At 40.5% G+C, this 72,089-nt stretch overlaps 1 long non-coding RNA gene across 2 annotated transcripts; it reads right to left on the reverse strand.

Annotated features, from left to right (window-relative positions):
• Positions 1–21,805: 21,805 nt before the first annotated feature.
• LOC125922636 (uncharacterized) lies at positions 21,806–44,104 on the reverse strand. Of its 2 annotated transcripts, XR_007457719.1 has the most exons (5): positions 43,891–44,104; positions 43,096–43,278; positions 42,025–42,212; positions 23,222–23,334; positions 21,806–21,963 (listed from the first exon to the last, which is right to left on the reverse strand). It is a non-coding gene; the product is annotated as an uncharacterized LOC125922636 (long non-coding RNA). The 2 variants fall into 2 exon arrangements; XR_007457720.1 differs by lacking the exons at positions 21,806–21,963; positions 23,222–23,334 and adding an exon at positions 36,139–36,338.
• Between the last annotated feature and the right edge of the window lie 27,985 nt (positions 44,105–72,089).

Here is a 72,089-nt window from a genome sequence, read left to right on the forward strand (position 1 = left end):
ACAAACAAAACCTCAGAGACAAGAAAAAAAAGGAAAAAAATGTAGGACCACTTACATTGGTTTTTCTAATCTGCCCAGGTTATTTTTCCCTCCCTTTTTCTTACATTCACTTTGTCCTTCCTAGAAATTTTCCAGGGATAAAGCAAAACTCTAAGTGCTTTGTTATGGTTTATGAAAGGAAAGAAGCATCTTTCCAACGCCCCCCTCTGGGCCAAGACCTTGGCTTAGCTCACTGGACCCTCTCACACTGTCACGAGAAAGATGCTATCATCCCACACTACAGATGAGGACATTTGCCTCAAGTCCATGGAACTGACCTTACCCTCTATCTTGCCTTCAATCCCGAGATAAGCTCAAAGGAGTTCACTCTCACGTGGACCCGTAAGTAACACAGTCTACATCAACAAAGAAAATCCCGCGCATCAGATTTCAAGAAAAATCCTTCCATTTGTTTATTAATGCAGGAAGCGCTCTCCTCTCACGGCTCTGTGTCTGCTCCCTTGGGGAAGAGAAACCAGTCTTTGCGCGTTGTTTTTGTGGCTACAGATTGACCCTTGGTTTAGCGCGCCTCCTTGTCAAGTACCTGGGGCTTCTTGCTGTATTTGGATTTTGACCCCCCCCAGCATCCATTTGCTAACTTTTGATTCTCCTGGTTAGACTAGACGAGATACAGATGCTGTGAGCTGAGTGGCGCCTTCAGTTCTCATCCCGGCGCTGGCCATGTGCTTGCAAACAGCCCAAATCCCCCTTCCCCACCTTGTCGTGCCGGCCTCTGCTATAGGAGGATTGCGCTAACTTAATCTTAATCCTGAGCCACAATCGTCCTGTTCTCCACTGCCACCTTGCCTTGCCCTTCTTCTCCTTCTTTTGCTAAGTGTATTTTTTTAGGCTGAGGGAGACAGAGACAGAGTCACTTGGGGAGGGGCAGACAGAGAGGAAGAGAGAGAATCCCAAGCAGGCTCTGCACTGTCAGCACAGAACCTGACTTGGGGCTCGAACCCGTGAACCTGCGAGATCCTGATCCGAGCAGAAACCAAGAGCTGATCCCTCGACGGACTGAGCCACCCAGGTGCCTCAAGCTTTTCCCTTCTTATAAGATGGAAGCGAGCTCACTTATTTCCAGAATGACGTGGTTTTATTTTTTCCCCTTTTCTGGACTGGTAGAAAATAATGAAAGCTCGAGTCCTAAACACAGAGATAGGGGGAAGTTGAAGTTCTCTTTTTATATCAGACATCTAGGCTCCCTGGAGGCTCTCCCAGACCTGTTTTTCCTTCACTCTAGAACTTTCTCCTGGCAAGGCATTCCTTTTGGCAGTTTTTTTTTTTTCTTTTCTTTTCTTTTTTCTTTCTTTCTTTTTTTTTTTTTAACACAGTAATGTAGGTGGGTTGATTTCAAAGTCTTCGGGTGAATTAGTTTGATGATATGTCCCTGAGGAGACATTACCTCAATGGAAAAGAGCCAAGAGGGGAGTAGGTACTTAGCATTAGCAAGTAAGCAGATAGGAGTTTGCATCCGGTCATAGAAACCCACATGAAAGAAACAGGCAAAAGGAGCCTGGATCTGACTCTTTAGAGAGAGACCCTGGCTTAGTCACGTCATCCAAATAGGATTCAGCTTCCTTCAGCTGTGCTAAATGCCCATGAGATTCCGGTTTAAATTGAAAAATCCTACTGAGAGAGAGGCAGGTGATGGCATTGCCAGAATGCACAGCCCCCTTGTCTCTCTCCTCCCAGCCTCACTTCTCGGTAACAGTGAACCCTCGTCCTGAGCGTGGGTTTCTAACACCGCCTCCTCTTGAGGACATGTCAACCGATGACAGCCTTCCCTCAATTCTGATTGTGCTCGCTCTCCAATATCTTTATCATCTCTTCCTCTACTGGCTCTTTCCATAAAGGAATTAAAGCACTTTGGGCTCTCTCTATACAAGGGGAGAAAAATTGTGATTTTCTCTTGGCCCCATGACTCCTGTAGGTATTGCGAACTCACTGCCCTCCTCCAAGAGCCAACCGTGCCATTTTTCTAGATGTTTCCCCACTGTATCCATTCTCCTAACCCCTCGTCTTCTTGTTTTCTCCCTTCTCTTCTGGTTTTCCTTTTTAAATATTTGTTGTTGTTGTTGTTGTTGTTGTTGTTGTTGTTGTTTTTCTTCTGGGAGCCACCTTTATATGGCCACTATTACTTTTATTTAAAGACATTATTTGTTGGCTCTGGGCAGAAAAGGTAAGAATTTAGCTCATTTCTTTTTCTCTCTGTTCCTTTGCCATTTCGATAGTTACTTCTCTCCACTTCTTTCCTAAGTCATCAATTTTATGTTGTCTTTGTGGTTACCCATTATTTACAAGAAAATATGAGCACACCCTTCCTTCGTCTTTACCTACCCACTGCCGTCTCCCATCCTCTGTAAACTGTACGTTGACTTTTACGTTGCAAAAATGCATAACATGTATTTTCTGTTCTCTAAACATTATTCCATCTTCTGGTTTGTCAAAGGTTGATCCCTAAAGTTGCACATAAACCGGTGTTATTTCCATTTACCTTTTTTGCATAGTTGCGATTAAAAAAAAAACCATGTTTTTTTACACTCTTGAGAATTTTTTCTACCTTCTTAGTAATTCTAATAGCTGGGATTCACCGCATATCTCCTTTTGCAGTTTATAGATTTAATATTTTAATTTAGACCACCAGCTTTCTGGGCGTGATTTTCAGCAGTGACTTTGTGCTCTAACTAATATCTACCTCAAGCCATATTTTGCTATTGTCCATCCTATAAATTTTGTTGTAATTTAAGGCATGCAACTGTGTATAATATTAAAACAATTTCTACAGTTACGATAGCATGAGTATTTGGGGGAGGAAGGCTTTTACTGAATTCAAACTATAAAACACATGTCTTTTGAGAAGCACATATTCATAAGAGATTAAATATTTAACATATTTTTTATTTAGAGAGGAAGATGGCCTTAGACTTGGCTAAGCATATTTTTTAAAGGTAGTAATAAATAACAGAATGTTCAGCCCTTACCAGTTCACCCTTTTTTAGAGTTATATAAAGGACCGAGGTGAGTGGAATTTTTCATATACCGAAATGAGATTGGAAAGACACATTTGAAGATGCTCTATGGTATAATAGAAACACTCCATACTCCCATTTCTCTATCACTGCTTTATTATATATAACACCCTATAAAATCATAGTTGTTTTAATCTCCCTTTTCATAATCATTATCATGGTTGTCATTTTAGCATTAAAAAAAGATCAAATTAATCTACAGCAATCTCTGGGTCTCCCTCATTTCCAAACCCATTAGCTTTATTATGTTTTTTTTTTTAATTTCAGCTTCATTGAGGTATAATTGACATATAAAATTGTAAGATATTTAAAGTGTACATCGTGGTGATTTTATATACATATACATTGTGAAGGGATTCCCCCCTGCCATCTAGTTAATTAACACATCCATCACTTTACAGATTTGCTTTTTTATGTGTGTGAGAACACTTAGATTCCACTTTCTTAGCAAATTGTAATTATACAATACAATAGCATCAACTAGAGTCACAATGTTGTACATTAGATCTTCAGACCTTGTTTATCTTCTAGCTGAAAATGTGTACCTTTAACCAGCTTCTCCCTATTTTCCCCAAACTGCAGCCAGCCACTAGCAACCACTACTTTTCTCTGATTCTTTGAGTTTAACTTTCTTTTCTTAGATTCCACACATAAGTGATACCGTGTGGTGTTTGTCTTTGTCCAGCTTACCTCACTTAGATCGGTGCCTTCAAGGTCCATCCATGTTGTGCCACATGGCAGGATTTCTTTCTTTCTAATAGCTGAATAATATTCCACTCTGTGTGTGTGTGTGTGTGTGTGTGTGTGTGTGTAATTGATCTCACATATTCTTTATCCATTCATTCATTGATGGACGCTTTGGTCATTTCCCTCTCTTGGCTACTATAAATAATGTCGCAATGAACATGGGAGTGCAGATGTGTCCAGCTTTCATTCCCTTTGGATATACCCAGAAGTGGGATTCCTAGATCATATGATAATTGTATTTTTAATTTTTTTTTTTTGAGGAACTCAACACTGTTTTCCATGGTGACTGCACCAATCTGTATTCCCACCAATAGTGCATAAGTGTTCCCCCGTTTTCTGAATCCTTGCCAACATCACTGAACACTTTTCTTTATATGGTCGCTATTCTGGCAACTGTAATGTGATATCTCACTGGTTTTGATTTGTATTTCCTTGATGATGTGTGATGTTGAGCATCTTTTCATGTATCTGTTGGCTATTTGAATGTGTCCTTTGGAGATGTCTTTTCAGTCCTTTTGCTCATTCTTTAATTAGATTCTTTGGCTACTTTTGCTATTAGGTTGTATGAGTTCTTTGTATATTCTGGATATTAATCCCTTATCCAACAGGCAATTTGAAAATATCTCGTCCCGTTCTGTAGATTGTCTTTTTATTTTGCTGATGGTTTTCTTTGCTGTACAGAAACTTTTTAGTTTGATGTAGTCACATTTGTTAATTTTTGCTTTTGTTGCCTTTGATATTGGTGTTAAATTGAAAAAAATTATTGCCAACACCAACATTAAGGAGTTTATCCCTTATGTTTTCCTTTAAGAGTTTTATGGTTTCAGATCTTAAATTCCAGTGTTCAATCCATTTTGAGTTAATTTTTGTGTTTGGTGTAAGATAAGGATGTGGTGTCATTGTTTTGCATGTTGACTGTCCAGTTTTCCCAACACCCTTCATTAAAGAGATTATCCTTTCCTCATTGTATATTCTTGACTCCTTTATTGTCAATTAATGGACCATATATGCTTTGGTTTCTTTCTGAGCCTTTTATTCCATTCCATTGGTGGATGTGTCTATTTTTAATGCCAATACCATGCTGTTTTTATTATTACAGCTATGTAATACAGTTTGAAATCTACAGTATAAAATGTGATGCCTCCAGCTTTGTTCTTCTTTTTCAAGATTTCTTTGGCTCTTTAGGGCCTTTTGTGATTCCTTACAAATTTTAGGATTGCTTATTCTGTTTCAGGAGGCAGGGTGGAGAATGTCATTGGAATTTTAATAGGGATTGACTTGAATCCGTAGATTGCTCTGGAGAGTATGGACATTTAAACAATATTAATTATTCCAATCCAAGAACGTGGAATATCTTTCAATTTATTTGTGTCTTTTTCAATTTATTTCACCAATGTCCTATAATTTTCCATGTATAGAGCTTTCACTCCTTGGTTATAGTTATTCATAGGTTTTACTCCTTTTGTTGCAATCATAAGTGGAACTGCCTTCTTAATTTATTTTTCTGATAGTTCATTTTCAGTGTATAGAAATGCAGCCAATTTTTGTGTATTGATTTGGTATCCTGCAACTTCACTGCATTTGTCTTTTAGTTCTAACAATGTTTTGATGGAAACTTTAGGTAAGGCCAGTAGCTTCAAATTCAGTGTGCATTAATTTCTAAAAGTACTCTTTCATTCATTTAGTCATATTCTAAAAGTTTGCTTCAATCCAAGGTCCCCCCCCCACCCAGAGTTACTCACATGTTTATAAACTCTGACATGAAAAAAAAATAAAATAAAAAAGAAAGAAAGAAAGAAAGAAAGAGAAAAGGGAAGGAAGGGAAGGGAAAGGAAAGGAAACGAAAGGAAAGGAAAAGAAAGGAGAAGGGGATGAGGAAGCAAGAAAACATACTAAAACTTCTCTTTGAAAGTAAAATATGTCACTTATACCTTCAGTGATTTCAAGTTTAGAATCTTTTGGCGCTCAGATGCAAGAGGAAGGGTCATAAAAAACATAGTTTGGTCTATAAAAGAAGGAAAGAGCTTGCCACCCTATATTTCAATCCATTTGATCCTACCACAGTACCCGCTCATTTTTTTAAATGTCATTTACTCGTGGCAGAGGCAAACAGTCTCACCTCCTGAAGGTGTTACCTTGTTAAGAAGCATAATGCCTTCCTAATAAAAATCTACGTGATTTATAGCATGTACACAGAGGAAGCAGATTTGGGGTAAAAATTGACAGCTATGGAAGTATCAGAAATGCCAGCTGCTGCACTGTGGTTCCCACTGGAAAGAAATTTGTCCTCTTGCTGGGAGCCATCTGTATACGAGTAGAAAGACTCACTCCCAGGAAGTCTCACCGTATCTGTGGCTAAAATCATCTAAACAGACTCTTTTATGGTCCCTTCATGGTTTTTAATAACAAGGAAATTAATAGTACATGTTTTAATATCATTGAAGACAAGAATAACTGGAAGTATCAAGTAATAACTAAACATTAAGGGTGCTGTGTTCAGAATGTGTTCGGAATGTGTTCCTTCCTTCTTTGACTATTCCTTCCGTGCTCTCTGATCACGCCTCACCCCAAGTGGGCTAAGGACCCCTCTCATGGTGCCCACCAGAGTATCTTTTGCTCAACCTTTGTAACAGCTGATGCACTGTGCCTTAATTATCGTATCCCTTTCTGTTGTTAGCCAAAGGCAGAGATTGCGTCTCTTTGGAACGCACAACCCCAATATGTGGCTCAGTTCCTGGTGTATAATCGGCACTTAATAAATTTTAATGAATGAACAAACCTGCGTGGCACTGCACAGGCAGTTTCTCATCCGATTAGTACAATTATCCTGCTGAGTGAAAGCACAGATGATTTTATTAACACCCCCTTTTATATGGGAGTGGGAGCATAAAAAGCTCAGGGACACGATCTGCAAAGGTTACCCTGTGAATCAGTGGCAGAGGGGGTACTCCAAGCTCTGCTCTCTCAAGCTGCTGACACCGCAGCACACAGGTGACGGTGAGTGACAGGTCTAGTGCCCGGGTCTCCTCAGACAAGATGGGGAGTCAGGGACCTAGGCATTCCCTAAGCACTACGGCTTTGAGCAAACCACTTAGCCTCTATTTCCTCATATTACCTAGGTAGAGAAAGTGGGCAGACACATGTGAAGGTGTGTTACAAAATAAAAACCCCAAGTAAACTAATGTTCTAGTCAATTATAATCCAAAATCATTTACAGTCCAAACATCCAGACATTTATAATCCCAACATTTATAATCCACACAGCCAAAAGCGGCCATTTCTTCATCCATCCGGGAGAGTCTATTGAGAGACTAACTAGTTTCCTCGTTTCCACTCTTAATATCCACTCCCCTACAATACATCTTCCACGTGGTAGCTAAGTGACCTGTCCAACAGGTGAAGCTTGTGTCTCCTAATTTAAGCCTTCCAAGGGCTCCTGGAATCTCAAACCATTAGGTCGCAACATGATCCTTCCGGAGACGATTGATCTCTGCTCACATTTCTAGTTTTATCGAGACCCAGTCTCACCCTGCTGGGTATACGCTTGTCTCATTGGTCTTTTACCCTTCCTCAAAACAAATATGTAAGGGACGGCAGATAAATGTGTGGTGTATGTGTGTATATGTGTGTGCATGCGTGTGTGTGCGTGTGTGCACGTATATATGCGTAGTGTGTGAGAACTCTATATGTAATGTGAAGGTCTTTTGCAAAATGAAACTACTCACATCATAAGATATTTTTCTAGCCATTTAAAATAGTGTCTAAAATGTCCATTTCTCATTTAGGGAGTATCTATTAAGGTCTACATATATCTATATTTATCTATAATTATCTATTCTTTACTTGAGAGAGCCTTCCTGGCCTCCTAGACTAGTTCTAGACTAGGGCTTTAGCTCTCTGTCCTAGGCTTCTAGAAATCCATAGAACCTTATTTTTTGCTTTCATAAAACTTATCACACCTGGGACACCTGAGTGGCTCAGTCAGTTGAGCATTTGAGTCTTGATTTTGGCCCAGGTCATGACCTTACAGTGGTGGGATTGAGCCCATGGGGCTCCATGATCTGCCGTGAGCCTGCCTGAGATTCTCTCCCTGTCTCTCTCTCTCTGTTCCTCTCTCTCCATGTCAATGAAAAGAAAATTATCACAATCTTTCCATGTCTGTCTCTACAGAAACCTATACGTTCTATGAGTCCAGAAAAGATGTTTGTTATCTTATTCATTACCATGTACTACGAATTTAGTATAGTTGCTATTAATGTAATAAATACCAAGTGAATAAGTGTTGGATGGACACTTGATGAAGAGATACAAAAATGTAACTTAATATGCTGGGTTTGAGTTAAGTGAAGGGCATAGAAAACTGAAATACGTTGTGACAAATGCTATGAAAAGACATCTATGGCTTTGTTTTTTAAGTATTCAGTCCTCTTTCTCTTACTTATTTTGGAGACCCACACCATCCTATCCCTCTACTCTTGACACTTTTTATCCAGGCGAGCTGACCCCAATGCCTTGTTCCCTGGATGTGCATATGACCAAAACAAGGGCCTTCAAGGTCAGTACTGGTACGTGGACAGTGACTACAGAAAAGCGAGACCTTGCCTCTCAGTTGTTGAGCTTGGTGGAATGTAAGCTTCGATCTGTGGGGGGCCGTCTTTGCACCACATGGGGGAGTCCACTTAAAAATGAGATCAGTGTCTGGGAAAGAGGAGTTGAGCTAGCAGAAGAGAGACCAAATTCTGAAGATACTGTTGGAACGTTTTTATCAGATCGTGACTTGACGTTGCCAATGTCTTGACTTTTACTTTGAATGAAATAGCCAATTTTAATCGAAATTAAATTAAGTTTAGCTTAAGTCAGTCTGAGTTCAGTGTCTGTAAACTACAATGGAAAATGTTTGAACTCATTCTTAGAGGCAAGTGCAAGAGGCAATGATAGATGCCTTGCCCAAGGGGAGACAGAGGGTTTCAGAGAAGCCCACATGGAGGACATTCCTGAAGCTAAACACAAATTACGGTTGTTAATACTCGAGAGAAAATTAAACTTGAGCTTGGTACCAATTGCATTTTGGGCACTCATGCCCTTGATAGAAGGCACTGAGTCATACCTAAATGTATGACCTTATCACTTACAGCCAAAATATAAATAAGCCCATACATACACTTAGCCCATAATCTTCCCTTTCCTAATCCCTACTTATCCAGGTTTTTGCAGGACAGCATAACTTCCCAAGCTATGCACCTACCAGAATAGTAACCAAAGAATCAGATCTTGAACCCACTCTAATCGCACCATTTACCAGTAGTATTAAAATACCACAGGAAAACTTCTCAGTTTCTCTTAATTTCACAGATCCCCTCTTCTTTATCCATAAAATTATGCTAGAAATTTATAGCTACGTGGATGGAACGGGAGAGTGTTATGCTAAGTGAAAGAAGTCAGGCAGAGAAAGACAGATACCATATGTTTTCACACATATATGGACCCTGAGAAACTCAACAGAAGACCAGAGGGGAGGGGAAGGGGGAAAAAAAAGGTACAGAGAGGAAGGGAGGCAAACCATAAGAGACTCTTAAACACTGAGAACAAACTGAGGGTTGATGGGGGGGTGGGGGAGAGGGAAAATGGGTGATGGGCATTGAGGAGGGCACCTGTTGGGATGTGCATTGGGTGTTCTATGGGGACCAATTTGAAAATAAATTTCATATGAAAAAGAAAGAATGAGAATTAAAATACCACATGATCATTAAAAAAACAAGAAATACCTACTTAAAAATGGGTTAACATATAATAAATGCCCAGCATGGAGCATAGCACATCATAGAGGATTATGTTTAGTTAGCTAAAATGTTCTGAAAGAATTCTGCAACCTGACTTCTCATGCTAAAAGATTTTACACAATTTCTTCAATTTAAGTATAATGTCTAACACAACTTGAAGAGTCAATAACTCTTTCTGGAGGAAATAAAATAAAACGGAAGACCATCATAGGGTTAGGACCCACTTTGTTTCAACTTTCTTCTCTGTCCACTGTAGCCATGATTCTATGTTCACTACTCCATGCATACCTCATCTCCAAATTCAACAGATGCATTTTATCTCTTACCAAACTTGACCTCTATGTAACATTAAATCCCATAAGCCATTTTTCTTTTCTTAAAACTATCTCCTCTGTGTTTCAAGGAATTGCTTCCATTTTCTACTTTGTGAACACCTCTCTCTCTGTTGAGTTGGTTAGCCTTTCTCTAAACCTAATTACTAAAAGCTGGTCTTTAGATGGGGCCTCTGGGTGTCTCAGTCAGATAACAGTCTGACTTTGGCTCAGGTCATGATCTTACAGTCTGTGAGTTCAACCCCCACATCGGGTTCTGTGCTGACAGCTCAGAGCCTGGAGCCTGCTTCGGATTCTGTGTCTCCCTCTCTCTCTGCCCCTCCCCTGTTCACATTCGGTCTCTCTCTCAAAAATAAACATTAAAGAATTTCTTTTAAAAAGTTGGTGTTTAGGTGATTACCATGGGGAGAGGGAAATGGGGAGTTATTGTTTAATGGGAACAGAATTTCAGTTTGTGAACATAATTTTTGGAGATGAATGGTGGTGACCATTGCACAACATTATGAATGTATTGAATGTCACAGAATAATGCACATAAAATTGGTTAAAATGGTAAATGTTACATATGTTTTACAACACTAAGAAAGTTGGTATTTGTCCAAATTTTTTGTCCCCGTCTTCTTAGTGTTCAATATTTTATTTTATAGTAATCCCACCCAAGCTGAAACTTTCAACTGTCATTTATACTCTATCCTTTAAACTTAATTTTAAAATCTATTATCTTCAGTGTCAAATGATGCCCTGGACCCATCGATTTGGTCACTCAGAAATCATTCACTGCATGCCATTTACACATCCAACACTGAGCTAGCAATTAGGTATAAGTTGTAAACCAACAGGTATTTTTATTTAAATATTGGACCTAGTTAGGGTTCTGTCCAAATTAATCCTGAAACCAGGAGTTGGGTACCGATCATTTGGGGGAGGGAGGGTTATGAGAAGCACAAAAGGATAGGAAGCAGGGAATGGTACGTTCATGAAGAGGGTGCATCATTGTGGGGTGTGGGCATTTCATCCATTGGGGACGCTCTCCAGGCTATATGGAACTACCTTGGAAGGATCCCACCAGAGCTTGGAAAGGCTGGCACATATACGCACAACCCCCACCTCGCACTGTTTGCAGGTTGTCCCCATGTACATTAACGACTTCACACTTCCTCTAGATCGTGCCTGCTGGAAGGCAAACGAGTCCCCATGATGCTGGAGAAATTCCTCAAGCAAGAGGGACTTGCTTCCAGACTCCTTTGTGTTGTTTTTTTTTTTTAATTTTTTTTAATGTTCATTTATTTTTGAGAGAGAGAGACAGAGAGTGAGCGGGGGAGGGGCAGAGAGAAAGAGAGACACAGAATCTAGAGCAGGCTCCAGACTCTGAGCTGTCAGCACACAGCTCCATGCGGGGCTGGAACTCATGACCCTCGAGATCGTGGCCCAAGCCGAAGTCAGATGCTTAACCGAATGAGCCGCACGGGTGCCCGCTCGGAGCCTGGAGCCTGCTTCAAATTCTGTGTCTCCCTCTCTCTCTCTGCTCCTCCCCTGCTCACGCTCGGTCTCTCTGTCCTTCAAAAATAAATAAAAACATTAAAAAAAAAAAAGATCACAGTCTTCAAGTACTTTCCCTCTAATGGCACACTTGCGGTATAACAGAAGCGAGTTTCAGACCCACATATGACTGACTTCCAAATCCAGTCTCATCTTCCTCTTCTGTAAAATGGGGCTAATGGTATTTTTTTTTCAAAGCATTGGTGAAAGAGTTAGAGATGTTACCATCTATGTAATATCAGGCATGGTGCCTCCCAGGGTAGATATTTCATACACGTTGGTACCTCCCATGGGCAGAACTGGTTCATCTCTTTCTTGGTAGAGGACCAAGAAAGTATGCCTTCTTTCTGTTGTCAGCACCTGAAATAGTCACAGAAGTTCAATAGAAGAATGCTCAGTCTTACTTAAGTCTTTTCCCTCTGTGTCTCCTGCCTTCCATCACCTTCCATTCCAGCTTACCTTCTGTATTTTCACTAAAATGATATATCTAAAATAAAAAAACCTTCGGGCTGCCTGGGTGGCTCAGTCATTTAGAGGAGCCAACTTTGGCTCAGGTGATGACCTCAGGGTCGGTGAGTTCGAGCCCAGCCTCAGGTTCTGGGCTGACAGCTCAGAGCCTGGAGCCAGCTTCAGATTCTGTGTCCCCCCCGCCCCTCTCTGACCTCCCCCACTCATGCTCTGTCTCATTCTCTGTCTCAAAAATAAATAAATGTTAAATTTTTTTTAAAAATAAAAGCCTTTAAGGGTTATTGCCACTTACACTGTAATCCACAATTGTTCAGAGTGTCACTGAATGCGTTTCATGGTCTGTGCTGTTTTCCTGCACACACAACACCAAACTATCCAGGGTCCCCTGGTGGTCCTGTGCTGCCTCCTTCTAAAGGCTTCTGTGCCCTCACTCTGCCTGGGATCTTCTTCTCAAACGGGTCTCCATCCCCAGATCAGGTCAGTCCCCCTCTGTGAATGCGTCTTTCCTTAACCGCTGAGCTCCTTAGCTGCCTTGGGCTTAGTTTATAAGAAACCCTTTAGGGTCCCCTCCGAACCTTACGCACAGTCTGCAGAGCATTTATTGCAGCCTCTTGCAGAAGCCGTACACCACGAGAGAAGAGATTATATTGTATGTATTGTCTTTAATCCCAAAATCTAATCAATGAGATAATAAAAGAGTGACTGTGTAGTGTTTAATGGGCCAATTGAACACAGTTGTAGCTCCTGCTAGCCTTTCTGAAAGTCCTCAATGAAATAGTCTCAGATAGTTTTACAAGCAGAAGTTTCATCTTAGTAAGTCATGGCATGCAAGTAAAGACAATTGACTGAGCAACGTTTTTGCACAAATTGATTGGAAAATACAGGGGGGATGAGAACACAGAGGTTTCGGGAACCAGCGGAAAACTCCGCCAAGTGCCAGTTGATATTATGCTGTCTCTTACACTCTGGTTGGCGAAGACACTCCTGAGGTGTACATTTAGCCATAAATAATTAGTTCAATTACTGGAGATGGGGAGTGGGAGTGAATAACAGGTGATGGCACCAGTATTAATAAGTCCATGAAGATCTTTACTCATTGCACAGATATTTGTGAGTATGTGCCAGGCAATGAGTAAAGGATACAGCTTCTGGTCTGGGCCCTGCTCTGGTGCAAGGAGGAAGGATCCCATGTGGAATCCTGGTGACCCACCTGGGTGCCTTTTGGTATCCCTTCCCCAGTTTTAATGGTAAAAGGATAGGCAGGGCAACCTCTGACTGAGAAAGACATCATGACCAGAGGGTCAGGTCCCTCAAAGATGAGGATCTGGGTCTGTAAGCTATCTAACGAGGCCAGCAGCAAGAGTAGCCAAGGGGAAGAGGAATCTAGAATGGACAATGCAGCAGAGAGGTGATTACACCAGTTGCAGCCTTGAGACCAACAACAGCTGGATGAACATCGTTTATCCTTCTATCTTTCATGTTACAAGCTCCCCTCAAGAATAGAGTTCCGCCAGGGGGCACCAGGGTGGCTCAGTCGGCTAAGCATCTGACTTCGGCTCAGGTCACGATCTCACGGTTCGTGGGTTCGAGTCCTGCCCTCAGGCTCTGTGCTGACAGCTCAGAGCCTGGAGCCTGCTTCGGATTCTGCACCTCCTTCTCTCTCTGCCCCTCCCCTGCTCGTGCTCTGTCTCTCTCTGTCTCTCAAAAATAAATAAATGTAAAAAATAAAAATAAAAATAAAAAATAAAGCTCCACCAGAATCCTGCAGAAACTGTTTTGACTGTATATGGGTAAATTCATCGGAAGCACACAGGGGTGAACAATGGCAGACATAGAGATTCACTGTTCAGAGCCACCTTCATGAAGGATTTATTGCCCAGTCAGGAGGCTACGGTCAAGAAACAGTCTCCTGCTGTTATTTCCATCAGAGTCTGTCTGTAGAGAACTGTCTCATCTAAGGTCATGTCCTCCCTAAAGCAGCATGCATCTTGTGACCAAATGAAGCGAGGTGGGTGTAAATCTGAATGATCAGATACCTCAAGGCTCAGTATATGAGTATAAGCTTGTAGCAGATTTCACCTGAACTACAGCCCACTTGTGGATGGTCTTGGTAGATCATTGCAAGGCAAGTCTCTCCCAATGGGTAGAGATTGGATTATTCACTCTGTGTTGAACGAGAAGTTCCCTGAGGTCAGCTTCTATGTGAAACTTGGGCAGTGGCAAATGAAATGGCCTGGCTGGCCAGAAGAAATGTGAAAGGAGAAAGACTGGAAGATGAGTAACAAGGAGGTCTGGGCTAAGGGGAGGAGGGCAGGCAAGTGATGGAAAGTGACCGCATCGAATTTCTTCCAACCTGGAAATATAAGCAACTCATTCTGACAAGAATAGACCTATGAATACGTGAATCCACATGCATTGTGGGTATGGTCATGGGTTCCCTTCCCTTTTTGCAAGGCCTCAAAGGCATCTTTGTGTGGACCTGTGATTACAAGATCCGCTTTTCATATGTCACCACTTTGAATCAAAGACCTATATATGGTGCAGTGTCCCCAATAAGATGCCTATGTGCCACAAGAAACCCAAAAGTGAAAGGAGTAGAGTCCGTGCTTGCCATATCTCCTGGTGACTCACTTGGGGAATGTATGCTTCTTGTCCCCATGCTGTGAGTGGAAGCATAATTAGCTTTTTCTACAACCAGATCTTTCTCATGCCCTGCTGTGTCTCTTTGGACCACAGTCACCACCTGTCACGTATAGATTGCTGAAGTGTATGAAATACACATCAGGCTACTGTAGTCCCCAGATTTTAGTTTTGCCAAATGTCTTTTGAAATCCTTGTTCATTTGACTTGAAGTGAGAGAAAAGCATAATTCCCATTGTCCCCACAGGGGGCGGGGGGGGGGAGGGAAAATTCCCTAGAACTGAGTTTCTTTAAGGAAACGCTCTCTCTTGACCCCTGTTTTAAAATCCTGTTACCCAAGGTTACAAACATACGCTAAAGATAACACATGGGGGGCTTTGAATGCCAGGCCAAGGAGGTTGAAAAACATTAAAAATCATCCAAACCAAATTCTGGTGATGTTTGTTCCTGCCTTTATAGATATTTCTTTGCCTTTGCTTGTATTTTCTGCTAACACTCAAAAATGCCAATGGCATAGGCATGTTGGAGCCGGGTGGAAATTTGGCTTTCATTATATGCCTCAGATAATATATCGGCTCCCATTGATTTGAAACTGGACTGAGGTCTTCTAAAGAGACTTAAATTTCTTTTCTGTGTGTTTAGATTGGACCAATTTCACTCAATTTTGAATTTCATTACAAACTGCCTTCTGAATTCAATGGAAAGCCCATTTCCCTTGCAAGTCCACCAAAAGCATCTCTCCAAATTGCACTTGAACTTTTCTTAATGGGATATCAGCAACCTCCATGATAAATATTGATCTTGTATTCAGTCATTCTAAAATAAAACATTTCCCATTTTCATGTGTTTCAGCCTGTGGAGGCAAATGCTCCAAAGAAGAGGCTGGTCTTCACTTTTCATCAAAAAACCTAGTGCAGCTGGTTTGTACTGTGCCAGGAGGATCTGAACAGGTTTTTCAATGCCTTCTCCTCAAATCAGCCATTAGATCTTGAAGCCCAGTAGTCAAGGGCTTATTGAAAATTTGTGGTGTCAGTAAGAGAATTACAAGGATACTCGCGTATAATATATACACCCGGGAAAGGCAGTTCTCTTTGTTCATGGAAAACCTATCATTTGGCCTGAGACTACAAATGTAAATACCTAAAAGTTTTATAAAATTTAAACTGCAGGGGGAAAAAAATGAAAGTATTATCTGTTTTTGATTAACACATCCGAGGTCTGGCTGTCTCTTGCCTGAGTCTTTCTAAATTCATCTCTCTACTCTAGGCATATAATCTTCCCTCTAAAACCTTGATTTTATCCTGGAACATCTGAGCCCCCCCCCCCCAAATTTTAGCAGTTCTCCATGGTTTAAATGTTCAAATTCTTAGTCTAGGGATCTAGAATATTTGCTGGTTCCCAATTATTCCTACACCCCCGTTGCCCCTGACTCCTACAAGGATGAATCCTTTCCTTAAGTACCATGACCCGGTTAGGATACAGAATATTCTGGCCTTCTCCTGCTTGTATCTCAAGAACACATAGTCCTCTCAAATGGTTTTCCAATGGAAAGATTTCATACTACAAAGTCTTAGAGAAGAACTTGGAAGCAGGCTTCTTTGGGAGATACCCCTGAAAACAGGAGTGAAGGAATGGGGACAGTGGGTCAAGCAGAGGAAGGTACATTATAAAGCAGATCACTGTTGTGAACAAATGGGCCTCAGTGCTTATGGGCACTTTCTTTAACAACCTATCAGAAAGAGTGTCAGCATTGTGTCCAAAGCTGGAAGCAGGGACATCTACTTCTAATCTTCCATTCCTCAATAGTGGGGGGTTCCTGGAAGGCATTCGTTCACCTACCTTTATGCACTGCACCAGGTACAGGAGCTAAATAGCCTTCAGTAAGAAGAGATCTCTGCAGCAGAAAGTAGAACGTCACTGTGTCTCTTTGGGGTGCAATGCAGTCAAAGTACATGGAACTGTCCAACAGGACGTCACTCAGATCAGAGGTGGGCTGGGAGCCATGGTCCGTGGCATCAGTAACATTGGCTCATCTTCCATTGGTACTTCAAAGTGAGCCCAAGAGGGACGCATGGTTGCTTTGTCCTGGTCCCTGACTTCGGATGCACTACCTGGCTTCTGCTTTTCTAGTTCCCCCAGTGACTCACAGGCTCTATTTAAGGCCTTATGAATGACTTCTCAAAGATGACATGGCCCCAGGACCTCTGGTTGTTATGTGCTTGCGTGGTTAGTATATCAGCAGATAGGGCGTTATAAATGTGACATACATCCCTAGGCTCCAACGAGACGCTCTGCTCAACAACTACGACACATGACTTTTACTTTCACAGATGCTCAGAACCCCCTTTCTACACAGTTCATCTTCCCACCTCCCCTAGTTAACCACTAGTTTAACTAGTGGATTTAACCACTAGTTAACATCCTCTATTTAACACTTATTTGCCTATCAAAATGTGGCTTGTGCCTCAAAATTCCACTTGGCTGCTGCACCATCTATGAAATGATCTCTGATTGCCCCAATATACAATGATCCCCCCTTTAGATTAATCCCTGTGATAACAACTAAGCAATTAGTTCACGATGACACACAAATGTCAGCAGAAATGTCCTGTGCTTTCAGATTCAGAATCAACAGAGAAATCAGCCTTCTCGATTCTGCACCTGGAGGGCGGGGTGAGGGGGGTGAAGGTAACCTACATTTTTTTTTTCTGATTCTTGGTTGCTGTCTCCTCTGAATTAATTCAGTTTGTGGACCACCTCATAGATGATGTCTCTATTCAGACACATGTCAACATAGACCTGACCTGTAGCTCTTCTCTTAAGTCCAGCAACAGCTATAACAATAACACAGCTATCAATCTACGTGAGGCTTCCTTTTTCCCAGAAAACTGACAAAACTTCTAATGTATCCTGGAATGGAAAAATTGCATTGGCCACGTGTGACGACAGGGAATCATCTTTCTTCCATATTAATGAAGGCCCTTCAGTTTTCTGTCCCTCCTTTCTGTCTCCTACCTGTTTTTACCTCCCTCCATCTTAAATTTCTGTTCATTTCTTTTTCTCTATACCATGCTCTCAACCCTCCCACATCAACCCCGATGGAACCGTCATGGTATTTGCCTAACACAATCCGTTGCTTCCCTGAAAGAGACACTGGTACCATTTGTAAAGTAATGAGTTTGGCCTTTAAAGGGTGGCTATCACTAAAAGACGGGTATGAACCTGGTAATGGTGAAGTAGATTCTAAGAGAGATACTCACTGGGTCTGGCTCCACTTAAGGGAGCAGACACTGTTTCACTGGCACCCAGTAATGACAAGTCACTGAAAAAATGAGTCACTAAGTAAACAAATACAAAACTGATGTGTCCCCAAAGTGTCATTTTATCCATACACAACAATAATATAGTCATCTTGTGAGCCAGAGATGTTCAGATTTTTCCCAAGTCTTCTCTTTCTCTGAAGCCAATAAACATGGGACCCCAAATCACAACCAGAAACTGTTACCAGGTGGCCATGAGGAATTCTTGTAATAGAAGGGAAACTCACCAAAGTCTTTGTCACCAATGCAGGATCTCCTTGATGCCCTTCGGTAAGCATACAAGTGAGGACTGTAGGAAGAATCCCAAAAGAAAGAAAAATTGTACCAACGTGTCCAAATGATTGGACACTGTTAGTATAAACTCCCAGCTCCTTCTCTTAACAGGCATGCCCAACCCCATTCTTATTGACACATGATTTTCTAAGGCTATTAACCTATTCAAAACCGGTGCTCTGATGTCTAGCCATCCTAGGAACTGTGTTCTCCTTCAGATAATTCTGCCTGCCTTGCTCTATCTTTTGTATAATGTCTTAACAGCTTAACTTTCCTCTGTTCCAAGTTCTTAGCACAGTTGTATATTTTGGTTCAGGCACAGCAGTGATATTCTACAATTTGTAGCTCTAATATTTAAAACTCACACTACAAATTACGTTTTTTGTTACTCCATTTTATAGCCTGTAGCTTGTCCTACTCAACTGGATATTTGCCCCATTATAGATAATGTACATATGCTTCCGATAAATACTTTTCTCTTAAGTTCTGAGCTTTTTAAAGGCAGGAGCAAAAATCCAGAGGCAGTAAGAGACCTACAGAGGTGTGAACTATACTATACAAATCAAGATGCAAAGGAGAAACGAGTAGCAACCATTTCATAGAGCATGTAAAAAGGCCCCCCAAAAATCTGCCTTAAATATGGTTGATAAGGATTCACGTCATTAGATTGAAATTTGAGGAATTGCACATGACTTTTTTTTTCTAAGTATGAGTAATACTGTCTTTGGCTTATGACCATGAGCAACCAATGCAGGAGGATGGGATGAGAAGAGCACTGGAAATCTTAAGGAAAATCATTAAGACCCAGGGTGAGAGAGAGATTGCATCCAAGCAGAGGGATGTGATTTGCCAAGTGGGATGAGAAACACATCTGAAGTTACATGACTATAGCGTCATTGCCTGGGTATCCGCCATTAAAAAGAGAAGCAGGTGGTAAAACTCAGTTGTTAAGGCTGTAGGTCCAGCACCAGAGTGTGAAGCGAGCTCTTTCTTCCACCTGCTACTGAAGCACGTTGGTAAGTTTCTGTTTCCTTCTTGGTATAATGAGACTGATAACGTCTACCTTAAAGAGCTATTGTCGAGGTGGCATTTAAAATTTTTTTAACGTGTGTTTATTGTTGAGAGAGAGAGAGAGAGACAAAGCATGAGCATGGGAGGGGCCGAGAGATGGGGAGACACAGAATCCAAAGCAGGCTCCAGGCTCTGAGCTGTCAGCACAGAGCCCAAAGCGGGGCTCGAACTCACGAACCAAGAGATCATGACCGGAGCCGAAGTCGGGCGCTGAACCGACTGAGCCACCCAGGTGCCCCGTGGTGGCATTTTAATAGCTCACGGCTATGAGTACTTGGAGTGGCCTAGACACCACCTGGGAATGCGGTTGTGTAAGCTCATGCGATCCTTTGAAGGATATTGAGATCGGTGCTATGACTCACCAAGAGCAAGATGGCTTTGAGGAATCACTCGGGTTCAGCAGTAGGATGCGCTGGAACTACAATTTGAACCCAAGTGTTCTGATTCCAGAGACCCCCTCGTCTTAACCAGATACCAGCCGTGCCTCCTCAATGGCCCATTCTACCATTAAAGTTCTCCATATATGAGACAATGCACAGAAATTCTTTATACGAGAACTTAAAACATAAGTACCATTTCTTATTACTTTATCAGTACTACGTGTGTAATTATTAAGTTCTCCTGGAAAATATTAGACTGGGTTTCAGGCAACCTTCATTCTGGGCTTAGCTCTGCTGCTACCTTGATGTACATCTTTGGCCAAGTCATTTCCTTCTCTGTTGCTCATTTTTCTTACCTGTAAAATGAAGCCTGGCCGTGATACTTCCTTAGTTTCTTCTCCAACAGCCTATGATTCATAGGTAAATGTAAGGGTTATGTATCAAACACCTTAGAGGTTTCACTGAGAAAACTTTAAAGACCTTCAACTTTGCTTCTTGAGTGCCTGCTTTTACTCAGTATTTTAGAGAGGATGCCAGATCGGAGGGGAATTAAGGGGGCTAACAATTTATTCACATTTTGTGTTTCATTCCAGAACGGAGAAGAAAAAGAAAAGCAAGTTTAAAAAAAAAAAAAAGAAAAAGAAAAAAAACAATCCCATCTTCATTTCCCAGAGAGAGGCTCAGAGCTACAGAGGTGGAGAGATTTCATTGCCTGTCCAGAGTGATCTTGGATGTCCCTTGAAATAAATTGATCTGGGGTCCTAACATATGTAATTTCAATTTCAGTAATGGTAGGTCTGCAGCATTAGCCGCGGTTGCCAAAAAAAGGGTTGACATTTATTGCAGGCTCAGACATGGAGAAAAATGATTCTTCACATGAATACATTTGCCTAAAGCAATGATAGTCTCAGAGGGAAATCATAAACAGAAAGAAAATGCTACTTGACTACCCTCAAAGCCGGGGAAATCTAGAGAGGCTGAAGAACAAATAATTAGCATTCAGGAGAATCCGCTTTCCTTTTTTCCTCAGCTCACTGTAACGGATTCTGCTGGTGTTCCGCCATAGCCCCTTGGTACTTTCCATTCTGTGTGTGCCAATGGCCTCCCGCTCGAGCATCTGTGCTTCTCTGCCTGGGGACTTTCTCTGGCTGAGCGGGGGACAAGTGAGAGGCGCCAGGTGGCTGGTGATCCTGGGAGCAGCCCTCAAGTGATGCCACATGGTACCAAGTGGCTAAGGATCTCAGCTTCCTCGTCTCTCAGGTAGGCCAACTTTTGGATCTGTTCTCCCCAGGCATCAGAGGTCATGAGCAAGACCGAGCCCCAGTGCCTATGCCAGTGACACACTCTTTCGCAGCACCTGCACCTGGAATTGGCTTCTGTGATGGTTTGGAGAATACACCTGTCAGATCTCTGACTGCGGGGAAGCAGCGGACTGAGAGACCCAGCGGCTTTGTTCTTACATCCATCACTGCATTTGCACCAAGACCACGCTTCCCAAGAACTGCTCTCAGCCACTGACTGAGAGACGGGGACCCTGAGGCACGTGCGATATTTCTCTGCTAGCTTCCAGGACTCAAGAGCTCCCCACAGGCCTTACCAAACTTTTCTAAGAGGTCTAAGATGCTTCTGCCCAACGTTCCTTCTTCCCCGTCTCCTTCCAACTTCCACTGAAATCTGACCATCCTCCAGGCTCCTCCTAGTCCCTTCCCATTTTCTCTTAACATAGACACTTTCCCCCAATGAAATCCATATACGTGTGACCCTGCCTTGGTGCCTGCTTCTCAGAGATGTGGAATAACACAGCTTTCTTGGCTTTTTCTGTCTTATTTCCCTGTTGCCTACCAGTGTTTCCTGGGATCACCCAAATTGGGACGCCAAATTGGGATCACCCAATACACCACTTGCATTCAAATCTTTGTCTCACACCCTGCTACTAGGGACCCAACTTAAGAAGATCCTTCCTCCTTTAATTCATAACACCCCAGGTCTTGTAACTTCTACGTTCCCTCCATCACCTGCCCATGCATGCGCGCGCGCGCACACGCGCGCACACACGCACACACACATGGACACCCAAGCGCGCGCGCACACGCATGTGTAAACACTGGCAATGGAGAACTTTAATACAAAATCATTTGAGACAATATTCTTCCACAGGTTTAAACACAAAGTGGGTAGTGAATATTAAATGCGGACGTTTATTAGAGACTTCAAAGGGGGAAGTGCTGAAATCACAGATGCCTAATGATTGATTAATGTTCGGTCCTACTTCATACATGGGATCCATATAATGATGGTTTACATCTGGATGCATCAGCAGGACCCATCAAAGCGTCCAGATTCTACAAAGATTAGAAATGATATGAAAGTTTCCAGGACAAAGGGTGAAGATAACGGTAGCAAACTGATAAGGCCTTTCTCTTTGAGAACGCTACCGTATGCGATAGGGTTAGTGACCATGCTGAATTGGAAGAAGGCTTAAATTGGGAGAAGAATGAAAGGCCAACGTGGAGTCAAGGGGCTTATTATTATCGATTTGAGCCTTGTATAAAAACATGCCCATTTGAAGCCCTCTTGAGATTTTATCTTTCTTCTGGCTGGCTTTATCTGGATAATACACTTTCACTAGTTAATGCTTATCAGATGAAAGCGCATCCCCCCTCTTGTTGCCTGGGAATAAGAGAGTCCTGGTACTGATAATATAGAGCAGATTTTAATCCAGGGTCCATGACCTCATCACCTTGAGCAACATGGACACAACACACATGTTAGGTAGTTTTGTATCCTATCTCCTCCGTTCGCGTTTTTATCACAGCCATTGCTATGATCATGGTTTGCAAGTGAACAGATTCTTAAACCACTTCCTTCTGTTGCACTAAACATCTCATGCTGTCACATGAATTCCTTGTAACAATTAGATAAGCCATTTTTGACACATGGACGAGCCTGGAATTATAATGGAGTTAATACTCCGTGGATCCAATTCCTGACCAATGGGATATTGAAGCCAATGGTTAAATACAACCTTTTCCTGTCCCCCAGGTGGACAAGTTGGGGGATCATGACACACAGATCAAAGGTTTCCCAACAGAATTTAGCCTAAGAGATCCATACTGTGACCATCCCAACAACAAACTCTAAAGTATTCTTTCCTTCCTTCCTTGCTTGCTTCATTTTCCTAATGCCCTATCCTTTTCCTTGGGACTGCTTCCCGAAATAAACTATGCAATGCAAGCCTTTGCCTGAGATTCTGCTTTTTGAGAAAGCTTGACTAACACTAGTATCTAAAACTCATGGGAGAAAGGACAAAGGTAAAATCTAGAAAAACCTGGAGAAAAGAATTTGATATGGCTAAGGGCAGAGCATCTGCCTGGAGGTCAGTCCAGAAGCTCAACACACAGTATGGTAAAAACTTCAGTTTTATTTGAACTAAATTTGGTATCTGGGGATCTCCAATAGAATGGATAGGGTCTAAAATACTAAAATAAGGAGCTCTTGGTAGGGGATGGGTCTGTAATTTCAAAGAGCAGGAGATGAGGTGTTTCTCAGTGGTCATACTTTTTAAACTAACAATATAGTTAGGCATGGAAGTCACAGCACCATCAGGAAGGAGAGAGGATTGGTGGTTAGGGGTTGTCCAGAGCCTCATGCCCTTCCACGCAGGTGAAGCTCCTTATAGTCATGACAGGACTGCCCAATACACTTGAAGTCACCTAAACAAATGAAAAAAACCTGTCAATTGTGTACATTCTGCAAAAGCATAAGATGGCAGAAAAAAATAATCGACATAAAAATATTAAAAGACAAGTATGAATAGCACCATTTAATTTGAATTAAATTAAATTAATTTAATTTATTGTTTCATGGAGATACCCATTGCCATTGTTTCATCGCGATACCCACCATAATCCTATTCAAATGACACAACCCCTCCCCCAAGAATTTTATACATACAGCATCTATGTCAGTCACTGAGTATATGGAGACCTGTGACCCGAGGCAGAAGGTTATTTGGATAGATTGGGCAGTTGGGGGACTGTGACTCAGTGGGTGAAGCATCCACCTAAGACAAACCAGACAATGGACCCAAGGCAACATAGATGGGTTAGAGACCTCAGGAGCTATCCAGGAAAAGGATGCTAAAACGCAAACTGTTGGGTCCAGGACTTCTCAGGAGCTAGGTGATGCAGTCAAGGGTCGTTGGAGGTAACGTAGCTTCATAAAACTTGCGAAGGGAGGATTTAAGAGCACTCAGCCAGGGTAGCAGCTGTGCAGCCATGGTGTATAACACAGGTGTATTAGAGAGAGACGTTTCTCATCCATCTATATCAACGAAGCAGGTGCTTTTAAGGTACTAGGGCAGTGATTCTCAATCAGGGGTGAGTTGCACCCCCCAGAGATATTTGGCTATGTCTAATGATATTTTTTGGCTGCCACAACTAGAGAGTTGCCCCTAGTGTGTCTTGAGTAGAGGGCAGGGGTCCCGATAAGCATCCTGCAGATCCCTACAGTCCCCACGACAAAAATTTACCTGGCCCAATGTCAACAGCACCAAGGCCGAGAGATTCTAGACTACAGGGATGTTTACATCCTTCTCAGAGTTCCTCAGCAGGTAAGAGGAAAAGAGCCTGCTCTCCATAAAGGGTAGGAGGGAAATTACATTTCATGGCACCTGACACGTGCCAGGTCTAGTACACAACTTCCTTTGAATGTCACAAACAAGAGTAGGTATAATGACATCACTTGACGGAAAAGAAATAGAGTCTCAGAAAGAGAAGCAACGATCCAATAAATAACTCATCTTAGCTTGGACTTAAATCTTTTATAGACAAAGCCCAAAGCTGAGACCTTACTGGAAAAAAAGAAATACATTAGTTAGTTTTTCTAGTTTCAAAATGAAAATCATTTTCATCGATCGCTTATAATTTGTAACAAGGCAGGAAAATGTCACTGTGCTCATGACTGGTTTTATGTGCCAATAAGTTCAGTCTCAAGCTAGTAGCTTTTAATAAACGTAGACATCATGCTATTAGAATGTTTATTTAATCATTAAGTTTTATTTAGCACTGAAATATTAGGAATAGTTTTATCAGGGAGGTAGGATGACAGATTATTTTTATGACTGCCTAATTATTTTCCCCCAAAGTTTATAGATTTTTTATAATAAGCATATACGGAAAACTATAAAGTTGCCAGATAGGTATATTTTAATGTGGTATAAATATAACAATTGTTTCAAGATACAGAATAAATGCAGATAATATAGATGTTTATTTGGGGATTCTTTGGATTAGCTGACCAGGAAATCCAAAATTCAATTCCATTGAATATGACCATTCCTGGCCTCCAAGCAACTTGCAAAATAGGGTTTTGTCCAAATGGATTCAAATATTTGTAATGCCTTCTCCTTAGGGTTGCCTGTGAAGTTTCTGTGAATAATCCCACAGCTAATTCGAATTTCATCTTTCCACAAATATTCCATCCATCATTATTGGGTGTAATATCCTCTACCCTTTTAGACCTAGAGTGCCTTCCTTGAATTGTGGTGTTCTAGTTACATCATTATTAGTTTCCTCCCCAAAATTATGAGCTTCAAAGGCCAAGTTTTATGCTTATTCAGCTGTATATTTTCTTATCACCGAATGCAGTATTCTGCAAATAGAAGGAAGTCCATAAATGTTTGCTTTGGTGAAACAATTCTAGCCCTTGGACCAAGGTGTTAACAGAGGGCCAGAATCCCAAAGAAGAAACAGGTGTGGGGTGTTGCAAAGAGAGTCTATGCTTAGCGGACATGTTTATATTCAGGGTTAGTGGCCTGTATTTTTAATTTACCTGATTTTTCCACTGTATTGACTTTTTTCTTAAATAATTTTTTATTTAGATCTGAAGATCAGAAGTCTTTCAAGTTGAAGCCCTGCCTACACAGTCATTTATGAGCTGTACCAAAAAAAAAAAAAAAAAGAAAGAAAGAAAGAAAGAAAATAAAGAAATGGAAACTCCAAGGAACATTAAAAATCTCTGACATGAAAAATGTGTCGCAACACGAGGTTTTAAGGTGGACCAGGTAAAGAAATACGAAGCTTTACATTTGCGGAGCTGCTCTAGGGGAAAGGTTTAGACTGCCCTGGCGTCAAGTTTAACCACACATCCAACAGGTGTTGGTGAATTGCATCGGAACAATGAGTGAAGTCTGCCATCTACAGGCCCCTATGTGTATTACAGCATAGGCTCCCGCAGACCTTGAACCTGAGAAGGCAGGAGTCTTGGATAACAGGACTGCCCCATGATGGGATCTCAAAGACACAATCCCATGACAATCCTGAGACAACCCTATGTTGAATTATTTGGAGTCTACGTTTTGTTTCCATCCTTCAATATAGGTATATAAGCAAAATGTTAAAGCTAGCTAAAAGAAAAACTCCCATCCACCCCCTTTCCTGCCAAATCATTACTTGACAAAATTGAAGATGTGAGCTTTGTGCCTCTGCCATTTTTATTTTTATCTTAGTGTTCTGACCTTTCTTTGCATTGTAATTGACTCTATCTATGTCTATCTACCTAGGAATCGGTTAACTCAGTGCAGGAAACCCCTAGAAAGTTAACTCAGTGCAATTCCTACAGTGCAGGAAACTCCTAGAACTGATTTTGGTACGCCCTCTTGCCAAGCCCAATGTCTGGCACATAGCAAATGTTCCACAAAGATTGGATGCATGAATAATTACGGGAATAAAAATGCATGAATAAGAAGGCAAATCAATAAACTAATTATTTCTAGGTACTCTTGTTCCAAATTACCTATGAATTTATGAATAAAAAATGAATACATGAACACATACATATTTATGGAAAATGTGAATATATATATATATGTATATATATATATATACATATATATATGCATATATGCATATATACACACATATATACACCTGTACCTCTCTGGGTATCTTTGTCAGTTGTTTAGCAACTTCTGTAATAAATCCAGGGGGTTGCCACTTTTTCTTAAAACCTTAAATTCGTATATTTAAGATTTTATAAATTCAGCTTTAGGGCCCCAGTTATGTCATGTCATCAGACCAAACGTTCTGAAAGATTCATCTTATTTATAAAGTAAATGTGGTACCAAGGTCATAGTTATTACTTCTCATTTATTTTATCCTTTCCGCAATTGACTGTCTAGCTCTAGTCAGAGGAAATGAGAGCCAAGGAAAAATGTTTAGATAAGATCATTATAGACAGAATGAAAAAGAAAGTAGAAAAATAAGGTAAAAATTGTTTCTCCTAAGAGACCTGGATTCTCTTCCCGGTTCTCTCTACCAACACAACCTTGAGGAAGCTTTTGGGGTTGTTAATCTTGACTGATCTTTCAAAGGAAGGGGCCAAAATTCATCGTTCACTGTTGCGTGCCAGGCACTGTGCTCAGTATTTCCCCGAATTGTCACATTTAATATGCCCGGCAGCCCCAGACTGGGAGACACAGACAGATACACCATTTGATGGGCATGAAATTGAATTTCCGGGAGACTGTTCCTGCAGGGTCACATTTCAGGAGGTACCGTGGTGCACTGGAACCAGCTCATACCAGCTTGTAAGAGCCCACTCCCCATTCAGAAATGCCGTATTGGTCGCTTGAAGTCAGCCACAGTGGAACTATTCATGAACACGTAGATCAGGGATTCCCACGAATCAGCCCCGACTCCTCCCCCAAGAGCGGATTGTTTAATATGTACCAGCACCCCCCTGGTTACAAAGCAATAATAAAAGTTTAAGAATAATTGACTCCAAATGCATGTTCTTTCAAATAGACCACAGTACCCTCGAGTTAAGGGATAGCCCATTTAAGATATATATAGCAATTTATAGTGGTTAAAATAATACTGTTATGTCTATGTAGGTTCAATGAGATGAGGCTAATCTCTGTTTCTCCTTTCTTCCTGCCTGTTTCCTCCCTCCTCCTCCCTTCCCAGCAGAGCCCCAGCCACATCCTGGGGGCCTGCTGTGTGCTCAGTGTTTGACAGAAACTGCAAGATTTACAACGCTGAAGGAAATAAGGCCTGGGTCGGGTAAGGGATTTAGAGAAGACCACGAGGTAACTAGGTACGGAGCCCTGAATCCAGAATGAAGTTTCCCTCCCTTTGATCAGCTCTGTGAGTCTCCTGGTGACTCCCCAGACCTAGTCCTCAAGTCCCGTCTTCTGACACGTTCCGGACCCCCACACTTCTCCCTTTATTCATTTCTTCAACAAATAGCTGAGCACAGAGTGTGTGAGACACCTTGTTCCCACCACTTAAGATGCAGTGGTGAAGTCAGGAGGGGACTGCCAGTCTCTGGCCCTGGCAACTTCCCCTCTGGTGGGGGACACAGAAGCCGCAGGGACAGAATAGCAAGACAGTCCGGCCACAGGGGCTCGGGTTTGAATCGTAGGTGCACCTCTGTCTGTGCGACCGTGGGCGGGTTACTTCACCTCTTTGTGCCTCAGTTCCCTCTCATACTTTAAGAGGAAATAAGAACAGGCCCCACGTCTTAAAGGATTACATTTTGGTTGTTTTTTTTTTTTTTTTTTTTTTTTTTTTTTAGTATTTATTTATTTGGGGGAGAGCGCGAGCAGGGGAGGGGCAGAGAGGGAGGGACAGAGGATCCGAAACGGACTCTGAGCTGCCAGCGAGAGCCAGATGCGGGGCTCAAACTCGCGAACCTCCAGACCTGAGCCCAAGTCGGGCGCTCAACCAGCTGAGCCACCCACGTGCTCCCATTTAGTAATGTTACATAGCATCTGGTGCACAGTTAAGGGCTCCATACGTGTTAGCCACTACTTTTAAAGGAACAAACTAGTGACATTCTGTAGGGAGATTTATGAAGAGTCCTGAGGTTAGCATGAGGGGACAATTTTAGGTACGGTGATCAATGAAGTCCTCTCTGATGAACTGGTAAGACGCTGAAGAGGAACCCATCCAGACAACACTTCCAGCATGAGGAACTGAATGGCTAAGCTCCGCAACGGGTCAAGGGTTTAGTGCTCAGGAAGTGTCAGAAGCCAACGTTCTTGGAACACAGGCCGAGTGCGAGGGGACGAAGAAGGGAAAAAAATCCTGAGAGGCAGTTATAGCCCTGAGTAGTTTGCACTGTATTCTGAAAGCAAAAGAATTTTTTAAAATGTTTATTTATTTTTGAGAGAGAGAGAGAGCAGGAGCAGGGGAGGGCAGAGAGAGAGGGAGACGTAGAATTGGAAACAGGCCCCAGGCTCTGAGCTGTCTTCCTAGAGCCCGATGTGGGGCTCGAACCCACTAACCGTGAGATTATGATCTGAGCCGAAGTCAGACGCTTAACCGACTGAGCCACCCAGGTGCCCTCAGATATTTTTTTTGTTTTGTATTTATTTATTGTCAAGTTAGCTAACATACAGTGTCATCTTGGCTTCAGGAGTAGATTCCCATGATTTGTCACTTACATACAACACCCAGTGCTCATCCCAACTAGTGCCCTCCTCAATGCCCATCACCCATTTTCCCCCTCCCCCCTAACTGCCACCCCCATCAACCCTCAGTTTTTTCTCTGTATTTAAGAGTCTCTGTGGTTTGCGTCCCTCTCTGTTTGTATCTTATTTTTCCTTCCCTTCCCCTATGGTCTTCTGTTAAGTATCTCAAATTCCACATATGAGTGAAAACATATGATATCTGCCTTTCTCTGACTGACTTATTTCGCTTAGCATAATACCCTCTGGTTCCATCTACGTTGTTGCAAATGGCACGATTTCATCCTTTTTTATCACCAAATAGTATTCCACTGTGTGTGTGTGTGTGTGTGTGTGCGCGCACGCGCGCGCACGTGTGTGTGTGTGTGTGTGTGTGTGTATATATATATATATATATATCACAGTTTTATCCCTTCATCAGTTGATGGACGTTTGAGTTCTTGAGGTTCTTCCTTGGAGCATTTCTGCCCCTGGTTCTTGTCTCTTCAATATGACTCTTCCTTAAGGCCCGTGGTTAAGGATCCCAGGGTCTGGCTGGTTTTACAGTCTTACCATTATTTGTTCTGTGGCAACTTTGAGAGATAATGAGCAACCCCTTGGAAATTGACATTTCCAAGACATCCTCAAATTGTTTGTGTCCTGGATCTTTGTCTTTGGTTTCTAACCCTTTGGCTCAATTAAATAAGATCATCTGGATCGGGAATCCACTGATGATTCCTGCAAATTTATGCATTAATCCATTTGCTGGAGAGAACTCCCAGTTATCATCAAATCTCAGCAGGCGTTTGACTCCAGAAGGAGTAAGGACTGTCAATTTAAATTGTCCGAAAGCCCACATGACCCCTGCTTTTACACCTTGCCATTTCCCATAAGCCTCCGTTGGGGCCAGAACCGGGAAGGACCAATTAAGTCTTCTCTGATCTCCAGCAAGGAATTGATTGGACGATTCCTTGCCTTGCAGGCCAATCGCTTCTATCTCAGGATCCTCTTACAAAGTGGTAGTAACCTGGAGTGCTTGGGTGGCTCAGTCGGCTAACCATCTGACTCTTGATCTCATGGTGGGTGAGTTCAAGCCTAGCATCCTGGCTCCATGCTATTAGCATGGAGCCTGCTTGGGATTCTCTCACTCCCTCTCTCTCTGCCCCTCCTCCACTGATGTTCTCTCTCTCAAAATAAATAAATACACTTTATATTTAAAAAAAAACTGGCAGTAACCTGCCTCTCCGAAGACAGCATTATTATTGTTGTTGCTGTTGCTATTGTTCGACGAGTGGGCAAACAGCTTTAAGTTTGGGTTCACTGGGAAAGGCCTATGACCATAATCCTGGGATTAACTGCTTGCCCTGATGCCCCAGGCACAGCTCAGTGATCCAGAGCGGGCAGCCCAGAGCACCCGCATGCCATCTCCTAGTCTAGTCATCCATTTACTGGAAATTTACTTTTGAGAGAGGCAGAGACAGAATGAGAGTGGGTTAGGGGCAGAGAGAGAGGGAGACACAGAATCCGAAGCAGGCTCCAGGCTCCAAGCTGTCAGCACAGAGCCCGACGCGGGGCTCAAACTCACAAGCTGTGAGATCATGACCTGAGCCGAAGTCGAACACTCAACCGACTGAGCCACCCAGGCGTCCCTTTTTATTAATTTTCTTTCTCGTTTTTTAATTTTTGGCTGAAGACTATTTCTACTGGGTTTATAAAAGAGGAACTAAGACACCTAGAAAAGGCTAGGGCTTATGACAGTTTCCCTACAGAGTCATATTAAACAAAGCAAAACAACAACAACAACAAAAAGTTAAGTGCCCCAAGCAATGAACTCAGGTATTCCAGGGACCTTCCATGTCACTCAAGCAACTCAGCAAGAATTCTCAGAATCCAGGGGCACCTGGGTGGCTCAGTCGGTTAAGCATCCGACTTTGGCTCAGGTCATAATCTCACAGTTCGTGAGTTCGAGCCCCGCATCAGGCTCTGTGCTGACAGCTCAGAGCCTGGAGCCTGTTTGGAGCCTGTTTCAGATTCTGTGTCTCCCTCTCTCTCTGACCCCGCCCCCCCAATTCATGGTGTCTCTCCCTGTCTCAAAAATAAATAAACATTAAAAAAAAATTAAAAAAAAGAATTCTCAGAATCCAAATTCTCCTATATCACATGCTTGCCATTAACCTCACCAACAGCCCCATCCATACACTCTTTCTTATATCTTCCTCCCAAATGTAATTAGTAACATATCTGGCTAATTCTAGAATTCTTTTCCCATGTCCCACATTATTCAGATGAGCTACAATAAAATAACAATGAACAGGAAAGAGAAGGGGCTCTGCCTGAACTGGCCTGGAGTCCCTGCTTCTCCTGCATACCCAAGCTCTTCTCCGAACCCTCTTCCAGACCACAGACCCCAGCAAGCAGGCCCAGGGCTCTCCCTTGGGGTAGAGTGCTTAAAGGTCAGGTTCTCCTTAGAGGAAGGAAGGAAGGAAGGAAGGAAGGAAGGAAGGAAGGAAAAACCTAAGGCCCCTTGCCTGGTAATGAACCCTATCTTCATCTCACCGGGGCGGGAGGGACAAAATCTCCATAGGGTGTAGATACCAGGTCTTGGACCCTATGCACATCCTTACAGCATTTATTTTCCAGAATATTCCTTTTCACTGCCGTCTTTTCCTCCTCCTTCTCCACTATTGTAACCTGCTATCTATCTCATAAAAATGGAAGTTGGTGTTTTTATTATTTTATTTATTTTATTTTTTATTATTGAAGCATAGCTGACGTGTGATTTGATGTTAGTTTCAGATGTACAGCACGTGATCCCACCTCCTATACATAACTCAAGTGTTCGCCACGATACGTGAGGTCCCCGTCTGTCACCGCACAACCTTATTGCAATGTTATTGACCATATTCCCTATGCTGTGCTTTTCATCTCCGTGACTTACTTATTTTGTCACTGGAAGTCTGTACCCCTCAAACCTCTTTGTCTATTTTACTCTTCCCCCCACCCCCTTCCTCTCTGTCAACCACCAGTTAGTTCTCGATATTTATGAGTCTATTCCTCCTTTTTTTGTTTGCTTGTTCATTTGTTTTGTTTTTCAGAAAATAAATGCAAATGTCATATGATTGCCCTTGTATGGGGGTGTTTTTATTTTCTTTGGAAACCTAATGATAATCTTTACTGTCACTGAGATCCTATTTTCAAGGACCATTTCCACAAATGACTTTTAGAGGCAATTTGGTGGGGCGGGGGGGGGGGGGGCAACAGAGATTTTTTCAATAACCACGGTGGAATGCAGGGACCTGGGTCTCAGAGGTGGAATTGCTGGGGAAGGTGTCCACTCTGGGCTGCTGTTGTCCTGACCTTGAAACAATGCGTGCGGGAGCCTGTCTCATCGGCCATCTCAAATTGCCACGGAAAGAGGCGATGACAGTTTGCTTTCACCCAGTCCCTCGAGTTATGAGTAATTTTGCTAGACTCTTGTCATTTTCTGGCAGATTTCACGAAGTTGTGCTGAATTTGCAAACAAAGGCAAAAGGCAAACAATGGTTTAAGCTGCTTTGAGATTGCCTCATTAAACCACAGCCTGCTGGAAGCTTTCCGCTTTTAGCAATGAACACATCTGAGCTCTACAATGATGTCACCATCTAAAATTCTGTTCACATTGCTTTGGGGCGATAAAGCTGTCCCATGAGCAACTAAAAAAATGATGATGATGATAATAATAGTAATAATAAATTAAATACACAAGGAAGAAAAAAAAGGAAAGAGCAGAAAACTGCTCCAATTATCAGGAAAGCTGAATTTCAGACCTACTGCTGCCATACCAGCCCCGTCACCAATTAGCAATTTCCTTGAGTTCCTCAAGCCTCAGTTTACCTCTCTGGAACTTGGATATACTGATGCCCTTTCTGTTTGGGCATTCCACTGAGCTCAGCACTTGTTTCCTATCCAGAGAGGAGGTCGTGTGCCATGTTCTCCGGGATCTTCCATTTCAGAAGTGTGCCTTTGTGATTAGGTGAGAGCCCTTTACACGCGGCAAAATCCTAAACGTGTAATGTAAGATTCTCCAGAGTATTTTCTATTCCAGCCAATTCCGGCACAACCCACAGATAACAGCAAAGTTAAAAGAATGGCACACTGAGATGCAGGGAGGACTCTCAAAAGAATGCAGTTTTATTAAAGCCGGTGGACAAACTACCTGGACCACGCAGATATTGTGACATAGGTGCCCTGACCCAATTCTGTCAGGTCAAGTTTATGATAAGACTGAAGTTCATTGGTGCTGCTGGTAATGGCAATTCTTTTGCCTTGAGGAAACACCCTCCTGCTTCCAGGCACCGTCTCTCACAGTCTCCCACCTGACATTTCCTTGGGCCCGAGTCGTCCCTGTCCTGTGGGTGCTCCTACTGGTCAGTGTTAGGAACATCTGTTTCCTTAGATACACCCTCTATGTTCTCGGCCATTGATCCCAATCAGAGGCAGGCTCTTGGCCAGCCAGGGAGAGTTCCGGCACTGGCAGCTCCAGGTGCCAAGGGGAGCACCATACCTGTCGGAGAAGGCTGATCCCCAGTAGCAGGCTGTAAGGCCACCCACACTTAATGTTTCCTTCTCCTTCCATAGCCCACAACCCTGCCTGAGAGGAGTGTTTTGCACACTACTTCAAGTACAACCATGACACCTTGCACCAGCTCATGGCAATCTAAATGTTCTTGCCAAACGTAAACCAGTCCCTGGGTTGATCAGAAACATCACCGGCCCACTGTAATGGCCTGCCCCTTCCAGAGCAAATCTGCTTTGTCAAATGGGCAAAGCAGCCTTCATTGGCTGCTTTCAAAGTCACCTTGCCCTCTATGTGGAGCAGAGTCCTGCAGATGAATGGAAAACTACTCCAATGACCACTCTCTGAGAAGTATGGCCCTGGTGGTCAGAGATTGGGGCATGACAGTGGCCAAAGAGAACAGGGTCCAATTCAAGAAGCAAATGTCAGTTGCACCCCATAGCCTAGGAAGAGTAAGTCACAGCCAGAGACATGTTAGATGGAGGGGAAATTTACCTCATGGTACTCCACTTCCCTCAAATACTCACTACAATAAATAACTCTTGGAAAGATCATTAAGTTTTCAAAAATATGCGGTATTATGCATTCTTCAGGAGCATTTAGAAAGAAAGAGCTAGAAAAAAATATCTTATTAGTACAGTGAACCAAGGTTTTATTTCCTATGAAAATTGAGCCTTTAGCTACATTGGAAGTCTCTAAATATCTTGCTACGATTTCTACCACCTCCCTTCCTGAAAACACTTTCCAATAGGTCCTTGTCACTGTGGTCCCATTTAGCCCATGAAGAATCCAAGGAGTGAGCATTTCTTTCTAGCCAAGATTGGTAACTGAACTGGAATGAAGAAGCCACAGCTCACAGTCTTAGCTCTCATTGAAAATGAACTTGAAGACCAAGCCCCAGGCAGCATGATGACTTTCAGTAAACATTTTTCAAGATCACGTTTCTTATGTTCCACTCTTCATACTCAGCCCATGGAACATTGAACCTTTGTTTATTTCATTCCTAATTATCCAAAGACTGTAATGGTTGTTTATTGATGGGTTGGACAAGAAATGTTTGTTTTCTAAAAAGAACAACAACAACAACAGCAACAACAACAAAATTTAGTGTGAGTTCTTTGTGTCCTCCTATATCCACCGTTTTAAAATCTACCTTTGAGGACATTAGAGAAAAGCAACTTGGATAGGTAGACCCAGACCACAGGTTCTGTGAAACAGCACATCTCAGCCTTCAGTGTAGAGACCAGGGATCTACTTCTTGGAGAATAATTAGAATATTTTCCCTGGGAGGTATTAATTCAATATACTGAGTGTTAGAATAAAACTGACGTTATATTGCTGAGTAAAATTCCCTGACTACACATAAAGATCCTTCTGTTACTAGGAGGATAAGAATTAGGGGTGTGTGTGTGTGTGTGTGTGTGTGTGTTTATTTATAACTTGAATCCATAACACAAAACGGTCACACATTAAAGATTGGTAGGATAATTGAGTAAATTAATAAGCAATGAAAATCAGTGATCGGGTACAAAGTACCCCATGGGGGCAGCCAAATTGAAAACTAGAAAATCATGAACTCAATACTCAAACCAAGAAAATGCCAAAAGCTTTAGTCAAGAATGAAAGGAAGATTATGAGATAAATCAACCAAAATGATGGGAGTTAAGGATGCAGAGGCCATTTGGAGCAAGGAACATAGTTCTGGGTCAGACAAAATTCAGTTAATATTCCAGGACCATTACTTATAAATTGTAGGACCTTCGTACATTTACTTACTCTTTTTAAGATTAATGTCTATGAGATTCAGTGTGGATTTAGATCAAATTTTATCACTCAATATAAAGTAACATAAATGAATACAGATATTTGGTAGTATAACAGGCTTCTTGCTTGAGTCCCCTGAACTTAAGAATCCTTCATGCTTGCTCACCATTATATCACCAGCACAAGTTAAGTCCCGGTAATAGAATGAGAGTTTAACAAACACTGGAAGGATAGAAGAGCAAATTAATGAATGAGGAAATAAAAGATACTTATATAAACGAAATGCAAAATTTTGTTTTTACTTTTTTACCCTCACTTGGGAGAAGAAAGATGTATTGTTTGTAGTTGATTCTAACATTGTCTCCTGGCCCCCCAAATTTGGTAAGCACTCTCCTGGAGAGTATCAGAAGGGGATAGGATGAAATGTCCCCAAATTAATTGCTAATACTCTCCGATAAAGGAGATATTTGTGATCCTAGCCCTACCCTTGAAAATTCTGGCAGTAAAAATTGGCGGGAAGAAAGGCTCAAACACCTGAACATGGCCCTTAGGACTCTGGCTTCTTCTGAAATCTCTTCTCACAATTATTTTGTTTTCCATATGGCCAATGAAACATGTCTGTCTTTGGGTGTCCTTTTAAAAAACCAGTCTTGACAATGATCCAAGAAAGAACCCGATAAAATAAATGTTTTCTCATCTAAATTCGAAGCCGACTTAAGCGAGAGTTGGAAATAAGGTCAAGGGAAATGAAACCTTTTCTCTTTTACTGTTAAAACCAGTTTAGGTGGATATGATGAACTGTGTATAGAAGCAGCACTCAACAGGACCAGGCTGACTTTCCCAAGAAATCACAATGATTGTTGCTCCAGCGTGAGATCTTGACGACTAGACTTACTGCCCGACCTCAGGCACACCAGGCCACAACTTCTCTGTCACTGGGTGGATTCCTAAAAGGATGGAAGAATAAAGGACTGACCTAAAACTGCTCTCTGTTTTTTCCCTAAGTCACCAATCAAGGAAAAGGGTGTGGAAAATGAAGAGGGACAGGAAGTTCACACTAATGGGTTTCCCTCCACATGGAAACGATAAACATGGGGAAAGGAAGTTCCTCATTAAAATACTGTTACTGGCGTGTTGATATTTTTTGAGAGGTATGGTGTAGACAGGGTGTGAAGACTTTAAAATAAAATAGATGTGGAAACAAATCACAACCATCCCATTCAAATCTTTGTAAGTAACCTGACCTCTCTGTGTGCAGATTCTACATCTGTAGAAGCATTCTGTCTACTCCTTTATGGAGGTGTTCAGAATGTATACTGTACTAACCATGGTTCCAGGCACCGTAGTCAAATGAAATCATTGGAAAATTAAAACAATAATGACAATAATAACGATTATAAAGTTCTAACGCCCAAAAGGCTAAACCGAAGCAAAGAAAAAAAAGAAAACTCAGTTTCCTATGCAAAGTTGCTCTTAATGGTAACTAACATTTGGCAATAAATTGTTATGTGTTGAGAAATGCATCGCACAATTTATATCCCTTGCTTTATTGGGTAGCAATATAATAACCACATGGTGTAAGTATTGATATCCCTTTATACAGAAATGAAAACTCAAGACGGGAAAGGCTACCTCACTTGATCAAAATCAGTCAACGGGAGAGCAAGAAGTGTACACTTAGGTCGTCTGGATTCAGAGATTATTCCCTAACTACTTTGGTGGATAGCCTCCTCACAGTCAGCGGGCAAAGAAAAGATTCATAAATGAATGCAAAGAAGGACCTCCAGGATGCAACGGGTCATCAATTTCAGCTCAGGCACCAAGAAGCCTTCATTGTATTTATATTCTTGCCCAAGGCTGATTCCATGTTTCCACAGGAAAGTTTCCTTTCCTCTTTGACCCTGGAAAAGTGATACGTGCAACGATGGGTTCAACTTTGTACATTGAAAGACCTCAACAAGCCGCTCCAGGAATAACAGGTCAGGTAAGTAGAAAGACTGATTCATAATGGGAATTTTAAAAAGTCATGCGTTTCAAAGGTATTTCAAATCTTGGCCAAGAGACAAGAAAAAAAAGAACTGATCGTAAGTTGCACATATTGAAGAGCCCAAAAAACAAGGATGAGTAGAATGTATAATATTCATTTCTCTCTCTCTCTCTCTCTCTCTCTCTCTCTCTCTTGGTAACTTTCAAGTTACATTTAGAAAGCGGGGGTAAATCCAGGAGAGAGATCACAGGGGGATGAGGCTGAAAATACCTTCAGATATTTAGGGCCAGACCCAGAGCTAAGATTTGGCAAGTCGCCCATAGAGAAAAAGAATAATGATTCAAAGTCTGGGAAAATATCTCTCGGTTTTCTCTTAAGGATTTTGTCATGTCCAAACTGGATAAAGAAGGCTAAGTCCTAAGTCAATAGCAGGCTTATGTAAATAGTACATTGTTGGCATGGGTGAGAAGTGGGAATGACTGAGACATCCTGAAAGTTATTCTGTTTCCACTGAGGGAACAGGTTTAAGTGACGGAAAGTGAGATTGACTATAATACCCAGTTTGAGTAAACTAGTGTGAATTCATTACTATGGGAATCAGGGAAATTTTAAGGTAAATGCTTCTCCTGGGTGTATCTGGGAAAGGAAGAATGGCAAACATCTAACAAATGGATGGACATAAACTTAAGGGTCTACATAATGTTTGACATCGTATTATTTGTTCAAGGATAATAATGATCTTCTTGTTGAAATTCAATTTCTACATAGGGAAGTGGCGAATAAATAAGAAATCTCAATGCAGAACAGGCAAAGCGATATTCTCAGCTTTGCAGCTATTGCTGTGTTTTCTAAGCCTGTCAATTATCTGATGGGTTACTTGTCAGTGAGCGTGCAGGAAAATAAGCACTATGTGAGGGAGTCTCAACTCCGAGCTTGAGGGGCAGTTTGGCCGCTAAATTGGTATGTGGAGTAGATTGTATTGTTTTGCTGAAAATATTAACTGATCTTCCTCTCCCCCATCCCTGCAAGACCCCTCCTTCATGCCCCTCCTTTAGCAGAAGAAAAGTCAGAGGGGAAAACCATTGTTTGGGAGAGGTAAGCTTAAATACTATATATTACATTATTTTCAGTGGGTCACTGGGTGGAAACTCAGAACTCTACAATGCATTTCAGAAGCACTCTCTACAGAATACTTGTATTTTTGCTCTAGGTAACATTAAATGATACCCACATATCAGCTTTTATGGTTTCCTCAGAACCCTGGTGGGTGAGATATTTTTTTTTCCTCTTAGACAATGTTAATGATTTAAGCAGGATTTCTATTCCCCAGACATCAGGAAGTTTTAAATGAAAACAAAAACAAGAAACAGGTTCATTATCCACAGGTAAACACAATGTACAACATCTGGTCACTTCTTCTAACTCGATCTAACCATTCCCCACCCCCCGATTTTTTCTCAAGATAACAAATGATGATGAACAAATAAAGTCACTCCCTCTTTATTTAGAGCACTGATATTTGGGCTTCTAATGTCCTTAAAAGAAATATCACAAACCACAAAACAAACAAAACTATCTCAGTATAAGATATAGAGATATTCCATCGCTTATAAAGATTCCCAAGGAGATGAAATGAACCTTTGTGTTGTTATGGTATGCATACCTCAAGATAGCCCCCCACTTGTATTTGTTCACAGGTAAGGGAGGAAAATGTATCCTGATAAATGACCAAGAAGCACAATTATCCCAAATATCTTCGAGCATACATTATGAATAAGAATAACCATCAGTTTAAACCAAATTACAGTCAAATGCAATTTTCTTAAAATATATGTATTATATTATTCAGAAAGTAGGAGGTTATGCTGCCCTAATAAATAACTCCAAATTTCGGTGGCTTGAAGAAGCAAAATAGTTGCTTCCTGTTCACAAGCCATTGTGGGTTGGCAGGGATGGGATCCTACTCCATTCCTGACTTAGTCCAAATTCAGGCTTGAACAGAGTCTCACTATTTGGAAGATCAACTTGCTCCATAGCACAGAAAAGGTGAATATGGAGAGTTGTATCCCAGATCCTAAGTTCTTCTGACCGCAGAAGACACACATATTTTATTGACCTCAATGAATGACTTGATCATGACTAAACTTGAATGTGAGGAGGAATTAAAATCTGACCGTGTGCCCAGAAGAAATCCAGAAATACTAGTGTGCAGAATTAGTGCCATACACACTAAAAGAATGTTACCCAATGGTTTGAGGGCAGCTATAGGAATTTCCCCAGTGTAACATTCATGTGGTTTGTGGCAATGTTCCATTTAGGCTGTTGGATCCCCCATTTATTTACTGATATTTACCTATTTTTAAAAATTAAGCATCTTCTTGATTCAGATTCAAATTCACCAAAAATCTCCAATTCTATTGGCATGAGAGATTTTTAAATGTGAAATTGCTTCTCTCAATTTGCTCTATTTTTGTTTTTTTGTTTTTTTGTTTTTTTTAGCTAAGCTCAGAGTTCCCTGTAAAAAATAAAATATATCCAACTCAGTCTGGGAGAAAAGGTAATCTGGGCTGTCTTCCTGAGGGATCTCACATCAGAGTAAACTTTGATAGCATGGGTAGGTGTTACAAAGTCACCTGAATGGAGAAGTGACAAAAGGATCTATATTACAGACCAGAAAAAAATCTACCCCGCGTGCTTGTGGTAGGCAGATTCTTGGAAGGTATTAATTAAAAACGCACTTGTTTTTTCTCAAGTAAAACTTGAAAAGTGTTCAAAAATTGCCAAGTTGTATATACTATTTAAGAGGCCAGAGATCTGGGTTTGTCTGTCCTAAGTGTGCACAAGGAAGCATAGAGATAGTACACATTCATCACTAAACCACGCACCTAAAAGGACTGGGGATGGTGTCTTGCAAGAGGTTTTGATATGCACAGAGGTGTCAGTAAGGAATGTAAACCAAATCCATCTAGAGAACTCAGAGCTTGCCCTGAGGCCTTGAGAGAACTTTCTCCTGTTTTCAATACGTCCTGCTTTCCTTGCATCTACTGTCAGAATATTGAAAAGTCAGACTGCACTTGCAAGAGGAGAAAGAAAATATAGATGGCTGAGTGTAAGGAGGTCAATTTGATAAGGATTTATGTAAATAACTATTAGTTTATTTTACAATCTTCTGAACACTGGTCTGTCTCCTTTTTACCATTGCCCTATTTAAATAATAGTTGCGTAGTCCAAAGTGTTACTAAGCACCCCTACATCTTTTTACCACTGAGGGCATACACATTGTTGAGAATAAATAGCAAGTAGTCCATAAAAACGCTTTTATTTATTTCTTTCTTTATTTTATTTTTATTTTTAAAATATAATTTATTGTTAAGTTAGCTAACTTACGTTACATACCGTGTGCTCTTGGCTTTGGGGGTATATTCCCATGATTCATGGCTTACAGACAACACCCAGTGCTCATCCCAGCAAATGCCCTTCTCAATCCCCATCACCCATTTTTCCCTCTCTACTGCCCCCCACCATCAACCCTCAGTTTGTTCTCCCCCCCCAAAAAAAAATAAACCTAAATAATCCAGTGAAGAAACGGGCAGAAGACATGAATAGACACTTTTCCAAAGAAGACATCCAGATGACCCACAAATACATGAAAAGATGCTCAATATCATTCATCATCAGAGAAATACAAACCAAAACCACATTGAGATACCCCCTCACACCAGTCAGAGTGGCTAAAATTAACAACTCAGGAAACAACAGATATTGGTGAGGATCTGGAGAAATGGCACAGTTGGTGGGAACGCAAACTGGTGCAGCCACTCTGGAAAACAGTGTGGAGGTTCCTCAAAAAATTAAAAATAGATCTACCCTATGACCCAGCAATAGCACTGCTAAGAATCTACCCAAGGGATACAGGAGTGCTGATGCCTAGGGGCACTTGTACCCCAACGTTTATAGCAGCGCTTTCAACAACAGACAAATTATGGAAAGAGCCTAAATGTCCATCAACTGATGAATGGATAAAGAAGATGTGGTTTTTATATACAAGGGAATACTACTTGGCAATGAGAAAGAGTGAAATCCTGACATTTGCAACAACGTGGATAGAACTGGAGGGTATTATGCTAAGTGAAATAAGTCAGAGAAAGACAGATATCATACATTTTCATTCATATGTGGAATTTGAGAAACTTCACAGAAGACCATGGGGGAAGAGAAGGGGAATAAATTAGTTTCAAACAGAGAACGAGGCAAACCATAAAAGCCTCTGAAACACAGAAACCAAACAAACAAAAAATGGCTTTCAAAGACGTTCTAACTTTGAAGTCAAGCACCATAAGAGAAGACTATTTATCCTTGCTGGGGGAAAAAAATGTCCTTTATTTTTTCAACCACTATATAATGAAATCAATAACTTCATTGGAAATGTTTAAGAATTAAATTAGATTAACCAAAGTAGAATATTTTACATTGGTAACAATTTCCTCAGAGATACTAAGACATTATCCTTTGCTGAACTCCTCCAGAGGGAAGAGTGAGTACCACTTAATTTAACATATGCCATGACACTCACTCAATGTCATGCTCTCCAACAAAGAGACAGAATCTTGCATGCATTATCTTCTTTTCATGACCTTGATCCTTACCTCTCTCTGCGGATGAGCTGTTATAATGGTGACCTCCACGTACGGCTGCACAAATGTGCCAAGCTCACACTGACTGTGAGTGATGCAGTTGGGTTCATCAGAAGATGTTGAATTCAGCTCCATTCTGACACAGGTGGCTGTGGAAGCTTCGAAAAGTCGTTGGCGTCTTAGTCTCAAGTTTTTCATTTCTAAAATGGGTATAAGTACGACTTAATCATCTAATGCAGTTGAGGAGAGGATTAAGCAGTAAAATAGAAAAAAGTCTCTCCATGCGTGCTGGTTCTCTTCCCTGAACTTGTACTTTTGCTCCGTGGTCTGCTATAAAGTCTGTTATGTTTTTTATGTATTGTTCTATCCAACTTGATTGACCATGGAAGGGACTATCCATAAAGTAAAAAATGATCATAGAAAAAGTGTATTTATAACCTTATATATACACATTTAATACATTTCATGTCTGTTTATAAATTACCACTTAATATAGTCCAAGTCTGTTTATTCACATTATCATGAATGTAATCATTTTCATATTATACGTTAGGGCAATCAAAATTATATCCATGATACAGATTACATATAACAATAGAGACTATGAACATATAATGCATATGTGAATATAAAATTTTTATACACTTTGTTAAGTATATTACATGCACAGTATGCTCCTATATTTTATATACATATCAGAACAAATTGGCAGAACTGGACTTGAGCCGGGTATAGTTTCTCTATGCAGAAAAACAAACATGGCTACTGCCCTTACTTTGGAGTGAATATTAATGAAGGGAGAGGATAAAAACATCATCTTTCCTCACTTCCAGACACTTACACACGGGCACACATGTCTACTTGGAAACAAAGCTTTATCTGAATGCAGAGGTGCTTCTGAGATATATAGGACCAATGTTCAGAGCCTTCTCTGACCAAATGCCAGCTCAATGGCCACTTGTCCTGCTGGTTCCTCTGAGGTCCAGGTTCTGACAATGATGACTGAGCATGCTTGTGGTTGGTGGAATAATCGTTCCCCAAAGACGTCTACATTCTAATTGGCCAAACCTATGAATACGTTACCTTACACGGAAAGCAGGATTTTGTAGACGTGATTAAGTTGAGTGTTGAGATGGAAAGACTCTCCTGGATTATGCAGATGGGCCCAATGCAATGACAAGGGTCCAATGACAAAGGAGGGAGGCTAGAGAGTCAGAGTCCTAGTGATGCAGACTCAAGCCAGGGAACACAGGCAAAACCCAGAAGCTGGAAAAGGCAAGGAATGAATTCTCTCCTAGCGCATCTGAAAGAAACAAGGGTGTGCCAACACCTTGATTTTAACCCTATATGATCCATTTCACACATCTGACTATGGAAATTTTAAGATAATAAATTCACTTTGCCACATGTAAGCCACTGTCCGTGGAAACTAATACAGTGCTGATTCCTGCAGGCACCAATGTTGCTTGACTAGAGTCTCACCATCATAGAGGCTGGTCTCAGAATCTGCTCCAATTATGCGTTGGTCTAAACCAAAGTGTGTCATACTTGCCTGGCCGTTTGTGTCCTAGAAAACAATTGTCCTTTGCCCCGAATATTTCACACACTGTGAGGGTGTGCATCGGTTGTTGCTCATTTCACTCTTAGCTCACTGCTTCTAGGTCTCAACGAGAATCTACAGGGAAAGTGGCCCAGAGGCAATCTGCAAAACAGACTCCTTGTTCCACATAAAAGCAGTCTCTCTTCTCCTGTCCCACTCCAGACCAGGGCTCACATCCATTTGTTCGCCAATACATCATCATAGTATACGGCCCATGGTGAAAATCATATTTGTTGAGCAACAGCCCAATCGTGAGCCAGCCTTCTGCAGATACATACCTTCTTTCCCAAGTTTCCCCTAACACCACCCAGTGTCTTCCTCCTTGCCTCAACCACTACACCTCCAGGCTACTCCACATTTATGCTTTGTCACAAGGCAAAGGAACATGAGCCCTCTTTTTCCTGGCTTCCTAAAATAAACATGATGTTATGGGTTCAATCGTCTCCCTCAAAAAGATGTGGAAGCCCTAACCCTGGGTACCTGTGAATGTAATCTGATTTGTAAATAGAATCTTTGTAGGTGTCATCAATGCAAGATGAGGTCATAATGGATTAGGGTGAGCCTTAATCCAATGACTGGTGTCAGTAAGAGGAGGGAAACTTGGACACAGATGCCAAGGGAAGACAGTCACGTGAAGGCAGAGATCCAGAAGCCAAGGAATGCCAAAGACAGCCAAAAAACCACCAGAAGGGAAGTAGGAGGACAGAGGCATGGGATGACTTCTTTCTCAGTCTCCAGGAAGATCAACCTGGCCACCATCTTGATTTTGGACTTCTGGCCCCTGTACTATGAGAAAATACATTTCTGTGGTTATAAGCCCTGAAGTTTGTGTTATTTGTTACAGCCACCCTAGGAAACAATACACATGGCTAGGGCAAAGCCAAGAGCTTCACTGCTTACACATAAGTCTGCATCCAACCATCTGTGCGTGTCATGTGTCATCCATCCACATGCACAAGCCACTGCATCTTTTGTCGACTTGGGTTGACAGTGATAGATCTATTTTTGCCATCCCAAAAGGAGGGGGACACTGCACCTTCCCATGAGGGGCAGCGTCCCCACTGGGGTAACCTGCGTTCATCGACGTCGCCTGGGTATAAAGTGGAAGTTAATGTGTCAGCCCAGCAGCACTCCTGTTAACCACTGATTTGTTTTCTCATTTGCGTAAACATGAGCTGAACTACCCGCCAAACCAGGGGAAGGAAACCTCATCAGGGAGTTTTATAGGTTGTATAAGTGTTTCCGACACTTGGGCCTCGTTGTACATACAGAATCCTGCCTCTGAGCTGCTCGTTTTCCTTGTAAACAGAGTTCAAAATTCAGGGCACAGGCATTTCTCTGAATCCCTCAGGAAAATAAACACAATGCACTAAACATAAAATGAGCTACCGCCAACCAAGGAACCCAACTAACAGACGACAGCAGGGTATTCTGTGGTCACACCACCTGGGCAGTGAGAGTGTGTTCTAGAGTTATCCTAAACTAGATTTAAAGTCTCAAAACCAAGTAGTAACCATGGCAATTCCCAATCCCTGGGCTGTTTTCTGAAGTGTATTTTAGAAGCCTTTCCTGTTTATTACAGCTATCTGTCAGCCCAAAGGCCTTTGGTATTTCTCCCCTCCTTCTTCATTGAATTCAGAAAATTCGAGAGATTACCAAATAGCAGGATTTCAATCTCATGAGGAATGACTGGAACCATACAAAGTACAAGTCTTGGGAAAACGGAGAAGATAACATTTCTCCAAATTGAAATAACACTTCTTAAAGCAGAGATTCCAAGGCAAACCTCGTATCATCTTTGCAGGCCACCAAAACCAACTTCTGGGGGGAATGGAGGAGATAACATCAAAAGGTACAAATTTGCAAGCAGTAGATAAAAACTCCCGCTGATCTACGGCACAGAATTAGTGATTTTAGACAGTACTGTATTATAAGCTTCAAGTTTCTAAGGGACTAGATCGCAATTGTTCCCACTACAAATAATAATAATAATAACTATTATTATTATTATTATTATTATCTGACATGATAGAAGCTCTAGCTAACAAACCCCACAGTGGTAACCATAACGCAATATATACATGTATCAAAACAACATGTTGTACACCTTAAATTCACACAAAATTTATGTCGATCATGTCTCAAGCTAAAAAAAAAAAATCCAACTTCTAATCTCCTGTGATCATTCATTCAAGGTAATACTTGAATGCCTCACCTACTATGGGTAAAAGAAGCCAGGCATAACTAAGACGCATAAAATGCTATCCCTCTACTCAGGAGATAATCGAGTCATACAAAAGTTGTAATTGCAGAAAAATGCTTTGGAGTCTGAGAATTAGGGAGGCACTGGCAGCCAAAATATATGCACCTACGTTCCATCTCTGTGACACTGCTTGCCATCTGTGTGATCAGGGTGAGTCTCCAACTTTCTAAAATTCAGCTACCTCTGGACCCAGATGGGGCAACCATTGCCTTTCTCGCGTTCTTGTGAAGAAGATAAACTACTTGAGGTCATTTTGAAATTCAAATCAGCTAATGAATATAATCTACATTTGTTGCAGTTTTTTGATTGATAGTGGTTCAGTACCAATCTGAGTACTTAGATTCATTGCCAGACAACCCTGTGTGTTTTCTCTCCTCTCTCACTCTTTTTTTTAACAGCTTGGCTTTCCTTGGTGGATAGATAATATTTTTGTGCCACACAAACTTTAAAGTGAGACTGAATAATGTTACAAGTACCTCAAAAAGAAAAAAAAAATCTGACAGTGAGAGAGGAAGATTTTACTGAAAATTGACTAGGGAAGATGAGGAGAAAATTCCTCTCACTAACTACAGAGCAAACAACTGAAAAATTGTGCTTCAAATCCTTAATTATTTCTGTTACCTCCTAAGACTTCTCTTTAGACATAAGGTTAAACTTTACCCTCTGTATATTCAGCACGGACACTCTCTTTGTTTCTCTTGTCCTGACACAAACACATCCTTTTTCTTGTCTCCTGGAGAGCATCTTTAAAAATAGGTATTAAAATATAGTTAACAAAGGAGTGCCTGGGTAGCTCAGTTGGTTAAGCATCCAATCCTTGATCTTGGCTCACCATGCTTGGTATTCTCTCTCTCCCTATCTCTCTGCCCTTCCCCCATTCGTGTGTGCTCTCTTTCTCTCTCTCTGTCTCTCTCTCTCTCTCTCAAAATAAATAAATTTTAAATAAATAAATGAATAATACATATATGTATGTGTATATATATATATATATATATACACACATTTATTTATTTAAAGTTAACATATGGTATAATTCACTCATTGAACTCACTCACACAATTTACAAATTTTTAGTATAATCACAAGGCGATTCAACCATTACCACTATATATTTTAGATTATTTACTGCCACAAAAAAGTGATTGCATTAATAATCATGCTCTATCAGGGCATCTGGGTGGCTTAATCGGTTGAGTGTCTGACTCTCGGTTTCAGCTCTGGTGAAACCCCCAGTGTCGTGGGATCAAACTCCTCCTTGAGCTCCGTGCTGAAGGTGGAACCTGCTTAAGATTCTCTCTCCCTCTAGAGCCCTGCTTCCTGACTCACTCTCTCTCTCTCTAAATTAAAAATAATAAAATAAAATAAAATAAAATAAAATAAAATAAAATAAAATAAAATAAGAAAATAAAGTATCACTCTCTATTACTTTACCATCCATGTCCTGGTAACCACCAAACTATGGTCTTTTTAGATTTACTTATGCCATACCTTTTATATAAATGAAATCATACAGTATATAATCTTTTGTGACTGGCTTCTTTATTGTCAAATAATATCCCATTGTATGGATGTACCGTGTTTTGCTGAGCCATTCTTCCTTGATGGCCATTTGGGCTGTTTCCACTTTTGGGCTATTATGAATAATGCTACTATAAATATTCACATACGAGCTGTGTGTGTGTGTGTGTGTGTGTGCATATATTTTCATTTCTCTTGAAATTACACCTACTAATGAAATCGCTGGATCTCATGGTAACTCTGTTTATCATTTTGAGAAACTACCAAACTATTTTCCAGAGTAGCTGCAGCATCTGACATTCCCACCAGCAATGTGTGGGGGTGTCAGTTTCTCCACATCTTTGCCAACAGTTGTTTGCCTTTTGACATATTAGTGGGTGAGAAGTTGTTTTTTACTTGCATTGTCCTAATGATTATTGATGTTAAGCATCATTTCATGTGCTTATTAGCCATTTGTAAATATAGTTTAGAGAAATTCCTGCCCAAATAATTTGCAGTTGTCTTAGTCTATTCAGGCTACCGTAATAAGAATACCACAGACCGAGCGGCTTATATAACATTCATTTTTCAAGTTCTGGAAGCTGGGATATCCAAGATCAGGGTGGCAACAGATTCAGTGTCTGGTGAGAGCCCACTCCCTGGTTCACAGACAGCCATCTTTTCACTGTGTCCTCACATAGTGGAAGGGGCAAAGAGTGCCCTGGGGACTCTTTTATAAAGGCACTAATCCTGTGCATGAAGGGTCCCCTCTCATGACCCAGTCACCTCCCAAAAACCCCACCTCCATGACACTGGGGGTTATGTGTCAACATGCAAACTTTAGAAGGACACAAACACGTGGTCCATAACACCCATCATTTCATTCATTTATCTTTTTATTGAGTTGTAAAATGTTTTCTGAAATATTCTCAGTACAAATCCTTTATCATACAAATGATTTGCAAATATTTTCTCCCACTTGTTATTTTTCTTCCACCTTCTCAATAGTACTGTTTTCAGAACCAAAGTTTTAAAATTGATATAGTCCAATTTACCTATATTTTAATCACTTGTGCTTTTGGTAATATCTAATAAATTATAGCCTAATTCAAGGTCACAAAGGTTTCCTAAGTGTTTTCCAAGAGGTTTATAATTTTAGATATTACAGTTTGGTCTATGATCCATTTCAAGTTAATTTTTGTGCGTGGTATAAAGAAGATAGGCAATCTCGTTGTTTTGCAGGTGGCTACACATTTGTCCCAGCACCATTAATTTAAAAGACTATTCCATTGGATATTCCTTCTTGCTTTGTGAAAGATTAGTTGGCCATACATTTGTGGGTCCATTTCTGGGTTCCATTGATCTATATGTCTGTTTTTGCACAAATACTATACTGTCTTGATGGTTATAGCTTTGTAATACAGCTTGATGTCCAGAATTGTGATGCTCCAGCTTTGGTTTTCTTTTTCAGGATTGCTTTGGCTATTCAGGTGTCTTTTCTGGTTCCATTCAAATTTTAGGATTGTTTGTTCTAGCTCTGTGAAGAATGCTGGTGTTATTTTGACAAGGATTGAATTGAATATGTAGATTGCTTTGGGTAGTATCGACATTTTAATAATATTTGTTCTTCCTATCCAGGAGCATGGAATGTTTTTCTATTTTTTTTGTGTATCTTCTTCAATTTCTTTCATAAGCTTTCTATAGCTTCAGTATATAGACTTCCCATCTCTTTGGTAAGTTTTATTCCTAAGTATTTTATGGTTTTGGGTTCAACCGTCAATAGGATCATTCCTTGATTTCTCTTTCTGCTGCTGCGTTATTGGTGTATGGAAATGCAACCGATTTCTGTACATTGATTTTATATCCTGCAACTTTGCTGAATTCATGGATCAGTTCTAGCAGCTTTTGGATGGAGTCTTTTTGGTTTTCCACATAAAGTATTATGTCATCTGCAGAAAGTAAAAGTTTGACTTCCTCCTCACAAATTTAGATGCCTTTTATTTCTTTGTGTTGTCTGGTTGCTGAGGCTGGGACTTCCAACACTATGTTGAATAGCAGTGGTGAGAATGGACATCCTTGTCATGTTCCTGACCTTCAGGTGAAAGTTCTGATTTTCCCCATCGAGTATGATATTAATGGTGGGTCTTTCGTATATGGGTTTTATGATCTTGAGGTATGATCCTTCCATCCCTGATTTCTTGAGGGTTTCTATCGAGAAAGGATGTTGTATTTTGTCAAATGGAAGAAAGAAAAAAAAAACAGTCTCTTCAACAAGTGCTGTTGGGAAAACTGGACAGCAACATGCAGAAGAATGAGCCTAGACAACTTTCTCACACCAGACACAAAAATAAACTCAAAATGGGTAAAAGACCTAAATGTAAGATGGGAAGCCATCAGAATCCTAGAGAAGAAAATAGGCAACAACCTCTTTGTCCTCGGCCGCAGCAACTTCTTACTCAACACGACTCTGGAGGCAAGGGAAACAAAAACAAAAATGAACTATTGGGACCTCATCCCTCAGCCACTCTGGAAAACAGTATGGAGGTGCCCCAAAAAATGAAAAATAGAACTACCCTATGACCCAGCAATTGAACTACTAGGTATTTATCCAAAGGGTACAAGAGTGCTGTTTTGAAGGGTCACATGCACCCCAACGTTTATAGCAGCACTACCAACAATAGCCAAAGTATGGAAAGAGCCCAAATGTCCATTGACTGCCAAATGGGTAAGGAAGATGTGGTATATATACATACACACACACACACACACACACACACACACACACACCATGGAATATTACTCAGCAATCAAAAAGAATGAAATCTTGCCATTTGCAAAAATGTGGATGGAACTAGAGTGTATTCTGCTAAGCAAAATAAGTCAGTCAGAGAAAGACAAATATCATATGACTTCACTCATACGTGGAATTTAAGATACAAAACATATGAATATAAGGGAAGGGAAACAAAAATAATATAAAAACAGAGAGGGTGATAAACCATAAGAGACTCTTAAATACAGAGAACAAACGGAGGGTTGCTGGAGGGGTGTTGGGTGGGGGGCTCGGCTAAATGGGTAAGGGGCATTAAGGAGGACACTTGTTGGGATGAGCATGGGGTGTTATAGTGATGAGTCATTAAATTATAATCCTGAAATCATTATTACACTATATGTTAACTAACTTGGGTTTAAATTTAAAAAATAAAAAGTAAAAGACTATCCTATCTCCATTGAATTATCTCAGCTTCTTTACTGTAAGTTAAATAACTATAAATGTATGGTTTTAAATCTGGATTCTCAACTTTATTCCATTGATCTATATGCATACATTTATGCCATTACCAGACTCGACGGGTTATGATTGATTTACAATAGGTTTTAAAATTAGGAAGTATGAATTTTCCAATCTTGCTCACCTTTCCTAGTTTCCTAAAGTAGAAAACTAAATTACTGATTTGAGATTTTTTTAAATATAGACATTTATGGCTATAAATTTCCTTCTGAGCACTAGTTTAACTGCATCACATAAGTTCTGGTGTATTGTTTTCTCATTTTTCTCAAGGTATTTTCTAATTTCTCTTATGATTTCTTTTTTAAGCCATTGGCTACATAGGATTGCATTATTTTTTTTTCAAAATATTTGTGAATTTCTCAAATTCTGTTATGTTACTGCTTTCATTCCAATATGGTCAAAGAACATATTTGTTTTATTTTAATCATGCAATGTTTTTAATGCTTTTAAGTTGAATAAGGTTTTAGGACCTAATATACGGTCTATTCTGGAGAATGTTCTGTGCTTAAGAAGATTGTACGTTAACCTCCATTGGATGGAGTTCTCTACAGATGTTTAATAGGTTTATTTTATCTATAGTGTCACACAAGTCTTCCATTTTCTTGTTTAGTTTCTGCCTAGTTATTCTATTCATTGTTGAATGTGGGGTATTGGCCAGGGCCTAAGAGCTTGGTTTTCTTCACCAATGATCCCCAACAGGGTAAACCTTTCATGTACACATTCTTCCAGACTCCCAGGGATACATATGACTTTATTTTTATGCCTGGTCCCTATGAGTCAGAGCAGATTATTGTTCATTCAGTGTTTGGTGACAGGTTGTGTTTAATCTCTCGTGCCACAATGGCTTCCGCCTTGTGTTGATGAGTGTTTGTGTGTTGGATGGGGATGCTTTTAAATCTTCCCCACATCTTGCAACGATTCTCCCTCAGTAGGTATAGCCTAACATGTATGCACAGACATCATGCCTCCCAGTGTTGATTCTGAACCACGGAGAACACTTCTTAGCTATCTCTGTTCTTAGTTATCGCTATTGAACTTCTGGCTGATGGGCTACTTTGCTCAGATTATGGAGCAAAATTGTTCTCCACCAAGCTCTCCATTGTTTTTAATAATGTCCTTAAGCATGGTGTTCTCCAAGCTATGTTCTAAATAAAGTTAGTCCCCTAAGGCACAGCTGTGAAGCTCTGTAAGAGTTTTAACCAACTGCAGAGCTTGTGACAGTATAGTCCAACACAAGACCACCCTCATTTCTGAAAACAAGTGTGATTTCCAGGATGTCCAACTACCCTCAATTTTTATAATTCCCTAGGAAGATTCACAGAGCTCACTGAAAATTATTATATTCACAGTCACAGTTTATTATAGAGAAAAGATACACATTAAAATCCGCCAAGGGTCAAGACAGATAGGACAGAGTCTAGGAAAAGTACTAAATGTAGAGCATCCATTGTCCTTTCTCCATGGAGTCACAAACATTAATTTCCTGGCATCAGTGAATGACAGCACAAACTGTGGTCCAAATGAAAATGGCAGAAATACAGACTTTTTTGGGTCTATTGTCATTTATGGCTAATTCTTCAGAGTAATTTCAAGGTCAGTGAGTCTGAGACCCTTGTTTTACAGATAGGAAAAATGGAGTTTCCAACAGATGTCACAACTTGTTCGTGATCACCTGACGCCTTACGACAACTCGGGACTGACTATGAATTCCTCGGGGTCCCTGTGAGCCCTGGAGTACAAGACGCCAGCCTGGAATGTTTCATGCATTTTAGAGAAAATGCTTTTGTATGGTACGATACTATTACCTCTTTAGGACCCTTGGGACTCTCTTTTAAGATAGCTTTCTCATCTATCACTGCACTCTTCAGTCTCCTCCTGTGCCACCAGAGCATGTGTTTCCAGTTCGTGTCCTCACATCTCTTATCCCTGTGAACATTACCCAGTCAAAACCCCATATCACATATGAGAATCCTGAAGCAAATAGTAGGTGGTGATCCTCTAAATGTTACCTGTCCTGTCACAGAATTCAGATCAGAAGCTATAACTCCTTATTTTCAGTTCAGGCCTCTTTCCAGTATGTTTTATTCTGCTGGCTGTCCTTTTCATCAGAATCAAAGGAGACTTCCTGCCCTCCTCTCTTAAGCATCAGCATGCAACATCACAGCCCCTCTGGTTAATTATTCCTCCCTTAGGTCTCCAGCTTGATGCAACAGCAGAGCCCTCTGTCACCCTCCATTTTCTTATTTATTAAGTAGGTACATGCTGTGATAACCTGACTTCCGTTTGTCTTAGAAAGTCACGCTTTTTGTTTTTCTTCTTAGTTGGTATTTAGAGTGCATATAATTTTGGAATTTTTCTGATCTATGTATTCTGGAAGTGAGAGAAAGGTTAAGTGCTATCTCTAGTGCCAAGCCGCCGAGAAGAGCCCAGAATCTCTCATGTTCATAAGCAGGTGCAGAAGATCCGAAGATGCCAACACTCACAAGAAAGATACCTCTGAGAACAAACATGTCCGGACTAGGGATAAAGCCTGAAATAATAAGCAGGTTCCCTCCCCAAATATCCCACCAGTGATCATGGGATGAAAAGTGACTCGGACTGGGAAAAGATTATGCAATCTTGCAGAGGCTGAAGGGAAGTTTTGTTTTGGTTTGGTTTCCTTGTGATTTATATGAAAGTTGTTTAAGTGAACATGTGCAAAGTAGATTGAGTACGCTCCCCACCGGCCTTGCTTATGTGAAATGGCAGACATGACATCAATATCGTATCTTAAGTCTGTGAGCTAGAGGACAAAGCCTCTTTTTTTGTGTTACCATGTTGGCTCAAAGGCCACAACAACCAAAGAGTTTTAATATTTACACTGTTCCCATACCGACTGGGCCCTATCAATGGAGAAAGTTTCACGTGGATGGAGAAAGATGTACCAAAAAGGTGATGGAGATCAGCTTCAAGGCACCTTATTTGCATGAATTTCTCTAAACATACTGGAAGAAGCCTTATATACGAGTTTATATGATTATGCTTCTGGATGTTTTTTAAAATACTTCTAATTGCAATAGGTTAAGCTAAGTGTCTCTTTCTATTTTATGGTCCTTTCTGTTATATTTTTCTTCATATTGGATGAATGTAAGTAACCATCCATTACTGGGAGGATGGCTGGGAACCTGGGTGGCTCAGTTGGTTAAGTGTCAGATTCCTGATTCTTGATTTCAGCTCAGATCATGAATTCACCATTTGGGGGTTCGAGCCCCACATCAGGCTCTGTGCTGAGAGCGTGAAGCCTGCTTTCCATTCCATTTCTCCTTCTCTGTCTGCCTCTCCCCTGCTTGCTTTGAAAAAAAATTAATGTTTTATTTATTTGTGAGAGAAAGAAAGAGACAGAGACACAGACATAGAGTAAGCAGGGGAGGGGCAGAGAGAGAGGGAGGCACAGAATCTTAAGCAGGCTTCAGGCTCTGAGCTGTCAGCACAGAGCCCGTCCCCTGCTTCCTTTCTCTGTCTCTGTCTCTGTCTCTGTCTCTCTCTCTCTCCAAACAAACAAACATTAAAAAATAAGTAACCATAGATATTTTAGGACTCCCTATATGGAGAAATCTAGCTAAGGATTCATCCATTTTTAAGTTATTGGATCTGTTTATGTCATTGTCAATCATGTGGTATCAGTGAAGGCACAGCTTTCAGGATTACCACTGCCAAGCACTCAAAACGGTGGCATGGCCATTCATGGCCAGAAGTTCACGTCGAAACAAATGTGTCTTATGATGCCCAGAACCAGTAGTGCGTGAGTGGCGTAAGAGAAAGGAAGGAAATTTGCGAAGCCAGAATTGAGTCTGCGGAAGTCTCTTCCAATCATCAGGCAAATAAGATTGTAAATGGAAGATTCAGTTTTCACTGATGCCTAATAAAAACAGATTTGCTAGGACAAGGAATATGCTCAATAATGTAGCGCAGATAATGAAAAACACACCAGGAATTTTTTATCTTTTTATGGAAACAACATGACATAGAATTTATCCCAATCTCTGCGTTTAAAGGGCATGAATCAATAGTAGAGAACTGCAAGATGTAAGCATGTTTGCAACAGCTCGAGAATGAAAGAAACCCACTTTGGCATTGCTATATTTTACAGCAATCCTAAATATTTATGCAGCAATACCTCTAGTGTGTTGTTAAGCTGAAATGTTTCTAAATTATCATTCAGAGATGCTGAATGTAGAACATGGTTGGAAAAAAGAGAGAGGGAGAGAGCGAGAGAGAGAGAGAGAGAGAGAGACTTATCTTTTCATTCCCTCCATGGAAATTATATCACCAAATTGTTGTAATATAAAGAGGTGATGAGTATGCAGCCAAAAATGTAGAAAAAAGTATTATATTAATGACTTAAATGAATGAATGAACGTAATATGTTATTTTCCTAGACTTTGCGAAATTATCAGCATATCACAGCTTGCTAAAATGTGATATTTGCTGTGATATTTTTAAGCCTTTTAATTAAATTCTTAACTTTGCAACTGATTTTGTATTCATAATTTTATACTGATTCTTAAAGTATCCCTCCAATGTTTATAACCTTTAGGCTCCTCTAATCCTTGATCTGTCTCTGCATATGAACATCATATATCAATATCATTTTTACCCTTCAACAGTGCTCAGCCAGGAAAAATTAGGTTCACAAAAGCACTATGGATGACTTCGAGTAGAACTTGGAAATTTTTCCTATGCTCTCCCAGGGGGCTTGTTAAAACACAGAACGTTGGGCTCTATCTCCAAATATTCTGATTCAATAAGCTTGGATAGAGTTGAGGATTTGCTCTTCTGTACATCACAAGGAGATCTTGTTGCTGCTGGAAACACAACTTGAGTAGGAGAAAATAAGTCATCCAAGAGCAGTCAAGGGATCTAGGCAGGAGGTGAGTTTAAACCTGTTTTCTTGAGGGGGGAGGTACTTATCGGCTCATCAACAATAAAATACTAGGATAAAGAAAATAATAATAATGATAATAATAACAATAGTAAGAGTTATGTTAACTGAGATTAAAATTTGTCTTAGCAGGAAAAAAAAAATAGGAGGCCAAGATTTAGGGAGGAAACCATCCATTAGAAGAGAGTTAAGTGGAAATGCATAAGACTGTCATGGTAATTTGAAGATAAGGGGCAGAAAACATAAATAGAAATAGAAAAAGGGAAAAAAATTTGGACAGGAAAGAAATCTAGGAAGATGGACCTTTGGAGAAGAGTGACCCAGGAGAAATTTCTGGTGGGGGAAGGATGGCTAATATTCCACTTTAACTTGTTTATTTTGCTGTGTTATAAATGCCCTCTATTGACTTCAGCATTCAGTAGGTCTCCTTTATATGTACAGCCAAGTTTGTGATATAGGAAACAAAGGGATAAGGAAGCAAAGAAATAAACACTAAAATAAAAGGATAAGTCCTGTTCAACTGCCATTCCTTTGCTGAGGGTTATGTTTAAATAGGGTTTCAATTCAACCATTTCTAGGTGCATCTGAGAGCAGACAAACTGGGGTGTGTTGTCATAACCACAGTGCAAATGAATGCTGACGAGCTAAGATTGGGCAAAACAGAGTGGGCAAAACCAGCTTCTGAGCACAGTATTCAGCAGCAGATGGGAGACAAACCTAGTTACTTCCAAACTACACTAGGGAAAGTTCCTACGTTTGTCTACAGGGCTACCATTAGAAGTGCCACCGATCAGATGGCTCAAGAATACAGAAATGTATTTCCTCACAATTCTGGAAGCTAGATGACCAAGACCAAGGGGTCAGCAGGGCTGGTTCTCTCTGTGGTCTCTCTCCCTGGTTTGCCAATGGCTGTTTTCTCACTGTGTCTTCACGTGACCTTCCTTCTGAGTGTGTCTATGTCCTAATCTCCTCCTCTTATAAGGACATGAGTCATATTGGAATAGGGGTTACCCTAACAACCTAATTGAACTCAATTGCCTCTTGAAAGAATAGTCATATTCTCTCTTCTTACAGTCACATTATGAAGTACTGGGACAGAAATTGAATATATGAAGTTTGGAAGGACATAATTCAGTCTCGCACAGTGTCCTTGAAGAGAAGAGATAAATTTCTTGGATAACAAAAGGAACAAAAATACTAGTAGTTATAGGAGTCATTCAACAAATATTTACTGAGAAAAATACATTTCTAGAAGCTGAGCAGTGAACAAACAGATTCAAGAGTCAGTTCAGATAAGCTAGTGTAGGGAGACAAATAATAAATAAATAAATGGCATAGTGGATGCCGATAAATTCTATGGAGAGAAGTCTGGTAGGGATGGGAACAGTGAGCTCTGGAGGAGAGGCTGGTATGCCACACTAAATGCGATATCCGGAGATGGCCTCATTAATTAGGAACATTTAGGCAAAGACCTGCTTAGGGTTGGATTATCAAATGATGATAATAGTAATATTATATTTATTTATTATATGTACTATTTTATCAGCTTTTAGTGCCTATTGTATATTAGTATAGTTCTAAATATTTTATGCTTACTGTGTCTTCTTTAGTTATCTCAATAGCTTAGAAAGAAAGGGACTTCAACTACCACCTTGTGATCCATCATAAAATTGAAGTTCAGAGAGGTTGATTAATTTTCTCCAGACCAGACAACATGACCATCACATTTGTTGATGCTGACTCTTTCTGGATCCAACGTCAGTGGTCTTCTCATGATTTTACAACAGGCATTTCATGTATGAGCCTCCAGGATTTTTCAGTACCAACTAGCAGAATAATTCTGCCTCCACATGTGAAGTGTCACTGAGCTCCAGAGCTGCTTGACACCTGTAACCTCAGGTGAATTATTTTATTCAGGCTTCCGTTTTTTATTTGAAAAAAATCTGTGAAATGGGGTTAGTGGTACTCTCCGCGGAGGATTGTGATGAGTACTGATGATGAGTATGATGGGTGAATCTTTGTTAACCACTGAGCACATTGTCTGTCACCTATCAGGTACTTGGAAATAGAGTCACTAACGTCATCATTATCATCATCATCGTTATCGTCTGCCATTGTCATGAAGGCTCTGGATAACTTCTGATCCTAGAAAAATAGCGCCATCGGTGGGATGAAAGCATTAGACCAAGTGATCTCTAAAATCCTTCCTACATGTAACATTTTATGAGTCTACTTAACATGCTCATGTGTGGGGAAAAAGCACTATTGAAATGCTGGAAGTGTAGACTTGGTTCTAAATAGGACCTAGGTATGTCAAAGGGCATTTGACGTGTTTCCCAGACATGGCGAAGTTGCAGAGAAATGATCTGCCAGGAGGCTTTATGTCGATGAACACTAAAGAGCTTGATGATTTGTGCTCTTTTGCCTGTCCTATTTATAGTCAAAATTGAGAGTTTTACATTTCTAACAGGAACATTCATTCACAAATCAAGCTAGACATGACACAGAGCTCATTCAGAGTGGGACCTCCTTTACTCATGACAACCACAGACCACAGCAGATGTCTCTATAGAATTTTCTCATCCATGAAGGGGAAAATCGGGAAGTTTTCAAAAGTTGTCTCTCTAAATTCTAGTTTGAATCCATATTCTTCAAGCCAGTGTTGTTTTTTTCTGAATAAAGTAGAATCTGAGTGTTGGGCAAAAAAACAAACATGAAAAACAAAAACAAAACAAACAAAACTAAGACATTGTTTAGCCCTAGCTTTTACTTTACGTAAAAACGCTCAAAACATAGTCACCTGGTTCTGCCTGAATGTTATTAATGGCTGATGATTCATTATCTTAAAATAGCCCGTTTATGATTTTTCTAATTATTAGACCCTTCTTGCATGTCTAGACAATACAAAGGAATGTGAGGAACTCTCTTCTGCCCCCCAAAAGCAACAAAGATTCAAAGCAGTCCCACAGGGTAAAAGACCAGAAATAGGATTATCATGTGCATTAGGGGCCGAACCAGTCGGGAACAGATTTGGATGACTGCTGGCACCAGGTCCAGAATTCCAATAGTGGATTTCTTACCTGGGATTGCGAGGAAGTCAAGCAACAGTTCAACCATCAGAAAACTGCAAAAGTAGCTAAATATATTTCATTCTTCTGTGTGGTAGGTGGTCTTTAAAGATGACTGCCAACAATCCCTTGCCTTCCTTCTTCCATAATGTAAGTAAACTTATCTAAACTACTGGGGAACGGGTTCAACAAGAGGACAACCAAAGTGATCCAGCTAATAGCATGTATCATTACCAGATATACAGTGAGGTCTTGTTGGTTGTTCTGGCCAGAAATTGCCTGCTGTGTTTGCAGCTGAACACAAATGAGTGTATTTAGCCTGTACCACACGAGAAGAAACAAGGCACAGTCAAGCCCGAATGCAGAATTAGGAGACAATAAATGATTATTGTTTAAGCTGCTAATTTTTGGGATAGTTTGTTAAGGATCAATAGTTAAGTGCAATACAGTGAAACAAAGCTAAAGCCACCAAAAGGAGATAAGGTTTTCAACGGGAGAAATCGATGAACAGGATAAAAGCAATCACAAAACCTCTACAGAAAGAGGTAGACATGAAGTTAAAACCATTACTAAAAACCCTTTACCCTCAATCTGAAGTAAAATTTCAAAATTTCTATGCACCAAAAGCCAACAAACCAAAGAAAATGGAAGAGCAAGTACTTCTGAGGAAATAGAAATAATAGCACAATCTTCAAGGGGCTTAAAAATAGTTATCTTCAAAACGTCAAAGATGTGAAATAAATACATCATCCTAACAAAAATTAATAGAAAAAATTAAAAGCAAAGGAGGGGGATATAAATCAAATTCTAGTAGAACAAGAATCTATTAGAAATTTTTAAAAATCAATGCCTTATAAAGTCATTAGGGGGCGCCTGGGTGGTTCAGTCGGTTGAGCGTCCGACTTCTGCTCAGGTCATGATCTTGTGGTTTGTCATTTCGAGCCCCACGTCGGGCTCTGTGCTGACAGCTCAGAGCCTGGAGCCCGCTTCAGATTCTGTGTCTCCCTCTCTCTCTGCTCCTCCCCCACTTGTGCTCTGTCTCTCCCTCTATCAAAAATAAATAAAAAATGTAAAAAATAAATTAAAAAATAAATAAATAAAGTCATTAGCACTTGTGGAACACTTCTCTGATCTAAGAGAAGTATTCATTTATGAGGTGGTACAGAGAAATTCACTGAGAAAGTAACATAGAGAAATAAGCAGGTAACAAACTAGAAAGGAAAATTAAATTATATAGAGGAGTCGATTGAGAAATTTTAATAAAATATTGTGATAGGCACTGTAATATGCTGCCCAAATTTGCCTTAAAGAATAACTTGCTGATCCAGCTTCTGAGAATACTGTTGGCAGACAGTCTATAGTTGTCAGCTTCTTAAGGGATTATTTCACTTAAAGAAAGCTGCTTTTTGCAAAGTCAAAATTCTTACGGGAGTGGCCCTCATCCAATATCTGGTTAATGTGGGAGGCATATCATCTTGTCCCATTTAACTCATAACTCATGATAACATCTTTGTCTTTCCATGTTTCTTTCAGCTCTCTTCCATAGGTATTGATCCTAAAGACACTGCTTAGAGAACATTTTGGATACTAAATTTCAACTGAGTTTGCTTCCTGAGAAATCCAACTGGAGTCATTTTGTTCAAGTAGTGACTCATAAAAATAGAGACTAAGGTAGGGTTTTAGAGCTGGATTTCACCATCTGGTCACCAATGAGAAACATATCTGTAGCTTCTGGCACAGTGGATAGTCTATTTGATATAGAAAATAGGAAAATGGAATTGTAAAAATAATCTGAAGAAGGCAGAAAAAGAGGGAAAAATAGTTCAAAGAACAAATGAGACAAGTGGAAAACAAATAGAAAGATAATTGACTTAAACCTAACTATATCAATTCTCATATTAAATGTAAATGTTTTAAATACCTCAACGAAAAGGCAGAGATTACCAGATGGAAGTTTTGAAAACACCAAGACCAAATGGTGTTGTTTCTATACTGTAATCCTATATGCAATCTTGAGTTTTGTGCTATAATGCAGATAAGTTACCTGGACACTTTGGATATTTTGGGTTTGCTTCATGACGTGCTGTGTGTCTGTAGCAGTGCTTAATTTAGGGTTTACATTTCCTACTACTGAAGTAAGACTTTCTTGAGTGCTCTACCCAATTTCTCATGAATTATGAAATTTTCTAGTCTGACTAATAAAAATAGGCAATGTTCCTTGTCTAGTAATTGTACAGCAGATGCCTAGAACTTCATTGGTTTTACCTGAAACTTCATGGACATTGAATGGCAACTCCCTATCCTCCTCCCCTGCCCCCGGCAATCACCATTGTACCTTCTGTTTCTCTAAGTTTGACTATTTTAGAGACATCAGAAAAGTAGAATCATGCACTGTTTATCTTTCTGTGACTAATTTCATGTAACATAATATCCTCCAGTTTCATCCATGTTATCACATTAGGCAGAATTTTTTTCTTTCTTCTTGAAGGCTGAATAATATTTCATTATTTGTATATACTGTAATTTCTTTATCCATTCTTCTGTCAATGGGCATTTAAGTTGTTTCCATATCTTGACTATAGTGAATAATGTTGCAATAAATATGGGATCTTATATATCTCTTTGATATCTTGACTTCAGTTCTTTTAGATATACACTAAGAAATGGGATTGCTCGGATCATTAAAAAAATAATTTTTGAAATGCCTCCATAGGTTTTCCATAAAATTCTTACTAACAATATGGAAAAATCTCAATTTCTGCATCCTCAACAAAACTTACCTTTTGATTTGTTTTTTATTATAACCATCCTAACAAGTGTGAGGTGAGATGTCATTGTGTTTTTAATTTGCCTTTTCCTGGTGATTAATGATGTGGAGCATCTTTTCTTATACCTGTTGGCCACTTGTAAAACTTCTTTGGAGAAATGTCTGTTCAGGTTTTTTGTCCATGTTTTTACTGGGTTGTTTGTTTTCTTGCTATTGAGTTTCTTTTATATTTTATTTTGTTTTATTTTATTTTATTTTATTTTATTTTATTTTATTTTAGGGGCACCTGGGTGGCTTAGTCAGTTGAGCGTCTGACTTGGGCTCAGGTCATGATCTCACACTCCGTGAGTTCAAGCCCCACGTTGGGCTCTGTGCTGACAGTTCAGAGTCTGGAGCCTGCTTCATATTCTGTGTCTCCCTCTCTCTCTGCCCCTCCCCTGCTCATGCTGTCTCTCTCTGTCTCAAAAATAAATATATTTTATTTTATTTTATTTTATTTTATTTTATTTTATTTTATTAAAAAATTAATGTTTATTTATTTTTGAGAGAGAGAGAGAGAGAGAGAGAGCATGAGCAGGGAAGGGGAAGAAAGAGAAGACACAGAATCTGAAGCAGACTTCAGGCTCTGAGCTGTCAGCACAGAGCCCAATGTGGGGCTTGAACCCACGAACCTTGAGACCATGACCTGAGCCAAAGTCAGACGCTTAAACAACTGAGCCATCCAGGTGCCCCAAGTTTATTTTATATTTTAGATATTGACCTCTTATCAGACATGTGGTCTGTGTTCACCAATTCTGTAGGCTGTCTTTTACACTGTTGATTGTTTTCTTTGCCATGCAGAACCTTTTCCCTTTGATTAAATCCCATGCATTTATTTTTGCTTTTGTTGCTTGTACTTTTGGTGTTATATCCAAGAAATCATTACCTAGACCAATGTCATGAACTCCTCCCCCCATGTTTTCTTCCAAGGGTTTTATAGATTCAAGAGGTAAGTTTAAATCTTTAATCCATTTTGAGTTGATCAAACCTTCTCTCATTAAGACAACCCCCATTTTTCAAATCCTACACAAAGACTCCCATGATGTGTGCGGTCAGAACTAACTTCTCCTCTCAAGGTGTCCATGGTATTTTGCTTGGGCATACTTCCCTCCTTTTGGTCCTTTACCTTTTTTCCCTGTACCAAAAATATATTGAGCATAAAAATTAATATGGCCTCTATCTCTTAAAACAAGAAATAACAAATTTGTTTTAAATTAGAAGCTAGATGCAGGGTGCCTGGGTGGCTCAGTTGATTAGGCATCTGACTTAGGCTCAGGTCATGATCTCATGGTTCATGAGTTCAAACCCCACATCAGGCTGCACACTCATAGTGCAGAGCCTACCTGGGATTCTCTACTCTCTCTCTTTGTCTGCCCCTCGCTCATTCACACTTTCTCTGTCTCTTTCTCTCTCTCTCAAAGTAAATAAATAAATTTAAAGAAAGTAAATTAGAAGATAGATTTTAAATAATGTAGGTTTTTTGAACTATATATGGTCTCTGTTATATATTCTTCTTTATGTGGGGCACCACTTAAAAAAGAGAAAAATCATGGATTGTAAGAGACAGGGCTGTAGGCTGAAGTGTACCATGGGCTACAGTTGGCCAGCTCTGTTCTAGAAGGTCACAGTTTAGTGGGAAAAAACAGGATCCAAGAGCAACAATAATGAGAAATCAAAACACAGGGGACAAACAGCATACATATGATATTTCAGTAGTACAAGGGGGAAATAACTAGGACTATACTCAACCTATTGTCAGTCCCTGTTCTAAGCACCTTACATATATTAATTTATTTAAACTTTACAGAAAAAAAACTTTACAGCAAACTTATGAAACAGATATAATTATTAACTCAGTTTTATGGATGAAGACAGACCATATAACTTGACCAAGGTCACATAGGCTAGTAAAAGGAAAATCTTGGTAGTAAATATGAGAAATTTGTACTTAGTTCCTATCTGTTAGACTCTAAACTAGTTTCTTTATCTCTCTGTTGCAAAAAGTATTTATTGCAATACTAGTTGAGACAGATCCTTGTGAAGTTTTCCTTTTATTTATTTTCTACCAGCCAAGGGAATGTCTAGAGAGGTACTTTCTGAGAGTCTTGAATTAGAGGACATCCTTGTTTTGTCAGTAATATGTCTTTGAACGGATATGATCCAAAAGAGAAGAAAAGAAGGAACTGGAAGCTATAATACCTAAGAGTATAAGATTTCTAAAAATCTTAAGAGATAAAATCTGGGGGCGCCTGAGTGGCTCAGTCGGTTGGGCGTCTGACTTTGGCTAAGGTCATGATCTTGCAGTCTGTGAGTTCAAGCCCCACGTCAGGGCTGAACTTCTGGCAAAAGTATTATTGGCTTTGGGAATTTTCAACCAAAGAACTAAAAACTTCAAATTATCCAGTTTCCTTCCATCCTCCCCACTTCATCCCATATTCTTCTCATACTATTCTCTATTGCATTTCTTTCCATGTTTATACAAAACACGAACCTAAAATAGAGATGCTTGCCATTATAACAACAAACCCAAGTTGTTAGAATTTATAGAGTCCTTATTTTTTTACTTGTTATTTTTATTTTTGGGGGTGCCATTTTCCAATTTTATTGAAATTCTAGTCAGTTAACACATAGTGTAATAATGGTTTCAGGAGTAGAATATAAAAATACTTAAATACACGTTGTTGTTTAATATTCCCTTTTTATGTAAGGATAACCTCAAAGATTACAGAAATTAAATAGATGGTGCAAGATCACACAGTTGATAACTGTCAGAGCCACAAATGGAATCCCAGTTCTGGACAGTCAACCTACATTTAACATTAACGTGTGTGTGCTGCTGTGAAGTAAATACCGGTCTCTCCTAGCTTGAATGTCAAGTGGACTTGGCAACGACCCCACTCTGTCTTGAAAGGCATATGACATCGGATAACTGATTTTGTCTCCCTAAACCTCAGTTTTTTCACCGAAGGAAGGGCTATTCTAAAGATTACATTACATATAAAGACTCCATTACAGAAAGCGTACACATAGAATTCACTTAAGACAAAGATTATCTTCTTTCCTTCTTTTAAGAAATGTGATTAATCACATTTTACACTTGAAAAAAAAAAAAAACGAGTCTGTGAATGGGATCTTCCTTTTCTAAAAAATTCTTGTTCTGTCCACTAGATGGCGGTGCCTCTATAATCCGCCCAAAACCTACAATAGTGGACTGGTGCTGTTAATGGACGCCAATGCCTGGGCTCACTTCCTGTGGGACATTATTATGTGATGGGGGGAATATGTCCCTTGATCCATCTCTTGTCTTCATAGCATCTTGAGGTGAATGTGGAAATATTTGAAGAATATGTTGAGAAAATCACTTTGTAAATTTACCAAGATTTTTCTGTGCATTCTTGGCACTTTTTTCAATGGTCATGAATCAGCCAACATTGCAAAGGTCCCTACAAATTTGAGACTACACTTGACTCTCAAACCTAGTGTGTTAGTTCCTATTGTAGAATTCTTGGGAGGCAGTTGGCGAGTTTTGCAACCAGCCACATTTTTCCTGATATTAAGAGGGGTCGGGTCTTCTGTTTAACACATCCCCACCCATCATCTTCGCTTGTTGCTATAATGAATGCTGAATATCTCTTTTCTGAAAGGCTCATGATTTCTCCAAAATGCCTTGAGTCAATCATGTTTATCAAAAAGCAGTCCATTCAAGCAAACAACATTTATCTGCTACCTCCGTTGTTCCGATGCTACATATTTCCACATTTATTTTAATTTAACTCTAATGCCAGTCTTTGGATAAAATCAAAATCATGGAAGATGAGTCACTTGTCCATGGTCATGAAGCCAGTAAGGAAAAGAGCTAGGATTCGCCCCTGCCCATTAAGCAAACTTCAGCAACATACATTCTATAGAACACAAATAGATACATTGAGTATGTGATTTGGGAAAATCCTCAAAATAAATTTGGGCAAAATTCTCAGATGGATGATACACCATTTGTGAAAAGAACAAAATCTGTTGATTATATTTTTGCATACCATCGAGAAACATGCCTTGATGTTTATATGTCAAGCACAGTGCTGGACTCTGATGGCCTAGAGATGAATCAGATTTGGTCATGAGCCCCCAATCAGAAGGCCAGAACGTGGGTACCCCTGGCACTTGCACCTGCCACCCTCCCAGAGGATGAGGCTACTCTTCTTTCCAAAGGTTTGGGGACAAAATAAACTACACACAGGTTGAAGGACTAGAATAACAATGACTAGAATGTATTCTTGTTGATAGCATGTTTCCTTCAAAGTCATACCCTTAATCGTTATAGATTATTCCAAAGGTGCTGCCATTACTGGAAGCCATTGTCTGGAATTGACTTCAGATTCATTTTAATTTTTATTCTGATTATCTAACAAATACATGATCAACTTTGGAAACTTGGAAAATAAATAAATTGATTAAAAACTTGTTTTAAAAACTTCCTATATTATATCAAGATGATCATTGTTAAAATGTAGCTGTGTTTCTTTCCAATTTTACATACTTAATCAAAACTTTTAAATGGCCACATTTTCAAAAATAAGGGCTATATTGTAGTTCATTGTATACATATATCACGATTTATTTTCCTATTCCCCTAAACAGAAAAATTAAGGTCATTATTGATTTTTCACTATTATAGATAATATTTCTGTCACGATCATCTTTGTCTGCATTTTAGATTTTTCACTTCAAAGCTTGATTCTCTAGAAGTGCTTATTAAGCAGTTGAGACAAACGTTAATTTTTGGAGAGCAATCAAAAAAGTTTTTCCTTTAAAAAAAAATTGGGCCAATTGCTTTGGGACCAAATTCTGATGTGAAAATTTAAAAGGCAAAGACAGATGACAGTGGCTTTATTCCAAAATCCAGAAAAAAGAGGTTTTGCTGTGATTTTCCAGAAAAGACGTATTTTAGCATGGGGAAGGCAAATAAACAATACCCACTGCCTTCTGAAAAAAGCCTCCATCCCTTAATCTATTCGGGGAGCCCCACCTGTCTTCCACAATAGACTGAGGCCAAATTATATCATATCTATAGCCAGTTCTCCTATCATTTTCTAACTACCACCTTGTCTGTTTTTCTCTCCAACTTGCTTTGTTCATACCCACATTGTGCCCACCAGTCCCTCCAGCTTGCATTTAGCTCATAACCCTCCTCTCCTGCTCACCTTCAAATCAGAGAGTTCCTTCAATACCTTGCAAGTTTCAGCCATCTTGTCACAACTGATCATCTTAGATAGAACTGACCCCTCATGATAGAGAAGCAGGAAATATTTAAAACATCTCCACAGAAAACAATTTAAACACTCCTCATAATTTAATGCCCTGTTACCTGTAATTTAAGTTTGTGCACATTTATATTATCTTCCCTGACAGAGTTCCCTCTGAAGTTGTGATTTCTATGCCTATGCCATCAGTTTTAATGAAAGCCAACAGAATCCCATACAAGGGAAATGTGCCCATAAATGTGGCCAAAAAGACACTTCTGAAAGCTCTTCTTCCATCAGGTTTGTAATCAATTCTCTCTCCCTCTTTCCTGCTGCTATTTGCACCTCTGCCCCCCTTAATCTGGCCCAGGACTACTACTCTTTCAGTCCTAGAACTGCCACCTCCTGACTTGTCCTATAACCACCTATACTCTGCCCCGTGCCTTGAGAAGCTTGGAAGGGGAAACAGTACAAATGAACCAAGTCATGATGGTACTGGTATTTTCTACCTCTGAACATATTTGCACTAAGATCAGATGAGGCAGCCTATGTGAACGCTACACATCTGGCAAAAGCATCCGTCCTCCATGATATGTTATGGACTGGATGTTTGTGTCCATCCCAAATCCACATGGTGAAACCCTAATGCCCCGCGTGATGATAGTTGGAGATGAGGCTTTGGGGAAGTAACTAGGTCATGAGGGTAGAGCCCTCATGATGGACTTAGTGCCCTTATAAGAAGGAGTTAGGACAGAATTTGCGTTCTCTTTCTCCAGGGTATGTGAGGCTATAATGAGAATATGGCCATCTGCAAACCAGGAAGAGATCCCTCACTAGATACCAGATCTGCCCACACCTTGATCTTGGACTTCCCAGCTTCCATAACTATAAGGGGGGAAAAATCTGTTTAAGACACCCAACCTATGGTAATTTTGTTATAGCAGCCGGGAGTGACTAAGACATGGGCCAATCCACAACATCATTTAAAGAGGAAACGCATAATTCACACAAAACTACTCAAAGTTTTCTGAACTTGAATAAAATACACTTGCATCAAACTCCATCAAAGTAGTCAAGACAGTGTTGCATAAGGCTTAAAGTGAAACCTCCATTCTTCAGGCAAAGTGTAACATCATTTGAGCAAAATACTAACGGGCTGTGGCAACTGCTACATGGAATCCATGTGTGCAAATGTTTGAGGAGAGATGAGCATTAATATCTGCAGATAGAACCCCTGGAAGAAGACATGGCAGAGGCTGGAAAAGGCACTGGGCTGGTTCTTAGAGCCTCGAAGTATTAAATCTTAATTTTGTCACTTATCAGCTCTCGGACATTAGGGATGATACTCAGCATCTTTGTTTTTATTCAAAAATTTGAATGCTTAAACAAAATTTACAATCATTCTAGAAAAGACTCCATCTAAATACCTATTATGGGCTGAATTGTGTCCCCTCAAAATTCATATGTTGGATTCCTAACCCCCAGGACCTCTAAATATGTGTGCATTTATAGGGTCTTTCTAGAGGTAAGACAGTAAAGCTGAGGTCATTAAGGCAGGCCTTAATCCAATCTGACTAGTGTCCTTATAACAAGAGGCTCTTAGCACACAAGACACACTGAGGGAGGACCATGTGACAACCCGGAGAGAAGCTGGCCATTGACAAGCCACGGGGAGAAGCCTCAGGAAAAAAACAGTCCTGCCCTGGCAACAACTTGATCTCAGACCTCCAGCCTCCAGAACCAGCCTCCAGCCTCCAGAACCTTATTCAAGCCTCCCGCTTTGATGCTTTGCCCCGGTAGCCCCGGGAAACTAAAAATGTGAACTTGTCCCCAGTATCTAACACACAGTAGGCTTCTAATACGTGTCGGTTGTTTTCATTTATGTAGTAATAAGACGGCATGAATAAAAAATACATTGTAAGATATTATTTGTCTGATAAATTGCTAGATAGGGCTTCTTGCTGATAATGAGCTAGATGACGGGGTGCCTGGGTGGCTCGGTCAGTTAAGTGTCTGACTTCGGCTCGGGTCATGATCTCATGGTCTGTGGGTTCGAACCCTGCGTCAGGCTCTGTAGTGCTAGCTCAGAGCTTGCTTCAGTTGCCGTGTCTCTCTTCCTGTCAGAAGAAGCTGGTGCCTCTCTGTCAACAGAAGTGATGGACAGAGTGACCGGGTCAGCATGTGGAGTGAAGAACCTATAACGGATAGGTCCAAAGACTTGTCAAAAGAAAAATACTGCCTCAGGAAAAAAAAAAAAAAAAATTTTTTTCAGAAAAGAAAAACAGTCTTTTCTAGGACACAGCTTTTACCACATCCTTGGCTAACCCAGGGTTCTTCACGCCTCGCTCCCCATCTGGTCCTAGAATTTAGTCAGTACCACACCCCCATTTCTCATCAGTGCTGGCCCACAGCGAGTTTGAGCCTGACCAATATCCCTGTGATGTCGTTTAAAGCATGTACTTTGAAGGTGCCCACAACGTGCTGGGAACAACACACTCCTCCTGCACCTCAGAGAAAGTAGCCACAGTAAGTACCATAGAAGGAGGCAGAACAGGGATTCACATCTTCCCCCCCACCCCCCCAAAGGGCATCTTTTTAATTCATTTTTTGAGAGACAGAGAGAAAGAAAAAAGGGGAGGGGCAGAGAAAAGGAGACAGAGGATCCGAAGCAGGTTCTGTGCTGTGAGCCCGGAGCCAGATGCGGGCTCGAACTCACGAACTATGAGATCATGACCTGAGCTGAAACCAAGTCAGACGCTTAACCGACGGAGCCCCCCGGGCGCCCGTCACATCTTTTCATTCCAAGTCCTCTCCCTTTTGCCTTTTGCGGGGGGGGGGGGGGGGGGTGGGGCAATGACGGCGGGAGGAGGAGACCCTTGGGGGGGGGGGGGGGGTATCTGGAAGGTACACGGTTGAGGGGTTAAACAAAAAATCTAGTAGGAGGGCATCCTTCTTAGACACGTAACAAAGTGAAAGCTTTTTTATTTCTTCCCTGTTCTTTCAGTTAAGGGGATATAATAATCACCCTTGCCGTTCCCACGAGATTGTGATCAGGTTTAAGGGAGAAAATGCACACAAAAGAGCACCAGTTTGTTTTAGGGAATATTGGAATGAAATGGGTAATTATTGGACGTCGCAGTCCTGTGTTCCTATCTGGGCACCTGAGCCCTGTAACCTTCTCAGTCTGTACTCACGGCCTACTTTCTTAGGGTCTGTAAACCTCAGTTTCCTCATCTGAAAAATGAGACCCAAACACCTTTTTTTTTTTTTCTTTTCAAGGTTTATGTGAGGGTTAAATGAAAGAATCGATTGCGATGTCTGGCATATAGAGGCTACTCGGTTATTCTCATGCCCCCTGTCCTCTGCATGCCTCTTTGTGACCACCTTGCTGACTCCATCTTTCTACAAGGAAATATGTCTCCATAATCACTTTTTCATTCTTGTCCTTCCCTGTCCGCTCCGGAGGGGACGCAGAGGTGCCACAGAGATCACTAACGTTCTTTGGAGTGAACACTGGAAAATATTAACAGCCACTTTATGGATTCAAAATTGACCGTAAGAGGTGTTGCAGTATTTGGTTGTGTTAATTGGCTTCATGTTTTCCCCGCTGCATTTTATTGCCTACCGTGTTGGCAAGTGATATGGAATAAGGGAAAAATAAATCTGGGGCCAAAGCATATACTGGAATCCATCACTCATCTTAGGTTGCCTGAGGCTGCATCTATAATGTGCCAAAAAAAACAATCTAGTCAGAAAAAAATCCTTCAAGCTGCTCATTTACCATCAGGTGCCTAACAATTAACCTGATTCGATGCAGGCAGGGCCTTCCGGTCTTTGTCACCTTCCCTCTATCTGTTCCTGGATTTTGTGTGGCAATGACAAGCTCCGTTGAGTCATAAAAGGAAGAATTTAACTGGAAATTTGATTTCCATTATCTATGTTTTTAACTTGGTGGCTTAGAAGAACCAATAATTTCACTTGTATGTGTATATTAAGGATTTAATATGGAGCCACAGTCTAATTATTTCCAACGCGAATTTAGCTGTGTTATAGTAAATCAGGGAAATGAAGCATGCTTCATAAATTTCATCACTCTTAAAATAAAGGTCACGTTCAAAGGAGGGGGGCATGAGCTGGAAATTAATGCCTGATTTTAAATGTTTAGGGATTAAAAATTTAAATTGCACAGCTCAATTCTGTTAATATTGAAATGCATAATTTGAAACACTGGCAGATTCAATAAAGAGGATCCAAATGAAGGAGTAAAAGTTTTAAAATTTCCTCCAACTGATTGTGATTGTAAATCACTTGGAAAGCTCTTTAATAATGCAGATTCCTGATTTCCATCCTGAGATTCTGATTCAGTAATCTGGGATGGGGCATTTATAGAAGCTCCCAAGGATTTCTGAGGATTACAGTTGGAAATTAAATTGGTAGTGCTCATCTGGCTTGTTCCCTGCCCTCCCTCTGGCTATCGCCAACATCTGTGGACTCAAAATCTTGTAACACGCCTAATCTTAGTTATAAGGATTAAAAAGAGTCTCCTATCTGCCACACCTATTGCCGGATACCAAATCCTGTTTATTTGGTGCAAAATACAAATAAAACCCAGACACATAAAGAGGGAACTTACTCAGAAATATTGTTGCCACAGAGGAGGAAAGGACCACCAAGAGTAGGAGATTTCTTTAATGATTACTGTTTTCCAGGATTATAGGGCTTCGGTAAAGTTCAATATTTTCATTAGATGATCTTGACCTTGTAACCCATTCCACAATTACTGAGCACCTACCGTGTTCCTGAAACTGCCTTTGAGTCTGGAAATGCAATGGTCTCCGCCATGAAGAGTATCAGAGCCTAGTAGTAGAGACAGGAAGGTAAACAAAGTTGCAAAAAAATGCAAGTAAGTTTATACTTCAAGAACCTTCCTTTTCCTTCCTTTTCCTTCTCTTGGTGAAATAAAGAGAGAAGATCTATTTTTTTTTAAGACGTCCAGCATCTTATCCCACTCCTCACTCTGCTCTAAAAGTTGTGACTCGTTGTAGAGCTTCAGAAGGGGCATGAATTATTTTCGTCACTGAAAGAGACCGTGTTCTCTGTTTCGTTTGTGGCTGTGTGGTAATCCTCTTGGTAAGGCCTGGGACCTTCCAAGGAAGTCTTTGGTTCCCCAGACCTCTCGACAAATGAGTGGGTTAATCTACCTAAACCCGGCAATAGCATTAGAACACCAAACGTGTCATAGAATATTCTCCCATCATTTTCGTCAGTGAAAGAGCCGATGTCTTTTTAAGTCGTGGCTTCCATTATATCCCTGATGTGCCAATAAATGTTTTAACAATTTACCTGTGGCAGAAAAACAAGCTGATTTGTAGCGTTTGAAGATTTCTTTGGTG

Source organism: Panthera uncia, chromosome B1 (assembly GCF_023721935.1).
Source record: "Panthera uncia isolate 11264 chromosome B1, Puncia_PCG_1.0, whole genome shotgun sequence".
NCBI classification, from domain to species: domain Eukaryota; kingdom Metazoa; phylum Chordata; class Mammalia; order Carnivora; family Felidae; genus Panthera; species Panthera uncia.